This window comes from Poecile atricapillus, chromosome 2 (genome assembly GCF_030490865.1).
Source record: "Poecile atricapillus isolate bPoeAtr1 chromosome 2, bPoeAtr1.hap1, whole genome shotgun sequence".
NCBI lineage: Eukaryota > Metazoa > Chordata > Aves > Passeriformes > Paridae > Poecile > Poecile atricapillus.
The window spans coordinates 15515289-15586928 of NC_081250.1; the positions used below are offsets into that span (position 1 = coordinate 15515289).

At 42.5% G+C, this 71640-nt stretch overlaps 2 protein-coding genes across 2 annotated transcripts; one reads left to right on the plus strand and one right to left on the minus strand.

Annotated features, from left to right (window-relative positions):
• Positions 1 to 12205: 12205 nt before the first annotated feature.
• On the minus strand, positions 12206 to 25133 carry MTPAP (mitochondrial poly(A) polymerase). Its single transcript, XM_058831545.1, has 9 exons — positions 24964 to 25133; positions 23023 to 23195; positions 22198 to 22431; positions 21651 to 21875; positions 18530 to 18741; positions 16184 to 16410; positions 14958 to 15050; positions 14786 to 14859; positions 12206 to 13083 (listed from the first exon to the last, which is right to left on the minus strand). Exons 1-9 carry the CDS (start codon positions 25100 to 25102, stop codon positions 12745 to 12747), a joined length of 1716 nt encoding a protein of 571 aa, XP_058687528.1. The 5' UTR covers positions 25103 to 25133; the 3' UTR covers positions 12206 to 12744.
• Positions 25134 to 29142: 4009 nt separating this feature from the next.
• Positions 29143 to 49556, plus strand: MAP3K8 (mitogen-activated protein kinase kinase kinase 8). Its single transcript, XM_058833614.1, has 9 exons — positions 29143 to 29434; positions 32442 to 32568; positions 33442 to 33802; positions 36947 to 37111; positions 38565 to 38826; positions 41519 to 41625; positions 45626 to 45778; positions 46407 to 46653; positions 48150 to 49556. Exons 2-9 carry the CDS (start codon positions 32534 to 32536, stop codon positions 48281 to 48283), a joined length of 1464 nt encoding a protein of 487 aa, XP_058689597.1. The 5' UTR covers positions 29143 to 29434; positions 32442 to 32533; the 3' UTR covers positions 48284 to 49556.
• Positions 49557 to 71640: the final 22084 nt, after the last annotated feature.

The following is a 71640-nucleotide window of genomic DNA, read 5'->3' on the forward strand; positions in this document are numbered from 1 at the left end:
AACCTGTTTGGGAAAAGAGATTTCCTTGGAGAGAAGTGGAAAAATCAAAAAAATTTCAAATATCAAAAAGCGTCTCTCTGAAAAGTAAAGGGGGCTTCTCTTGTGAACTTTCCCATTAAAGAAGCAACCATTTCCCATGACAGAAAAAGTTTTCCTGTTTTGAGTTGGAGTGGGTGATAAGAAAGTTAACTCACTGGCACCTCTTTTGTAATCCAGGTGCTTGTAGCAAGCGGGTTCTCACCCAAAGTCCATCAGCAGTGCCTGCTCTCAGGCTTGCTGCAGTACAGAGCCAGTCATGTGCAGACAGCAGCCATCTGCCTGCCTTTGCTCTCTGGTTGTAAAATACAAGTGAAATTTCTTCAAGCTCTGTAAATGCCTTAAAAGGGAGAAAACAGAATTAACAGAGTTTTCATGCTGTCTGTGTAGAAAATGTCTTCTCTCTCCACAGTTATAACAAGAGAAAACATGCTGTGCATTGTATCTCTGACAGGATTGAGCAGCATACAAATACTCCCATGGACCTTGCAGATGAGATGGGCAAAGAAGGGAATTGGGCCCTTCCCGTGTTAACAGATTAACTTCCCTCAGCTGGAATTTCCATTTCCAGGAAGAAATAGAGCAGTTTGCCCAAGGTTTCAGAATTGGAGCAAAACCCAGGAGTGTCACAGCATTCAGGGTTTCCTCTCTCCATTTTTGGAAGGTTGAGGGTGATTTTCTCTGCCAACAGAAAGCGTAGCAGTCATCACTCCCATCCCTAGGGACTTCGGATGATCTGGGGAATGCATCTTCCCAGGGAATCCCTGAGGAGGGGCAGTGGGGGAGGATGCTGAGGTCTCTGCGAGACACACATGTACCCTAAAACTTCCCCGAACAGAGCTGCAGCTTGTTCAATCATCGAAACATAATTACTCCCAGCTCCAAAATCATGTTGGATGAGGACAGAGCTTTTCATGTTACCTCTTCTACAGCTGGAGAAGTGAAAGCTGCAAGGTCCGTGCTATTGCACAAGGACTCTCTCACACAGGGGGGTTTCCCAAGGACTGCATCTCCTGAGCCCAAGGCTGCGAGCAGCTCTCTGCGTCAGGGGAGGCTGTGTGGGCACAGGCACGGTACAGCCGTGCTGGGGGCGGTTGCCTTAGGAATAAAGCCCACGTCAGTCTTCTTCTGATTAAACATAAAGAGAACATGAGCTATTAGAAACTGGCCTGATATTTACCGCCGGCAGGCTGCAGGAGCTCAAAAAAGCAGAGGAAAACCAAGTTTGTAACTTCCTGTGTGCATGACGGAGACGGAGGAGCGGCGAACGTGGGCTGTGTCCGGGCCGCTTTTGCCCGGCAGTGCGGGCGCGTCTGCCCGCTCGGGTGGGCAGTGCGGGGACAATGCGGAGACAGTGCGGGACAGTGCGGGGACAGTGCGGGACAGTGCGGGACAGTGCGGGGACAGTGCGGGGACAGTGCGGGGACAGTGCGGGACAGTGCGGGGACAGTGCGGGGACAGTGCAGGGACAGCGGCAGTGCGGGGACAGTGCGGGACAGTGCGGGGACAGCGGCAGTGCGGGGACAGTGCGGGACAGTGCGGGACAGTGCGGGGACAGTGCAGGGACAGCGCACGGACAGCGGCAGTGCGGGACAGTGCGGAGACAGTGCGGGGACAGTGCGGGGATAGTGCGGGGACAGTGCGGGGACAGTGCGGGGACAGTGCGGGGACAGCGGCAGCGCAGCTCCCTCGGCGGCAGGCACGGCTGAAAGGGTGCCAAGCTCGGGTAAAAGGCGTGCGAAACTCAGCTAGAGCGCCGCGATCCTCAGCTGAAGGGGCGCGCCGCGCTGCTGCCTTGGAGCGGCTCGGGAAGTCGCTGGTGAAGCTGCAGCACAAGTTTCTCTGCAGAGGCGTGGGGAGAAGTCTCCAGCGTTTTCTTGTCTTAGCCTGTGCTGAGCCACCAGAGAACATAAGCAATTTTGCTGTTGATAGGTTTCACGTCGAGGATGAAGTGGCTCTCTGGTAGTGCTAGAATTTCATGGTGTTAGACTACAGCAGAATTTAATATTTTTGTTTTGTACTGATTATGGGAAAATTCCCCTACTCTACCTCCACTGATTAACTATGCAAAAAAAAAAAAAAATTATGTAGATGTGTATAAAATGCCTCAGAACTGTGAGAGAGGAACAAGAAAACTTTCATGAGCAACTGAGAAATCCAGCTTTGAACAATGTCGGGATTTTGAGCATCTTCTCAGCAGCACCTTTCCCGGCAAAGGAGAAAATCAAGAGGCACTCCATTTCTCTTAATTTTATAGGAAGCAGACCAAACCTTGCACTTCTTAAAAGTAGCTTTATTTAGATTAGTGCATTGTTAAATTATTACATTTATTAAATTATTACATATTAAATATTTTAATATTTTACATTAATATTAATGTTAAATTATTAGTGCATTATAAAATAAATGCATATAGAAATAGCCTAATACACCAGCAATTATTACACCGTCCAAATCTAAATACAATCTTTATGCCCGGCAGTCGAAGTGTGTGTGAGAAAGACTTAGCAAAGTTTGTTTTTTCATCCTATTATACTACTTCTTATTCTGGTTTTAGGACTATTTAAATGGAAAGATTAGTGTGTAGCACATGATTTATACTCCTTTTTTTTCTACTTACTTCAGCAACAAACAGTAATGGCAATGTTAAAGAAGGCTATAATAACTTATTTAATTAAAAATATCACCATTATTTAAACATTTGAAAAAGTCATCCTATGCTTTTAGCTCAGCAACAAGTGAGCTATTTGTTGGATCAGTTGGATCAAGTTTCCAGACAACTTCCCGTTCTTCCAGATATACACTGGCTCATTTACAGGAACAAAGACCAAACTGGAACAGACAACTGGCTCACCAGACCTACTGGCCATTCATCACAGCGTGATGCTTCAGCAGAGGACATGCTCCGTTTCCTCTTCCCAGCATAAACTAGTCTGTAATTGATTTTTTGAGTGAATTTTCAAAGTTGCTGAAAAGATTTGGGACTCAACACTGGAGCCCTTTGAAAACTCAAGTTCATTTACATACAGATGCTTCTCTGTATCAGAATGTGGTGCTCTGCTCTGTGTTGGCATGCATTTCACATAAGACTGCAGCAGCAGAAATCGAGATCCCTCCCATAATTATTCCTTGTGTTTTTCTTCATAATCAAAACAATCAAGATCCTCAGCTAGGGACTGCTGCGGAAAGATGTTAAGCTACAGATACTTCCACAAACACTGTCTAGGGCTTTAGCCCTCCTCAAAGAGAAATCTCACCTTTGGGCAGGTATGCAGAACTTCCCTGTTAGGTTGGTTTTGGGGTTGTTTTTTATTTTAAAATAAGCATCACCAGCAATAAAGAAATAGATTCAATTGAATTCTTTTGATGAGGCTGAAATAAAAATATCAGTTACCACCCACTTCCCTTCTGAACTGTGTTGTAAACTCAAATTGTTGCTCATATTGTTATTTCAAAGTTATTATCACCTGACTGGGTATCCTTCCCGTATGAGACAGATTTTCATAAGATAACCAACAGAACCCCAGAGAAAGTAATTCTTATAAATGCTTAGGACTGATAGAGGGAGGAGAACTGTTTCATAAAAGTCCACATTGTGCTAATAAACATGCCAAGACAAAGTATGATCACAGACAACATTATGTCCAGCCAACAGGATTTATTTCCTTCTTTCAGGAAGAAAAAAAAAAAGTTACATGGCTTGATCTCTGATCTTGGAACACTGCCTTCAACTCTTTCAAAAATCTATTCAACTCTCAAGACATGTGACAAAGAGAGAATTTTTTTCCTTGATTGTGTGTAGTGTGGAACCTAAAAAAAAATATCATTTTGGCTGTAATATTTGTCACAACACATATTTGAGCAATGCTGTAAGGCATTTCACATTTCTCCCACTGGTATGAAAAGAAGCTGACAATTAATTTAAAGGAGATGCACCATCCAAACATACCAAACAAAAGCAGTCCCAGAGCCTTCCTCTGGAGCACTCACATAGGGAAAGAGAGGGGAAAGAGAGAAAAAGCTTTGTTCTTCATCTTCAATAACCTGAAGAGTCTTCCTGGAAGGAACAGACATCACGGGAAAGCTGGTAGGCTCCCATAAAAAGACATGTCATTTTCAGGAATGATGTGCAATGGGCTGGGCAGCAAAATGTTTTAATGTGTTACAAAAAATTACATTCCCAAAGCCAGTTTTGACTGAACAAGCAAAACCCAAACTGACTGCTGAACAAGTTTCTGAAGCACAGACATTAAAAGGTACAAGGCTGCAAGGAAGGTTCTGAGCTAACCAAGTTACTTGTCAATTTCCTCTGATTTTTAAGTACATCATGTACATGTACAACAGCTACTGTGAGGAACTCATACTGGAACAGCAAGACTGAGTATTTCGAAGGGCCTTCTCCTTGGCACAGAGACAGACTTTAATTGCAGGTCTTGGGTAAAGAGTAAATGAGCTGTTTAATCTGAAAAATTAAACCTCATATATAGACAATGTCCAGCTCTGCCAGCTAGACAGCAAGTATTTGACAGCAAACTGTTCATAGCCTACTTCCATCATCAGAACAATTTAAGTTATATCAGAATAGGTTTTTTGCTGTCATGCTTCCCATTCCCAGACATCTTTGTAAAGTCTGCGAACAGAGATGCCAACATATCCCATTCTGACCTACATAGCAAACAATTGGACTTGTGTTCCTACTGTGTTATCACCAAAATGAATCATTGTCATGTCTCCTCAAAGGCCTGGCAAGATGGAGACTTTTCTGCTGGGAAGTGTCAGCTGAATCCTGCACCTACTGCTCTCATGACACCAACTGCATACTTTGTGTTTATCGCAGAAAAGAAAAGCATCCAGCAGAAAAAGGCTAAGCTTTGAATTTTACTCCTTGCCAGGAAAAACATGGGAACGAGTGAAGCACAGCTCTGAAAGCTCTAGCTTATTAAACTCTAAGGACAATGAAAACAACCAAAAAATTTGCATCAATCTTTTTTGAAAAACAGAATAAAGATGCTAGATAAAAATGTATACACACACACAAACCCATACATTGCACAAATCTGAGGAATAGAAATGGTCATGCTATAGCATCATTGTTCACTAGTTCTGCATCTGAGAAAAAATTTAGGGATATGTCCTGCTGTTACTTGACTCAGAAGGAAAAAAGTCCTGCTCGAACGGGGTATGAAGTTGGCAAACCATTCTTTGCATTCTCAGGCTTCAGAACTCCCTAGGTCACCTTGGCAATTAATGGTTGCTATTGACTTAGAAAGATTAACCCCAGGGGAAGTCATCCCTACCAGGAGTGAGCAGCTGGCAGTTGTTAATATTTATGGTATTCTGCTGCAATGGTGAGTAGGATCTGAAAAAGTGTAGGAGATTTGGACTAGGTGTCTTTGAATCAAGCCTGCATTAACCTATGTGATCTGAAGCTTCTCTCTTACCAGCATTTGGAGCATAAAATTCTATCACTTATGCCTAACTGCCACATACTTGTAACCCTATACATGTGGGATAAAATTAAAACAAGACAAACAGAAATGCCTGTATTCCCCCTTTATAATTTATAAGGATAAAAAGCAAGTTTTTTTGCCAGGGCAGGGTTCAGGAACTTTAGATCTAGCTAGAAAAAAATTCTTCTCTTCCCATTAAGAGATATCTCATAGAGTTTGTCAGACATCCAAAGAGTTATTTCTGCTCTCTTCATTAGAAACTGTGTTTTGTAAGTGACAGAGACATGCTCTTCACAGACCACCATTCACTTAAACAAATAATTAATCATAATGTGATTCTGGAAGGCAAGAAGCACTCCATCTCCAACCATGACTTGATAGCATTTGTTTTGACCTTTGTTTGGTTGGAAACTCTCCAAAGTTAAAAATGTTTGTTGGGTGAGTTGAAGCTGGCTGACAATGAGATTGACTTTTTCAGGGGTTTGTTTTCTTACTTCTTTGCTGAGCTCTGTAGACTGGGGCATTTAGGGACCAACCCTTCAAAACCATTGCTCTTTGAAATGCATCCTCATTTCAGTAATCTCTGCCTGCACCTGAGGAAGAAAAGCACCAGATATGTTATTCTTTATCTTATCAAAGACTTCAACAGCACAATGGAAGAGTAACTTACTGAACAAATACAGAGGACATGTTTTACTTTATTATTTATCTCATAGAAGAAATATAAAATTAATTGTTGTAACACAGTTCAGAGATTGAAAATACTGTCTACAATAAAAAGGAAGACTAAAATCGTAACAGCCTAAGTGGCAGAAAGTGTTAAAGTCTGTTGCTAACTGTAAGTATTTGCATTCTTAGGATAACTGAAAATTATAATATTCCAGATTCATAACCAGCTGCAATATTAACCCTCTTAAACATGGAGTTTAGAGCAGAACTGTAATCACTAAGGTCATTAATGTCTCAACAAAACAGATCATGGTCATTTCAAATGAGACCTTACTTTGCAAGCTCAGACATCAAGCAATTACAGCAAACACTCTTTTGACTGGTGTCCAAAGATAATTTTTAAAAGGAAGAAATATGAATCACCTAAAGATTCACAGTACAATTCTATACATTTTAATTTTGGTGTAAAAATATCTCTGAATCTTATTTCATAATGGAGTTGGCAATGCTTCTTTTATCTACTGCAATGGCTAAGTACTCATCCTCCTATATATTGGATACTGTAGTTTCCATTCAGTATGCTCTCTGAAATCCCATCCCTCTATAAAACTAGTGCACCACTGGACTACAGAAAATTAAGGCAGGAAAACTGATTTAAAAAGACAAGGCAGTGATACTTGATATTGCTGGATTGTGTTATCTCACCCTATGTAATTACTTTTGATAATTAATCTAAAAGTAAGTTCTACTTATTTCACTGCCTGAACTACAAAGCCTCTATGTATTTTCCCAGTTCTTTATCTCACCCTGAAAATCTCTAGAAATCATCCCTAGAGAAGGGCTTTAGAAAACCAAACTTCAGATAGAAATATTCAGAAAGAATGTAAGTACTACAGCTCTTTACTCCAGCAATTCAACTTCTAACACATTTACCTTTTCTCTGCAGGAAAGCAATGTCTTTCCAATGACCAACATGAGAAAAAGCAATACAGAATTACAGAAATCATTCCATCTCAAGGAGTCAGCAACACAAATGGAGGCAATGCTTTAGTGATTTCTGGGGATTTTACCTCCCCTGTTGGGCTGTGAGCATAATACCTACAAGACATATTCTGGGAGCTGTTCCATGCAAAATTCCTGTACAGGGCTGCACTGTTTACATTGACTACAAATCTGTATGCACAAGAAAGCTCAGCATGGGAACAAAAACCTATCTCTGGAGACCTTCTGGGAAACAAATTGACCATGGTTTTCCCTGTAACAAGGGAAAACAGAATGAATCCTGAAGGGTAGAGTGCCTCTCAAAAATTTGCAGGGAACTTCTTCTTTCTAATATAACAGACTGTGTTAAACAAGTCTCTTTACTGAGGAGACTGCCCAAAACTACACGTTCAATAAAGGTGAGAGCCATCAAGTTCAGCTTATTGATCCCTCTACGAGCCATGGGAAATGCAGTATGGAGATTCAGTTTACACAATAAATGAAGTAGTAAAAAAAAAATTACATTGCAATGTGAGAACCACCTTTGGAAAACTACCTGTTTCTTGAATACAGCTGTATTCACTATTGCTTCACAAAATACTAGGGGAAGTGAAATACTATTTTTTTACAGGTCAGATACAATGAAAATACAATGGCAAGGGTGAAAAGAAGCAGGGAGGTCCTGCAAGAGAAAACAAACCAATCCTCTGCTAAAGAAAGTATGAGAAACAGGTCTGCAAAAGCAGTGGATCAAGACTTTCAACTAAGAGGATTTATGGAGAAGGAGATTTTATCTCCAGGCACAGGTTAGCCTCAAATAAATCCTAACCCTTGTTTTAAACAAACTGACCCCAAGTTACCCATGATGTTTAGAAGAATTTAGTACTAGAAGAGAACCTTGGTGGTAATTTTGTGATAAGCAAAAGAAAGCATTTAGAACTTTCCAGTGAACAACATGACTTCACTTTGAAAAGCCTCCTACTTGTTGATTTATTGTATCTCCAAAGCAGCCCAGGCTGGACATATTAAACTTTCTTCAGCTGAACATGGCACGGACCTTTAACTAGTTTGTCTGCAAAATTATTTAAATAGAGGTTCTTTGTCTACCTTTTTCTTTTCCAAAGATACAAAATTTTGTTAAGCAAAAACACACCCTGTACCTCTGGAGAGCATAAAAAAACCAGAACTTGCAAATTTGTTTCTATGAGGGAAGTCTTGCTGTTCTAAGAACACAATTCCTCAATTACAGAGACCCAGCACAAGCATGGAGCACAGCAGGGTTGCTGCTGAGATCCTGACTGATCCAGACCTAGAAGTGACACAGCACCACAAATGTGTCAGATCCAAGTGGGACAAGCTCTGCTGGGCAGCAGCATCCTGTACCACACTACTGCACTTGTGGAAGGAACAGCAATTGTCCCAGGGACACAGCACTGTGCCCTAAGGTGATTCTGCACCTGCATCACTATCTCCGTATGGCACTGTATTTTCTGGGGCTTTTCTGCCAGTGCAATTCACCAGTCTGCTCCTCAAGGCCTCTTATTTTCCTGCAGAACCTTTTACAACTTAATTTTTAGTCAGGATTTGAGTGTCATGAGGACTTTGTAAGCTGGATATGCACAGTGGCCATATCAAAGCAATAAGCTAGAACAATGAAGAGGACAACCATAACCCCCAGTTATGCCGGGCAGCTTGTGGACATGGATTGAGAGAAAAGGACACAGTGTGACAGGAACAATAATAAGGGACTTCAAGAATAAAACCTTATGAACAGATACCCACCTAAAATGTACAGATACAAATGTGGGGCAGCCTGGGAAACAAGCAGGAGGAGCTAGAGCTCTTTGTGCTGTTATTACAACACTGTGGGAATAATAGCTATGGTAGGAGGGCTTGCATGTGATGCGAGCATTGTGATGGATGGATATGAGTTCCTCTGGAAATACAGAGAAAGAAGGGAAGACTTGGGGCTTTTTGTATGAAGGAGCAGCTTGTACACTTGTTGTAGACAGCATTTTGATTGAGAGCATGTTTCAGGATCAGAAAAAAAGCCACTAAGAGTGACAATGATGGGGCAGCACATTTCAGCCTAGCCCACCATGGTGATGGGGACAGTCAAGCACTAGAACAGGCTGCGCAGTCTCCAAATCTCCTTGGAGATTTTCAAGACCTGACTAGATAAAATGTCCTGGTCTAATCTCACAGCTGGTACCACTTAAGAAGGCAACTGGACTAGGTTCAGAGTTCTCTCCCAACCTGAAATATGCTGTGATTACAAGTCTCAAGAACAGAAACCAAGACAGGATTGCTACTTCTGTAGCAAGAAGTCTGTTTTGTGACTCTGTCTTCACAAGCATGGCACTATGATGCTCACCCAGGAGTCAACTGTAGGCCAAGGCTGCAGATTCCCAGGAAGTTATAGAGGAATGAGGAACAGTGGCAGTTGCAGCAGAACCTATTCCTGCAAGACTTGTGAGCATCAAACATCTAGGGAAATAAAAATAAAAATAAAAATCCCTGGCAACAAATATTAACTTTGAAGTTAATATCTCAAAGCATATTTTCTCAGGACAAGGAACTTCCAAATGTTTCAGTGTCCCTAACGATTTAAGAGCTGGGAAATATGAGACTTGCACTAAAAAGTATTTCCAGCAAGGGAAAGGGGAAGAGGGGAAAAACTGTGTTTAACTCACCAGCGTTCCTTATCTGACCTCCCAAACAACTCCACCATACAATACAGCAGATCGTGACCAGGTTTGAGAAGTAACTGAAAGTTACTGCCTTGTTTTTGCAGAGACATTGTTTACATGTTTCTGGAGCATATGAATGAGCTCTCAAATCTAGATCATAATCACAGTCCTTTCTTGACATACATCCAGCTCTTGTTTTCAGTGACAGAACCATATTGATGGTTTCTAAATATTTTCAATGTAAGACTGCTACCCTCAGGAAATTATAATCATATCATCTCTTGATTTCATAAATACATCCCCTTAAGTCTTGGTTCTCTTCCCACAGGTGGCTTCAGTTTCATTCAGTTCTTCCCCAGACATAACTCATACTTTAGGGAAGCTCATGGTCGGTCCTCCACCTCCTCCAGCTACAGCCTCTTTTAGGGAAGCTGCCTGCTGAGTTTATTTACATCACCAATGAGAGCGGATCCTTGCAGCCTGTAGGCTTCAGCGCCTGGTCACCAGCTCCCTTGACTTGTAGATAGCTGAAAAAATAACCTGTGCATTCCACTGCTACAACACTGCTTTTGGCTTCTTTCTGCTCTTTTCAGAAACTGGCCTGCAGTCATGACAACAGTTCAGAACTATTCCCAAAAGGGACAGGCAGTCTAAACAGAAAAGTGATGTTGAAAGGCGCTGCATGTACAGTAACCATGTTCTGCCCTGTTTTAAGGGATATTAAACAGCTTGAACATCTATAACCATTTATAAATGAAGCTTGGGCTTCAGCATGGCTCAACCATATAACCAAAATACAAAATCCATTGTTATTTGTCTACAACTGTCCTGTATGTATGTGTCAAAATTCATATAAAATCTTTCCTACCTATGTCAGTGGATCACTGTGAATATAATGCAATTAAGTACACACTGCCACAGTTCTGCTGCATGCTTCTGTCCCTGGTAACCCATATTCTTATTACTACACTATTACACATTTGGTTAATCTAAAAGAAAGAAAATTCAAAAGAGTACTGCCCTAATCTTCAAAATGCTATAGTATATTCCTGTTTAATCTGTAGACAATGTACCTCTAGGTTCTGTAAAGATCAAGGTAGCAGCAGGCTCCTTACAGAATCTGTGTCAAGTTTGCTATCAAAGGCCTTGTGCTTGGACCAATAGCAAGTTGCAGCAGACTTCATACCATCCTCCAAAAAGAATTTATAATACCAGGATTTAAGTAGAAAATTAAGTTTCAAATTCAAGGCTCAGTCTTGAAGAAGTTAATATGAGAATTAATTTCAGCAACCAAGATAATGACTATGTGAGTCATTATTTAAGAAAACATTTATGAATCAGAAAAGATTATTATTTTAAACTCCAAATAAACTGTTATGGAATTGACCTGAAGGTCTAACCCTTTAGTTTGCCAACTGCTAGAAGATTTTAGTTTGCCAACTGCTTTTCCTTGCCCAGTTTTCACAAGTGCATACAAGGAAGTATGCATTATTGCCCCCAGTATTTCCAATAAATAATAAATACATCAGAGAAAAGAGAAAACACACTTATAAATTGTTCAGATCAAACCATTAGAAAAATGTCTCCACAAGGTCGTATACCAGTGCAACATTAAATAATGTGAAAATACTGAAAATGAAAGCTATCATAAAATTGATGTTTCATCTATATTATTATCTCTGAATACAGTAATTTCCTTTACAGAATTTCTGTTAAGAATGAAGAAAACATTCTGTGGAATTGCTAACAGTGCTACCATTTAGTCTAATGCATGAGTGGCTCTCAAACTGGACAGGTGAAATACTCCCAAATGTACTTTTAAAGTTTGATCTTTGCCTGCTCTCCATTACCCATTTTCTTCCTTCTCCCCCAGCCCTTCCTCTGAAAAGACTTCTTTTTGTGGTAGATGCAAAGAGCACTCCATGTTTTAAGTCAACAAAAAGCACTGACTCAGCTAATCCAACTGATCTGGAAATGGCAACAGTCACTGTTCTACTGAGTATCTGAAAACCAAGGCAAGGTTTTGGAACCTGGGAACAGGACTCCAGCATAATACATGATTCTCTGGATCTCTCCACAGGAATGCTTTGATGTCACCTAGTAGGGAGCAACTTTGGGGAGAGTGATGAAGCAAGAAGAGCATTCGAGAACCCCTGCCTGAACCTGAAATACAGGTTTAAAGTGAAGCTGAAGGCAAAATAAGAAACAAGTGTGGGTGGAGACCAGTCCTGGGTAGAGAAAACAAAGGAGAGTTAACTAAAGACACCTGAAATCAGGTGGTAAACACAAGAACAAACCCACTTTTCCAACACAAAACAGTGGCACTATCCTTGGAGAGCTGTGGTGGTGCAATGCTTTACGAAACTGCAAACCCAACTATCTAATTCCATCCTCTTTATTTTGTCTTGGCACTATCTACATGAATGGAAAACAATTGCAAAAATAGATACACACACTTCAGTTTTACTGGCTTCCAAAACACGACTGGATTGAAAACAATGGATCCAACACATTTATCTTCTTCCAGACTGTGGTTTCATGGAAAGATGGTTGTTTCTTGAGCTTTTAATTAGCATATCATTTGTATGCTAGCCAAGAGAATTCCCAAAGGCTTTTTCACATACTGCTCCCATCAGCCTTTTTTACAGTAGAGTGCCCAACTGAAGGCTACTTCCAAAATGCATCTGTAAAACTTATATTTGAATATTTTTCATTCATAAAACCGATGGAAACTGAGGAGTAAGGAGAAGAAAAAGGTACAGAAAGCAGACCTGTACAAGAATTACCACGATGAAAACCAGAGATTGCTTGATTCTCCATTCCCCATAATAGAAATATTAAAAGTAATGTTCTTTGGACTGTGTGTCACATTCAATTCCTTAAACAGAATATTAGCTACTGTGTTTCTATGCTTAAAGTCATTTTCCCACTGCTTTTTGTTGACTGTTTGCATTATTTAACTTTAAAGAGTCCAAGAGGCTTCTGATTGTTTCACTTCCTATTCCTTTCATCCTATTCCTCATCTTGTTGGAATTATTTTTTCCAAATGGTATCAGTAGAGCTGCCAGTCCCCAAGGTTCTTTATTGATCATTTGCTGAGCTTTATCTTCCTTCTGTAAAATCCAGGCACTTTCTCTGGCCATAGCTACAAATTTCTCCAGCTGTGGCTGATTAACATTCTTGCTGATATTAAGGTCTTGTTCAAAGGGATTCCAGATATAAAGAGGAGACGACTCAGGCTTATTTACTTCCTTTCCCTGCAGACAGCATAAAGAAAAAGCCAAAGTTGCATATGTACATTATAGGCTGAGCAAATAACAAATCACTTGAGTTATTACATTAGAATGAAGTGTTTTGACCTATTAGAGAACATTTTACAGAACACCCAGTCATCATTAATCAAGTTAATTTTCCTGTCAACCTGACTGTATGATTCCTGCTCTCTGAATCCTCAGTGGCGGTTTTCTTTGCAGCATTCAACTTAGAATTCCTTTAAGGTAAAGAACATACAACTACAGCTTAACCTTTTTGGCCAATCTCCCATTTGCTGTCCACCAAACCTCAGAACTCACCTACTGCATCCTCCTACTCCTCATCTTCACTTGCCTATGGGCAGCATTAGTGTGTCACATTAACCTGCATAGCACAGTTGGATAAAATATTGCATGCACTTAAACTGTTCAAACCATTCCTCCCACACTGTTCAGAGAGCTCACAGTGCTGGTGTAAGTGAATAAGATTGCTTCCTTGGCTGAAATTCCTCCCAGTTTGGTCTGTCTCTTAAGCACAGAGCTATGCAGGTCATGGTCCACTGTTAGGCACCTGGCATAGTACAACACAAATAGCTGACAGCTATGTAATTTGTTATTGAAATGCACTTCCATCTCAATGCTTATCAGTGTTTCTTAGCTGACTGGCTCTGTATAGCAGAACACCTCTTCAAGCCTTTCCGCTGCAAGCTCTAGCAGGAATCCACCAGCTCCTGATGGTCCAGGAACTGTCTATATACACCTTACATACTCTTGCCCCAGGGCCAAGAGCACTGTCAGAAAAACACCAGCAGCACAGATCCCTCCCCTGACTATCTCAGGCTCCAAATGTGTTTTTGTTTGCCTTATTCAGGTTTAACAGCAAACAGAAGTTCTCCACCTAAATAAATCAGTTTCTAGGATCAATCTGAAAGAGAGCTCTTTAGCCAGTGATGCACAATGCCCAAAAAGGAAACAAAACAAACGATTGGCCACACAGTAATGTGGCACTGAAACCCCATTCTGGAAGCAGCCCAGCAGAAACAGGTGTGAGTTATGGAGGTTACATTTTCATATATTTCTATTACACCTGCATGCACACACAGATCGATAGGATGCCTTAAGCATACAAAGCAAACCGAAGTGCTAGCACAGAATTACTGTGCCATGGCATTGCTTACTGAGCTGCAGTACAGTTACTGTAGGCTGATACGAACTCCAGTAGAAAACTGCAGTGCCAAAAGCACACCCAGAACTCAGCTGTAAGCTTTAATGTAGGCTCTGCTTGAGTCTGGACTCACAACTTTAAATGCAAATCCTGTCAGCTCGTAGGGTTTGTCACAGACTTTTGCTATGCCAGACATCATGACATTTTATAAGTTTTCCTCCCACAGAAGCAAAATAGCTTCAACTTTTTAAAACTGCAACTTTTATTACAGGTCTTTTCAGTAAAATTACACTAGCTTTGCATCAGTTTCTGCTTTCCAGCATATCCAAGTAATGACACTGTAAATGTTCTCAATGGTACTGTAAGTTACTGGGCTCCAAGAGGAAAACACTCCTCCTTCACAGAAAGGACTGTTTCCTTCCCTATAAATATATTTTTTATATATAATTAAAATGACAGAAATTGCTGTTTAGCATATGTGGTTTGTCAAATGGCAGACAGAGAGATTTGATTGATAATGATGAGCAACTAAAATCCATTTACCTTTCGAAGATTTAAGGAGTTCTTTCTGAAATCAAAGTTTCCAAAATATTCAAAAAACTCGCCCAACAATACATCTAAGGGAAAGAAGAACAAAAGCCATCAGTAACATTAAGGAAAGGTTTGTTTTCAATAAGCTTATTAAAAAAAAAAAAAAATATAAGGATCTACCTACCGAGTGTTTCTGTATTTTTTGTAGGTTTAATCTTCCTTAAATCGCTAACAAATGAGCAATCATATCTTCCAATTATATGCTTGTCTTTTTCATCTGAAAGAAGAATTGTGGGCATATTTTGAAGTAATAAACATTAAAATGCCATTGTATTTAATAAAATTCAGATAAAAACCTGAAATCTATGCTACCATATTACACAAATCAAATTAGGAATTCACAAGTAAACTTTCAGGTTAAGATTCAACTTAAGGGGTAAAAGATTTGGCAGGATAAAGTCTATAGATGGGCAAAGGAAAAGCATCATGAGCAAATGGCTCATTTTTAAAATCCTAAAGGACTAAGATAAATGATATCTTCATATCTCTGAAGATAGATTTCTAATAAGTATCAAACAGGTTATCTCTGCACAGAGGGCTGTATTACACACTTAACAGCACAACTCACTGAGGTTACTGACTACATGAGGGTTTAAAAATAGTCAGACCCAGAGTGTTCACTGTCTTTTCCTGAAAAATTTCAGAGAATTAAGAACACTTGTAACTATCAGAACATGTTTTATGTATAAACATTTCTACACAGTTCTGATGGAAATGTTTAAAATTATTTTAAAGCAACTGAACACAGACTTTTTGTCTCCAGTACCAAGCACTCAAGGTGTGATTCTCTATGCTTTCATCCAATTCACTGGAGATAACACACCCTGAATGCCGTGTAAGAAACCATCAGAACAGTTTGTTTGTGCAGATTTGCACAAACAAGAACAATTTGCAAAGGGCCTGAACGGTATCAAGGATATTACAAATTGGGAGAAGAAAACACAGTCTTTCTTTTAAGAATTTGGTAGCTATAAAACAATACACATCATATCAGTCTGCACAAAATCCTTAATTCCAGAAATGTTCAAGATCCTAGAAGTCTTCTAAAAAACAAAATTTTAAAAAATTCAACATAGGAGCACTGAACAACTAAATTACATTTAATTATCTAAAGGACAGAACAAGTCTAACCCCTCTAAATAGAATTAGTATTGTACTGAAAAGGGATTTATTTTGCCTTTAAAGATGCATTATTTTCACTAAAACATACATGTAAAACTTGTGTATTCCCTCAAACTTAAAATACGCATAATATTCATTAGTACTTTAGAGCATAAAGAAATTACTTGGATTTATTTATCACTTTAGATAAAACATATGCGCAATAAACACAGAAACTGCTGTGCTTACCTGCAAGTGCTTTAAGTTGGTCTAGTGTTGGAATGATAGGTGGCGACCTCCTCTGCAGAAAAAACATGACCATCATGGTCAGAGAGAAGTTTGTGATCCAGGTACCAGGAGCACTATTTGTAAGTCCATGGACACGAGCCCAGCATCGTATAGTGAACACTAATGCTCGTACACGGGAATCCAGAGAGCCATAGATATACAAGAGTTCTGAACTTCTTATTGCAATGCTGAAGAAGAAACGGGAAGACACGTAAATGATGACAGAATTATGAAGTATCAGATGCAGTGTTCTTTGTTCATTATAAGAGAATGGGGCCTCAATAAAAAAAACCCAAAACTTTTACACATTTTGAAAAATAGAAGAGAATCATAGAATAGTAGAATGGTTTGGGTTGGAATGCCTGGAATTGTCCAAGATTAAATATCTGGTAGTTTTCCATAGCAAGAATGATACATCACGGTTCTGGGTAAATAATGAGCATTTGCACTGTTTCCTGTTTCTTCGTTCCACATCACAGTGGGAGGAAAAAAAACCCCAAATAAAAAATACACCATCAAGTACTGTGGAGTCAAACTATGCAGAACTGAGATGAAAAAACATAATTTAGCCACAATTGCCTTTGAGGTACATTAGATAATATCTCTATCCTAACATATAATAAAATACAACTAGAACTTCTTTTACTGCTTTTATTTAAGAAGTAATAAAACACTGCACTGAAAAAAAATCTAAGTGCAGACACACAATGAAATCCACAAAACAAGTCAGTTTGGTAATTTTTGAATGATCACTGCTTAGTTGAGCTGAGAAAAACAACTAATTTGGAAGGATAAAGGTTTTCAGATGGATCAGTTCTTGATCTCCTTCATCACGCTGTTATACAACCATTCATGTATTGTACAAGTGTGAGGGCAAGAAAACGTTGAAAAAAATTGAAGTACAGTATGACAGCAAAACTTGCTTTGTATCAGTTTTAGCCTAAAGTGTTCTAAAAATTCAGCATAGCCTTTTGTGGGCACTAGGTCAAGATTTTTTAACACCTGGGCTCCTGAAATTTCAGCTGTGAGGTGCTTAATGTGTCCAGAGAGATTTGTTTCTAGTAAAAATAATAACAAGACCAGACATGCAGTCCCAACCAGCCAAACTATTAGCAGTGAGTTACAAGGAAGCTTGTACAGAACTACATGCTGAATTTCACTCTGGCTGCATATAGCAAAGTAAATTAATTGTAAGAAACTTTTTCAATATTGCCTTAACTCCTGCATATTCTGAAACAGATCTTTGGGTGACTCAGAAAACTGAGTGTATCTGATCTGATTGTATCTGATGCAGACATATCACAAAACTGCACTAAAATTCATATCACAGAATCACAAAATTGTTGGAAGGGACTCATAAGGATCATCAAAATCCAACTCCTGGCCCTGTACAGGACAGTCCCAAGAGTCACACCTTGTGTGAGAGCATCGTCAAAAAGCTTCTTGAACTCTGTCAGGTTTGGTGCTGTGACCACTTCCCTGGAGAGCCTGTTACAGGGCTCAGCCACCCTCTGAAAAACCTTTTCCTGATATCCAACCTAGGTCTCCCCAGACACAACTTCAGGCTATTCCCTTGGCTCCTGTCACTGGTATCCTGAAGAATTATCACTAATCTTTTTATATGAGTTTAAAATAGCGCTGTTGACTGGAGAGAGGGGGTTATTTCTGGTTAAAACACGGACGGCACAAGCACGAAGGGGACAGCGCTGCCATGTCTGTGCTGGGCGGTCCCCGCGGGCCCTGAGGGGCGCTCCTGGGCAGCCGGCGCCCCCTAGCGGGCAGTGCTGCGAGCGGCCGCACGCTCCCCTAGGGTCCGGAATTCACCGGGCGTCCAAGGGAAATTCCCAGCAAACAGGGGTATGTATGCAGGCCCTTAACAAGAAGGAAAGGACACCAAGATAGCTAGAAGCCTAATGCCTAAAAATCAACATCCTGGAGCTGCTTAATCTGAAAAGCAATCAAGAAAGGCTGTATATACGGCAAAGAAAAGTAATAACTTTTAGTTATTACTAAAAAGTAATGACTAATAAACACTGACTGCCTTCTTTCCAGTTTTATAAGACAACCTTATTCCATAGACTGGTTTTTCAGTCTTCAGCTTCAGCTAGCAAGTGTTTCCTGTGCTGGAGAAAGATAACTTAAGGATATCAAACTCTAACCTCTAGAAGTCAAAAAATGTCTTTTTACTTTCAGAGCCAATATTCACATTTGTTAAGTACACAGTAAAGAGAAGACTAAACAGTTGATATTACAGGTTTTCAGCACATTTTAAGAATTCTCTGCAAACTTTTTAAAACCAGGTCTCACCTGTTGCTCACTGACAGATCACACTGGAATCCTGTCGGCTGATGGGAAAATTTCACTAGAGGGCAGCGGGCATTGAGGATCTTCTGTACATTCACACACCCAGGACCAAAATTATCAAGGCAGTCTCCAATCACAGAAAGAATCCTCTGAGTTGCTAATCTTTCCGATGGTAATCTTTTCATCTGATACTCCATTTCAAAGGGACCTTTTTTCTAACACAGAATTTTAAAAGCAAGCTGTTAGCTCTCAAACAAAAAAGACATTTAAAAATACTTCTGAAAGACCACCACAATTTGCAAAGGAGTTTGTACTAGAATTGAAAGACAAGAATTATTCAAAGCAGTCCATTGAATTTAAAATAGGTAAAAACATATTGCTCTCTCTTTTACATTCTTATCTGGTGATTCAATTTTTCTAGGCTAATAGTGATGAACTTATTATCAAGCTAAATGTTCTAACGGAAGTATTAGTACTACATCCCATTACTGGCTAAAAAATGTAATTCTGGAATTACCAATAGAGCATAAATGCTCTGACTGCAAAGAGGACAATACAATTACAGAGGGGCAACACAACCAAACCACCAAGAACTTCAAACTGTTGGTAATTCCATGTCAAATCATCCCAGAACAATGCATTATTAGTAAATCAAGCAGCAGCATAAGGAAAAAGTATTTTTCATTTAAAAAAGTAAAAGAAATTAGTATGCAAATTACTTAATCCTGCAAAATTAAGATATCATTCTGTAAAACTTAAAATAATCACTTCAGGTCATATGTACTTTCCCTGGAAGACAAAAATATTGTGAAGATATATTCTAATATCAGAAATTAACTTCTCTGTAGGTCTTCATATTTTGTTTTGCTATATTAGTAGTTTTCACCTCAATAAAATACTTACAAAATCTCTGTTTTCTTTATAGTCTTGTGTTTTTAAGACATCAGCTAATTTTGATTGCTAATCCAATACTTGACACTGATTTATCCTCCCCCTTGGAACATGTCATGGGTGAATGCATACTATACAAATAAAATCCCAGTCATCCAACAGTAACTGAGATACACAGCACGTCATTTTTTTGTCCACAAATGAGTAAGCTCACAGACAGGTGAAACAATTCAGAAGTTATGGAGCTTGCAACCTTTCCCATAAGGTTACTTCAGGGGCTGAATTTCTGAGTCTCTCTGGCAATCACCGAGCTGACTGACCCCACTGCCCTCCAGTCAGCACCACGGTGTGGTGGAACATGCCGGGACAGCAGTCCCTGATCCCATCTGGCTGTGCAGCTGCATGCTGCTCTAAGTGAAAGGAGCCTGTAACTATGAACATCAAGGCAGTTAACAGGAAAGATAAAGATGGGGACTCAGCTGACCTGTAGGTGGGCTGGTGTTGATATTCATATTTGTAACAAAAACCACAATGGGCCTTTCCAGACAGCACCTCCCTACCTCTCAAAAACTGAATGAAGACTGTTTTATAATGATAAAGTAGATAGTCTTAGCAATTAAAATAATATTTTAATTGCTTTGATACTGGCTAGGGGGTATGAAGTACTGATGCACTTGTGCCAACCCAGTGGTTCTTTCCATACCTTGTCATACTAAACACTAAACTATTACTATTATTAAAAGTAAACTATTACCTTTGGGTAAACTGATACAGTAACCTAAGCAAGGACCACAACCCTTTTAACTAAAACTGCTACTCTAAAATATCACAGAGCCCCGTTTTAAGTAATTCACTGATCTCCCAACTGTCCCAGGGTTAAAAATGCCCTATCTTTGGTCTTGGTAAAGAATGTTCCCTCTTTGGCCCCTTTTCTTAAACTGCAATTAGTAATCAGTTTGTCATAAGGCTCAAAAACAGGTATTTCATGTAAATAGTGCTGAAATGCCTGATCCTTCTCATTGCTGGCACCTGCTGGAAGGCTACAGAAATGAAGAAATCAGAATATACCATTTCCACTGCTGCTAAATCACCTTATAACTAAAGCTACCTCTCCTTTGTCTCCCCTGAGTAATAAGTCTCTCAGCCATTCACAGGTAATCACGGCTGCTAGTAAACTCACTCATCAAATACTCTACATTTCACAACAGAACTGCTATCTTCACAAAGTATACATATTAAAGAAAACAGCTAGTTACCAAACACACTTTGAAAATAAACATTTAATTTTGAAAGTTATTCCTTCAAAATTTAAGAGGCAACTTCACTGTTTAAATATAAAGATTTTAAGACTTCACACACACGATGATCCTTCTCTTCAGCAGACACATTTGCTTTTGTTGTGATTTATCACTGCAGTAATACTAAAAGCTATATACATTTAAGGGATTATTTCTTTGAAAGCTACTTACACAGCAATATACAAATTGTACAGAAAAGCTGAGAGAATTTTCAATCTTCAAAAGCTTACGCCCACTGTCTTTTAAGGAAAACAGAGCTAGTTTTTCCCAAACTGTCACCACACAAATGAAGTTTTCACAACATGAAAATCACTTACTTGATAATTCATTCATAATCTGTGACCTGTAAGCATTCACCATGACTAACCCACATCCTGAGCTTTTACACCTCTACACACTAAATACGTGCCTGTAAATACATATATATATACCCCAGTACCTAATCCACTACCTTTCCTGGACCATGAAGTCATCTCTTAAGGTAAGGAAAATAACCTGACAGTCCTGCCAAAACACAAATGTGCACACATGCACAAACTTACTTTGCTTTACAACATGGAAGACTCTAAAACTCACAGCCAAGCTTTAACAGAGCATGGCTGAAGCACAGAAGCTACAGAGAAGAAAACACAACAGTAGAATGGGAAGGTCTGCTGAAACAATTTTGGAGTGCTCTCCATAGTGAAATTCACCCTAATAGTACAAAATTCATGTAAACACCAAATCATTTTCTTCCTATTGCAAAGAAGATCTCGTCCATGTCACATTCAGTTTTTGAAAGTCTTCAGATCCAAACATTCAAATAAACTTATTCACACTCTATAATATGAACCCATTTAAAACCTAAATAAAAATAAACTGATTCCAGTGTGTGAAACATCAAATGAGCTGCTCTGTTGATGAAATCCAGCAAACTGAAGATGCACAAATCTTACCATTTTTGTAGCATGCTTTCCTGTATCACCAAAGTCCAAAAACATGTCCACATCAGATCCCAATTTGCCAAATGTGTTGACTGAAGAGCCAAACGGCTTTACCGTGCTGTCTGGGAAATATGCACGTGCAAAATCCCGAACCAAAGAACAGGCCAGAAATCGCAGCTTGATGTTTTCTTCTGTAAGCTGATACTCATTCAGTAGAATGCACATCTGACCGCTTACCTAGTTCAGAAAATAAACACTGTAAAAATACAATGATCATCTTTTATCAACATATATTTTCATCTATTTAATATCAATGCAATTAGAAGATTATTTTTCAGAATTTCAAAAAGGTTTCTTTCACACAAATTATTTTCATAATTAAAATTAATCATTTTATTTATTTATTTTAATGTAGGACAACCATTCACATAAAATGCTAATATGTTACCTTTTTTTAATAAAAATAAATACCTTTACAAGGTTCACATGACCACTTGCAAATCTGAAATGAACATGTCTCATTTTTAATTAAGAAAGAGATCTACAAATCTCTACTTACGCTGTCTGCAAGACAAAGCTTTTCAATAAGGTCTTTCACTGGAATGTGACACTGAGGAGAGAGGTGAAGTGGTGTCTCTTCAACGTGTTGACTCACTGGGTTTTTCAGGGTGAAAGTAAAAAGTCTTGATTTAAATGGGACAACATGATGCTCTGAAGCACTTGGGATCCCAACAGCATCCTGCAATGAGGCTATACTGCTCTTTTCTGAAAACTCTATTAAAGCACTGATGCCCTAAAACATTAAGAATGGAAATACAGGGTGAGATAAATGCATACCATGCTTGAACTCATTGTACTGATATTACTCAGATGTTCCTGGGGCTTCTGAGACAGATTAATATGATAGCCCTGAAGCCAAATGCTAGGTTCCATACCTCAAAACATTTCAGATGCTTTTCAATAAGAGGTTAAAAGTATTTAAGACATGCTATTCTTGGCAGCAAGGACTAAACATAAAAGTTCTGAACTACATTCAACTTCACAACTGAAATACTCAAGAAACACATAAAAAAAGAGATATCTCTGTTGTTAGAACAATGAATGGTGCTATGTGAAAGTTTCAAAGATTTAGTGCAAAGCAGGTTGCTGTCTATTTCTTAGAGGTGTTGCTTAGCTGACTTGCAAATAAAAATCAACTGCTCAGCAACTTGCAAACATTAGCACAGATAAAAACTGATTTCATGCAGTAAGTGTATATAATTTGCTTAACTTAAGTATGCAGCTTTAGCCAAATTTTCTTCCTGGCATTTATTTTCATCTAAGTCTAGATTTTAGTTTACATTGTTTTGTTTCTCCTAAACCAGGACAAATAGTTACTACTTACACGATTTTCAAAAAAGAAATGACTCTTAACATTCCCATGACTGGATAAGTACTGCAATAATGTTTTTTCATTAAGTTTTGATGGGCACTTAATTAAAACAGTCCGTTCGGCTTGATCCAATCGTTCTGTTTGGACTTCAGCAAATGTCTTCTTTCTGGTACTGACTTCAGCATCTGTGAGAAGAAACAAGCAAGCGTCAAGGCTTTTCTACATGAACAGAAAGATGTATGGCTGGTTTTAGTTCACTTAATCTCTTCCTCTGGACTGTACCACTGAACAAAGGTTTGTCCTGACTCTCCAAGATCATGACAGCAAAAATTGAAAGAATGAAGAACGAATGAAGGACAATTAAGAATGAATGAAAGCAAGAAATACAAGTGTATTTCTCTCACAAATGCATACATTTGTAATAACAAGGAGTAAGAAAATAAGAAGAAAACAATACTGACTTCCCTCAGTGCACAGAAAGCTTCATAATACAAGGAATGTTTGTTCTTTAATTTGCTGTTCACCATCAAAAAAGCACACAAATAAGAGTCTGGAAATGCCAGCTAGGATGTGAGGCAGGCCTAGACCTCTGGCAAGCTTCACTGAAATGATAATCTCTCTTCACTACCACAAAACCAGTACTTTGGAACAATTCAACACTTGCTGTTTTTACAACTCAGCACCTTTCTTTACAGTAAACTCCTACTCAAAACTTTCACTTAATAATATACTTTCATCTACTCCAGTACAATAAACCCACAGTCCAGTCATATCTCATCACACTACTGGCAGTCTGTACTGCTGCTCACAGCTTCCAGAATTCACATGGAATTGAGATGCGCCGAACATCCAGAAACATGGAACTTTTTTCCTTTTTGCATACAGGCAAAGAGGCCATCTCCCAAATCTGAAATCATGAGCATTTCCCTGCATAGCTTTCAAACTAATCCACTGACCACATCACATCAGCAGAGCCTGTGAAGCTCTTGCCTCTTAATACTTCCCTTTTGTCATTCGGGTTTGGAAGCTGGGGAGCATTTCCCAGCAGCTACCATCTGCCACAGGAATATTTAGTATAGAGCTCTTTACTTTATGGTTTTGGTTTTAAAGAACCCACGGGATATTGCGGCCTCCAGAAAACTTTTAAGAGTCATTACATGGCAGTTGTTAGCATTACTTGGTAGTATTTCTTTTATAAAAGTCTTTCATTTTATAAGTTTACTGAGCTCTCACAGAGGCTTGTAAATAATAACCACAGGAGCTCTTTCAACAGCCTAGTTTTATACAGCATTTTTCATTAGGAAACTAAGGAAGCACTTCATGAAGATGGCAAGTATCAGTTTCCACAGAAACAGAGAAGGATGAAGTGACCAAGATGCAGAAAAGACAAGTCCTATGGATGGACGACAAGAGCAGGAGGTCTCTGCACTAGGCCAGAATGGCTGTGATTTTTGTCTAATTTACTATCTGTACATGCTTAGCCACTACAGAGATTATGTGATCTCATAACTCCTGGCTCTGCTGTCCTTGGCAGAGTCTGAGCATGGCATTGATGCACAGCAGCATCGCTAGTTCTCGGTTTGTACTAAAGACACGGCGTCAGTCACATGTTTCCTATGCCTTTCTGAGGAGGTTTCTCTGGATAAACCCCGTCACTAGATTCACCTCTAGCCGGTGTCTACGTTTAACAAAGCGAGTCCCGGGCACTGACAGCGGACTCTAGCCTCCTGGGCTGCAGCCCGAGAGGACACAGGCCGAGCCCACCGCGCGGCCGGGCTGCCCGGGCCCTGCGGGGCTCCTCACTCACGCCCAGGACACGGGCACTGCCCCGGCGCCTCCGGTGGGGCCGAGCGGGACAGGCGCCCGCTCCCCTTCCCACGCCCTCCGGCAGAGCCGGCTGTGCGGCACCGAGGCCCGCGGCGAATGCAGCACGGCCCGGCGACCCGTCCCTACCTTCCCCCGGCTCCTCGGCAGCCGGCTGCGCGGCGGCGCCGGAGCGGCCGAGCCGGGCGTGCCCGCGGGCGCCGGGGCCGGGGAGGCGCAGGCGGCCCCGCAGCAGCTCCAGCGCCGGCCCTCCCGCGCGGAGCGCCATGGCCGCCAGGGCCGCGCCGTCTCTGCGCAGGCGCCGCGTTCCACGGTGGCCGGCGGGGCTCAGCCGGCTCCGTGCGCTCGGAGCGGCCCCGGGCGCCGGGAAGGGCTGGCTGGTGCCCGGGGCGTTTACGAGCTCTGGTGGGAGGGAGCAAACCTAACCGGGCAGCCCTGGGTGCGGGCAGCTGCCTGCTCCGGGCACACTGAACAAACAGCTGTCAGCAGGGTGCCCTGGCAGCCAGGAGAGCCGGCCGTGTCCTGGGGTGCATCAGGCACAGCATCGCCTGCCGGGCAAGGAAGGGGATTGTCCCGCTCTGCTCTGCACCGGCGCGGCCTCACCTTGAGGCCTGTGTGCAGTTCTGGGCACCACAGTGTAAGGAGGATATAAAGCTTTTAGTGAGCATCCAAAGGAGGGTAACGAAGATAATGACGTGACTTCAGGGGACTTAAAAGGAGCAGTTGAGGTCACTTGGACTATTCAACCTGGAGATGGAAGGAAGACCTCATGGAAGTCAACAGCTTCCTCTTGAGGAGAGGCAGGCACTGAGCTTTTCTCTGTGGTGACCGGTGACAGAACCCGAGGGAATGGCCTGAAGTTGTGTCAGGGGAGGTTTAGGTTGAATATTAGGAAAAAATTCTTCACCCAGAGGGTGGCTGGGCACAGGAACAGACCCCCCCCCCCCCCCCCCCCAGGGAAGTGGTCATAGCAGGAAGCCTGAGAGTTCAAAAAACTTTTCGACAGTGTTCTAGGGTTCATGGTATGATTCTTGGCATTGTCCTGTGCAGAGGGCCAAGAGTTAGACTTCAGTGATCTTTGTGGGACCCTTTCAACTCAGCATATTCAGTAATTCTGTGAGCTTCCAGGTCAGGCCTGAGGCGTGGGTGTGAGCAGCTGGCTGCCCTGTGCGAGGATGCACCCGCAGGGCAGGGCTGGCCGCCAGCCCCTGTGCCAGCCCTGCCAGCCGAGGGCAGGAGGGTGCGGGTGGGCATGGGGTGAACATAAAGGGTCAGATGCCCCAAATGTCTTGGTTTGAAAGACAGGTGTCTGCTAAGGAGGGCAGGAGCCCCCCTCCCTCTGAATTACTGTAATTTTGAAATCAAGGGACTCTCGGGCAGAGATCTGGGGATAGCAATAACAGTTCTTTACTAGTATGTATAACGAGGCACACAAACAGCAACAACTACAGCATTAACAGCAAAACAGAACCAGGGACCCCGTGACAGCCTTCTCGGCCAAGACGGGAAGGGATGGAGGAGAGGCTTTGCTTCACAAACCCCCTCGGGCGGGCAGTCCCGGTGCTCCTGCAGGGCTCTGAGGAACACTCAGCTGGAACAGCAGGGATGAGCTGAGATCCTGGGCTGGTGGATGAGGTGGATCAGCAGGGATGAGCTGAGATCCTGGGCTGGTGGATGAGGTGGATCAGCAGCTCCACGGCGATGCCTGGCACTGCCACACGTCCCGGCAGGACAGGGGGTGCGAGGCCACCAACGAAGAAGGAAGAAGCAGCAGCAGCAGCTCCGTGTGGGTGGTGTCGAATTCCCTTCTCCAAGCCGCAACAGCTCCGAGCGAGCATGTCCCGCTCTCCAGCCCAAGAAACCAGCCAGTCCCCAGCTGCTCCCGCCCTCCGCTGCCCCCCTTCCCCCCTGGGCCCAGCCAAAAGCTTTGTGTTTCTCAAGCGCCCAACAAGTACCAGCCATCAGGTTTCCCCCGCAACTAATGGGCAAGAAATTCCAGAGTTGAGAAGGAACAAAAATAAGGACACCCAACCCTCAATACCAAGGTGATGGGGTCTAATGTATGTTTTGGCAGACCGACCACTTAAAAAAGGGAGGTGAAATCTTTGGCCTGTATTGGCGATGTTGTTCAGTGGGACTAGAGAAGTGTATCTGGCACTGGTGAGACCACATCTTGAGTGCGGTGTCCAGTTCTGGGCCCCTCAATTCAGGTAGGTGTTGGAGTGAGTCCAGAGAAGGGCAACAAAGCTGAGAAAGGGTCTGGAGAATGAGCCATATGAGAAATGGGTGAGGGAGCTGGGGTTGTTTAGCTTGAAGAAAAGGAGGTTGTAGCCAGGTGGGGGTCAGCCTCTTTTCTCAGGCTACCAGTAATGGGACAAGAGGACATAATCTTAAGATGGGCCAGGGTAGTTTTAGATTGGACATTAGGAAGAATTTCTTCACAGAAGGGGTGATTAGACATTGTAATGGGCTGCCCAGGGAGATGGTTGAGTCACTGTCTCTGGAGGTACTTGATGAAACACTGGACATGACACTCAGTGCTATGGTCTTGTCAACATGGTAGTGTTTTGTTATAGGTTGGACTTGAGGATCTCAAAGGTCTTTTCCAACCTAACTGATTTTTTTGTGATTCTGTTTGTCTGATCCTGGGCCAGTGCTGTGAAGGCAAAGTTACTGCAGTGAAGGTAGCATGTGGGATCAGAAATAAGATGGTTGGGGCAGAGAGCTGCAGGGCACCCAGCAAGCAGTTATTGGTCTGCAGCATGGTTCCCTAGACATGTACTGAAGAAAATGTAATTTTCTTTGGTTTTGAAAAACAGTCATTTATGTAAAACTTGTGGGCACATCTGTCGTGTGTGTTAGGGCACTTTGTGTGTTAGTAGGTCTTCAGTGCAGTGCTGTATGTACTTTTGTCAGCCTGTCAGTAAGTCAGGGTCTGTTAGTAATTGCTATGACCTAATTATTTTGGTTTTGTATTCTAGGATGATCATTAAGACAGAGAATTAGATTGCTTTTAAAATAGAGCATTTCAATTTATATCCTACTTATACATGCCACGGAGTACAAACTTGTGTTTCCTTCAGCTCTTCATGGTGAGTTTCCTCTGGAATCCTAAGACTTATCCTGCCTAAATTCATTGATGTGGAGAGAGGAACTCCTCCTCTTTCCCTCTTTGAAGCTGGTCTAAAAATAGAAAAGGGTTTCATTAAAATTAATTGTGGGTTTGGAAAAACTAATAGCACAAGCAAGTTCCTGAAAGAGGATACCCAAAGTATCCTAGCGTGAGAGCTGCTGCACGTTAAGGATGTGTTACTCAGCCTCCTTAACCTCCCACTTTTAAGGTGCTGCCAATTCCGCCCTCTCCTTGGTCTGGGCTCTCCTATAACCTAATTTATTCTTCACTCCTTCCTCTCTTTTTTTCTTTCTATAATCATCTTCAGCTTTCTTGCCTTTTTTTTTTTTTTTTTTTTTTTTTTTTAGCAAATGCACTGGGTGGTGCAATTGAACAAGGTCAAACTCAACAAAAAAGACACCTATATCCTGATAGAAGTTTGCCAATGTGTTTAGCATCTGTATAGTTTGGAAAAGAAACTGTGTATAAAGGTTAACCCTGCTAGCAGAGTTCCATATACATAGTTACAATCCTAAGGAAATGAGATCCTATAGTGAATCTAAACCCTTGCACTTTTCAGAATGTCATTTGTGACATACTTTGGCTAATTTTGAATGCCCCAGGAGAGGCAGCAAACATAAAGCTTTTAAACAAGGGAGTCAGGATATCTTGATAATATAAACAGAAAAGGAGTTGTATGAACTACTAATAAACAGTGAAGCCTAAGGTGAATGTTTGTCTTGAAACTTTATAATGATGCTTTTGCTATTGACTTCAGTAAGCAAATAGTCATTACACTGCAGATAATGAGCCAAAAAATCCATCTTGTGTTTCTTGACACCTTGAAAGAGATAAAAGTTTTCAGCTCCTAGTGCTCCGGCAGCTGATTTTCTTAAAGGTACTACTTGCCTCCTTACAAACTAACTGACTGAAGAGGAGCTATTGGGCAGTTTTGCAAGAATTACTTCCTTATGGAAAAAAACCAAAAGGTAGTCGTGCCCAAATTTAGCAATAACCCAACTCACACTACTGTGTCCCGGAGTATTTTAATTCTACTGCCGCCAACAAATTCTTCACATCGTTGTCCTAAATTCCACCCGCGTGTCAGCTGAACTTTGATTCAGATAATGTTTAAAGTCGGACGCTGGTGGACGCCCTCTAGGTGTGCACGGAAACGTGAGGTGGTAGGAAAAGGGCTTAGCGGTGCCACAGCCGGGACAAGCCATTGACGCCGGGCGATGCCACCGCTGATGCAGGAGGCGATCGCTGGCGGGGCTTGAGGCCGGGTTAGGGCAGCGCGGCGCTTGCTGCTGCCGGGAAACCGAAATAGAAACCGGCGCCGGGGCCGCCCCGGTCCCCCGCCCTCGGCCAGGGGCGGGCGGTGCTACCTGCGCCCTTCCCCGCCCCCGGGAGTTCGGGAGTTCCCCGCGGGACCCGGCGGAGCGGCGCGGGCTGCGGGCGGACGGGCGGCGCGGGCTCTCCCGGAGGGTGAGCGGGGCCGGGGCCGGCAGGGCAGGGGGAGCGCCGGCAGAGCCCCGGCGGGATGGAGCGCGGCGGGACGGGGCTGTGCTGCCGGCCGGAGGCGGCCCTGGTGCCTGGCTGGGGCCGCAGCGCTGGCGCGGGCAGGTCCCCGGCTGCCCTCGGCCTCCCGAGCTGCTTCGTGTGCCGGGAGAGCCGCCGGGGCTGCGGCACCTGCGCTGTCCCCGGGGGCTGCAGGGCAGGAAGGGGCTGGGGCTGGGGCTGGGCTCACGGCTTTCTTATTCCAAGTGAATATGTGAAATGTTGCCGAAATTGAAATTGTTGATACTTCTTCCTTAACAGTAGAGTTTTTTATCAGAGGGATTGTGTTTTCTCAAGGCCTGTCGATAAGTTTTCTTAAAAGTAAATAAGGACTTTTTAAAATTTGTAGTGTGAAGTCATTTGTCACCTAGACCAGAAAATTATTCTATAAAAGCAGCACAAAAGATCTTTATTATGGGCCTATGATTGTATTGAGCCAATCTATGCAGTTTGTGGCTAGCTTTCTTTTGGGAAGGAGTGTTGAGGGTTTTTGTTAGTGTGGTTTTGGTTTTAAAATTTTATTTTTATTGTAGTTTTTGTTCAATTTTTTTCCATCGTTGATTCTTGACGCACAAAAAATCCCACAGGGGCTCAGAAGTCTGTTATCCAGTTACTCTTACTTAATATGATGGATATAAGGTTGGTCTCTGGCAGCACACTTCTTAGGCAAAAGGGGTTGAAAAGCTATGCAGAGAATAGAGAAATAAACCTTTGGCTTACAAATTACTCATGTGATGATGTTGAAATATTGGCAAAACTGGAGAAAGAGTCTTGTGCTTTAGCAACTGACTTAAGTGCTTACATGGAGTTTTATTTTTCCACTGCAGGTAAACCAGTTTTTCAGCTGAGAATCTAGTTAAAGCATAATTAGTAATGTCTTTTCTTCATGCACCTAGATTATATAGGATTATTTAGAATACTACATGACTGCCCACCACTGATACTAGTACAGAATTTCAGGGATAAATACATTTACATTTCCTGTAGGGGAAAGATAATACTAAATTGCTGATAATTTTTAAAATCAGCTTTTATAGTCTAGGCACTGCTTTTATTGTGTAAATATTTGGTGCTTAGACTTTGCTAGATGTAGGGAAAAAGAAAATCATTTAGGTTGTAAAAGACCTGTAAAATTATAAAGTCCAACCCAGCACTATCAAACCCACCACTAAACAGTGTGACATCTACATGTATTTAAATCCCAGCTGGGATGGTGATTCCACCACTTCCCTGGGCAGCCTGTATTTGACAACTCTTTCAGAGAAGAAATTTTTCCCTTGTAACCAACCTCTCCTGGCACAACTTGAGGCCATTTCCCTTTGTCCCATCACTTATTATTTGAGATGAGAGCCCAGCTCCCACCTCACTACCTCTTCCTTTCAGGTAGTTGTAAAGGTGAAGGATTTGCAGCTTTTCTCAGGCACTAAAAGCACAGAACTGAAAATATGCAGGTTATAGTCACTTCTTCATGTTATTCAGAGCTTTTTGGATAGTAGTGAAACTGCCAAGAGTATTTTAAGTATTGTGTTCTAGTCTGGGACCATTTTGAGGAACAGAGCAGAGTTGGCACTTCCAGAAAGCTACATTTGGTCTAATCTGTACAGATGCTTTGTGTGTGAAAATGCTGTCAGAGAATAAATTAGTTTAAGTGTGGTACGTATTTGTCTTTATCCACAAAAGACAAGAGCATCTAGAGTCTCATGTTTTTCTTCAGAAAGTCCCTCAGGACTAGTTTGTAACTGTACCTGATTTTACACATGAGGTCTCTTGGTTCCTTTTATGACAGCACCGTTTCTTTTCTTTTGAACCTGACTAATTCAGCACCAAAAAAAACCCCAAAAACAAACAAAAAAACCCCAAAAAACACAACCCCCCCAAAAAAACACCAAACAATGAATAGAAGTCCTGCTCTGGGGAAGGATAGAAATCTCATTTCTGTTAAAAAGTAACCACGTTCAGGCTTTGTTAACAGCCTATAGCTTGGTCATGGAGCAAGCTGAGGTGATAGGGGCTAGAAAACACCCACAGCATCTTTCCCCAATCAAGTAGTGCTATTGACCACAAAGTTTCCAACCTGGCTGTCCTAATGCTGGGGGTGTGGGTTGATTAGGGCTGGATGAACTGGTGTAGAGTGCTGGTGAAAGTTGCTGTGCCTGTCTTTGGGGAACAGGGGGGCACAGTACTACTCTGCCATCATCACTCACGGGGTTTGGGTCTGAATTTGAAAAGGAACAGGCACTCTGCGTTTTTTGGTGCTGCATCTGCTGTCCTGTCCTGCCTTTTGAATTTTCAGCATGTGGTCTGACCTCTTTGCCAGCTGAGACACGTCATTTTACTTGGTTTTCTTCACATTAGAACTGACGTAAATACTCTAACCCATGAGAAATATGTGCCACAAAGCTTCTACGTCCTTGTGGTGAGGGTAAGAAAGATAGTGATCATAACCAGAAACTGTACCTGCTCCATGGCCTCTGGGGACCGAGTCTGCTGCTTGTCCTTGAGATAAGGTTTTGTTTGCTGCTTTTTTTTTTAAAGTGTCTTTTTGCCTAGTTGTTATCTTTTGCCCAAAATAGATGGTGCAGTGGGTTACAAAAATGGGAAATGAGAGCTCTCTAAAGAGGGCATGCAGTAGTCAGTTCTGCTAAAGGAAATGGAGGTCCTATTCTTTGCTTAAGCGAGCATGAGATAGAGAGAATAAAACTCGGGACCTAGCCATGGAAAAACTATTTTTCACTACTACTTGGAAATCTGGATGATACAGTGGTTTGATTCTTTCTTGAGTTGTCATCTCTTTCTGCAGAAAAATCCCCTGTTATCTCAGCCTTATGATTACTAGCTCTTCTTTCCATGAAGCAAATGATATATATGAGTACAAACCTGTCCTTCTGCTTGAGCTGGTATGCAATGGCTTTATTTGTTTTGCTTTTTTTAATAGACTGCCACAGAACACTGTGAAATTATCATCAGTGGTAAATACGGGTTCAGAAAAACATGATGACTTCAGGGATTCTATTGAGACGTTTTTAAATGGTCTTGAGTGATGTAATCAGGTTAAATACAAGGTAAGTGCTCTAGACGTTTATGTATTGGAAGTTATTTGTGTCAGTATTTTAATGACTGACCATGCATGTGTTTTTAACTTGAATATGTAACTCTCTGGAATAGAAAGGGACTTTTTAGGAAGGTGAACCCAGCTTGGTGTAAATCCATTCCAGCAAAATAGTTGCAATAGTAACCTTAAAAGTTACTGGTAGGATTAGTGGGAACAGAACAAACTGCTGGAAAACACTTCAAAAGCTCATTGCTTTTATGATAGCTCAGTTTCTAACTTTCTTCTGAAAGTCAGGGTGAAAATTTCAGTTCAAGTCTAGTTCTGACCAGTTATTTGCAAAAAATATGGCTTTTGTATCTCAGGTGGCAACAATTGTGCTGTGTACAATGATACTAACAGATGCCTATTACTCATGGAATGACCTTGCTTGGGACCTTTCCTTCTTTCTGAATACATCACAGAAATTGTCAATACAAACTTAGACATAAACTGAGAATGTTCATATCTCTCTTTGTCGTTCTTTCCAAACAATGAATTCCTTTGTATTGAGGGTGCTCCTTCATTTTTGCATATCTATCACAGTGGTGTATTTTTACTGTACCTGTTCCTCATAGGAAAAGCTTTATCATAGTAAATTCCAAGAGTGAATGACAGGAGAGGTTAACTAGTAACTTCTAAATAAATTTCACTAGCAAATATTTATCCATTTTGTCTTCGCCCAGGATCCTAATTTAGATTTTATTCATAATACAAGTCATTAATTTTAAATCTTAACTGTATAATGGTGAGCTGCTGATGACTCTGATAACTCCTTTTCATTCTTACTTTGCTAAAACAAATTTCAGTGAAAAGTGTTTTCAAGTTTGTTTCTTTTTTTTTCCAGAAGTGATTTTGCAAAGTGGACAGTAATGGAGTATATGAGCACAGGTAGTGATAGCAAAGAGGAGATTGACTTATTGCTAGCTGATCTAAATATGTCTGAGGTGATAGCCATCATGGAAAACCATTATCCAGGTGAAGACATTGCAGTCTATGAAGACAACTTAATTACAATGTGTGAAGAGGCAAATCAAAACGATGAACGTGCAGAATCATTACTGTTTTGTGAAAGGGAGGTCTCTTTGATGTCCTCCGTCAAATACGGGACTGTGGAAGACCTGCTTGCTTTTGCAAATCAGGTTTCTAACACTGCAAAACAATTTAAAGGATGCAGACAACAGGAATCTGGAATCCTCTTGAATATGGTATGTCTGTTTTACTTTTAATTACTTTGTCGTTTCATACTGAATGTCATTTCATAGACCTTAGGAATTAGAAGTTTTTAATGATTCTAAATAAAGATTGGTTCCAGGAGTAACAGGCTGTGGTTTCCTGTGCAACCCTGGGGCTGGAAGGGGTCTCTAAACCTATCAAGTCTAACCCCTGCAGTCTCAGGCAGCTATGGAGAAAAGTTTGTTTTTCAGCAGAATCCACTCTGTTATCTCCTAGTATCCCTGGAGGTTAGAAAACATTTCCCAGTATTGAATACAAACTTGAGACAAGCAGTCAAAAAGTAAAATCTACAACTCGTTTTGTCCTTTCAGTACTTAAAAGGGGCTTATAAAATCGACAACTTGTATAAAAAAGAGCGGGAATGACTTTTTATAAGGTCATGTAGTGATAGGAAGGAGGAATGATTTTAAACTGAAAGTGCAGAGATTTATTTACTCTGAGGGTGGTAAGGCTCTGAAACAGACTGTATAGAGGAACTGTGGGTGCCCCATCCCTAGAAGTGTTCACGGCCAGGTTGGATGGGGCCCTGAGCAACCTGACCTAGGGGGTGACATCCCTTCCCACAGTAGGGGAATTGCAACTAGCTGATCTTTTAAGGTCCCTTCCAACCAAAGCCTATCTATGATTCTATGAATTATGATGATTTACAGGTCTGGGAAACAGTAAGAGTATTCTAGTACCTTGTGTTCATACATTCATTATGAACATTCATTATGCAAACTTCCAAAAATAAATATCTAGGATCTAATGATATAGTTCCTAAATTTGCTCTATCTGCACAAAATGTCAACAGTAGTAATGTAAGGAGAAAAAACACATACTATCAAGTGTGATTTTAAGAGTTAAAATATTATGTAATATCTCACACTGCTGAATTCAAGTATATACATGTGTTGTTTTGAGATGTTAATTTTTTCCTTAAAATTGTTAGTTTTCTACAAGCATCTCTAGATATTAGTGTCATTAAACTTTTGTTTAAGATCAGTTGCTGTGGGAACAATGAATGTTGCAACGGAATTCTGTTTATGTATGTTGGTATTGCTGCAGTATTTTTAAGATGTTCAATATCCATAATCTTAAATATCTTGCATATGAAATATATTTTAGATATATTACTATATATATTATATATACTACATATTTAAATGTCTTGCATATGATATATATTTCATATGAAGTCTATTTTATATGTGAACACTGAGTGCTTGAGGCTTGCTTGTTACTCAGGGTGTTGCTTTATTCTGATTTGGAGGGAGCATTGCAGTATCGCAAAACAATCACTTTCCAAATCTGTAACATTGAAATGACACTTAGTGATATTAAATATTTCTATACTTAGGGTCAACACTGTTCTACATGCTCATGGTTGTTTTGCTTGCATATTGGTTCTACAGATACATACAATTGGTATGAACTATTAGGTGCACGTGATCCTGTTATGCAACTGAGGGTTGGAGGCAGGGCATTCCCTTTGGATGCATTTCAGTAGGTATTACAGATATTTCTCTGTAAATATCTACAGCATTTTGGTTAGGGTCAGGAGTGTTTCTGATTGCCTGGTGACCCCCCCTGACTGCACTGTGGCTTGCATCACAAAGGGTCTTGAAGTGCACAAGCTGGATTTCTTTCAGTTAAAACTGAATTGAAAGATGCATGGCATCCACAGAAATATGTTCACAGGGTCAAGCTAGGAGCTAGTCCTAAAATTCTCCTGAAAACATGGCGTGGTGGTTGTCGCTATCTTGCTCTGCAAATCAGCTCTGCTCGGCATCTCTTCCTTTCCAGGATAAAGTGTAACCCATATGGATTAGTCTCAACACTTTGAAATGCAGAAGTAGGCAAGCAAGATGTCCAGATTGCTTTACTCTGGCTCCAATAAATAGAAGGAAGACTTGTTCTCTCTATCTTAAGCAGAATACTTTTTATTAAAGGACAGCCCCCCATATCCCCTTGGCCAAAGGTTAAGAACTTATATGCCTCAGATTTAGGAACTTAGAAGAATTAATTTATTTCATGTAGGTACAAATCACAAATGACAGTTTTAGCAGTCAAGAAGATACTTTCCTAATTGAAAAGCATAAAGGTAGATTAAGAATAAAAGATTATAGTTCTGTCTTAAATAGAAATGTAAGCCAAATAACCTTCCTGGTCCGCTGCTATCTTAGAAAGGGTATCTGAAGAGCTGAGTATTTGAGGCCCTGTGACAGGTATGAAATGATAAATATCCTTGATGTGATTTACATATCTTCAGGAATCTTGAAAAAGTAGCAGTAAGGAGATTAATGATATTCCAGATACTGGCTGAAATAATTAGAAGCATATTAATAGGAAATATTATTAATTTTGTAGCTGAGAGACTGAAGAAGCAACATCAGAGATCGAGCAGTACTCACATGACTGTAGTTAGGTGTTTGGTTTCTCTCTGTCACGTGCAGAGGGAGGGAGCTGTTTGGGAGAAAGATTTAGAGCAAGATACTGACTTAGGTGCCTGGAATCCCCTCCTTGCCTAGCTGGTCATAGAGAAGAACCAAAGCTCCCAACATTACCCACCTAGAGAGGCAATGTTACTCCCACTCTTCTTTTTAAACTGTGGTATAAAACTAGAGGAAAGTAGCTGGTAAAATCACGGCAGGCTTCTTTGACCTTCTACTGAGCAGCAGAAACTCCAATACACAATGGAAAATTAAACTCCTAGCAGTACATGTGATATTAGGAAATGCTGAAACTCTTGCTCACATTGTATAAGATAACCTGTGAGTAACAGGTATGTGGCATAACAAGATTACAGGAAGGACAAACATGTGCAGGTAAATCTAATAACGAGAGGTAGGTAATTTCATTAACCCAGCTGCTGTTGTTGTTGTTTCAAAACAATTAATTGCAACTTACACTTCATAAGTTAGTCACTGAAGAGAATCGTGGATGCCTGAGCTGTGAATGAATGCCACACCTCACATGCTGTTCTCATTTGGCATTACTAAATAAAGACTGCTAAGCAGATCGTGTGCATCATACACATAAGTGATATTTTTTTTTCCAGTATATGCATAAAATTAATTAGATTTGAAGTACTTTTAACTTCACTGTGTTTTTTTATTATTCATTTAACTCTACAGATCACACCCAAGAACGGGCGCTATCAAATTGACTCAGATGTTCTCCTGTTTCCATGGAAGTTGACTTACAGGAATATTGGTTCTGATTTTATTCCTCGGGGAGCTTTTGGGAAAGTGTACTTAGCCCAAGACAGAGAAACCAAGAAACGAATGGCATGCAAACTGGTATGTTAGTTCAGTAGTTTTATCTCTGAGCAAATATTGTATAACATACTACTTACAGTATATTTTCAAATATGTCTGCATCAAATTCCACTGTTGGCTGATGATCATCTTGGTTTTGCTGGCCTAAACAAGGTGGGGAAAATGCACACCACTGTTAGCTTGTTTTAATTTTTTGGCTCTAAAGCTGCAAATGTCTCATCATTTTGAAAGTACCTAGAAGTGTGTGTAACTGGCATGTGGGGTGTGGTGCAGAGTAGATTTTCTACTTGTCCTGCTGTGGTAAAATATTGGTGTGAGATCCTGTCCCTGCTGAATGTGGAGCAAAACCCTGCTGCTGCAGAAGTTTTAGGCTCTTGTCCTTTAACTGAGGTGCTTAGACTTCAGTTTTCTTTACTCCAGTGATATTAAGAACTGAGAATTCAGTATGTGCAACTCTGTGTTTTATGCACTGATGGAGTTAAGGTTGTGAGATGCCTCAAAAGAACTGCTGAGCACTGCCCTACTTTTATGCAAGCCAACATTTTCTTCCAGCTATTCCATTTAACATACTATTTTGAATTGAGCAGTAAATATTCGGTGCCAGTAAAAGCTCAGTTGGGATGACAACAGTTGCTCTATATCCCCCAGCTCATGAATAAGTACCTGTATTAATTCTGTGTGTGAAAGAGTTGGGCAGGCAGCTGTATGTCCTTCCCTTGCAGCCAGGGTGTCCACAAGGGGACAGATTGTTAGCTGCTCCTGCATAACCCACTGCAGAATTAAGTATACTAATGTTTCTGAAAATGCAAACAGTATTTTTCACTGAAATCAATGAGCCTCTTCTCTAGTTCACAGACATGGGTCCAAGGGAAGAAAACTAAACAGAGCAGTAGTAGCTTTTCGGTGTGTAAGCAAACTGCTTTTATTGTCTCAGCAATCTGCCATCAGTACTTTTTAAAGAAATACCGTGCTGCTGGTGCTCCTTTCAAAGCAGGTTTCATTTCTTGTAAGCCATAAACCAGTGCTGATAAGGACTGAATTGAGGTCATTAATGGGCCTGAGCACTGCAAGCACCGATCCACCTGTCAGGTGGGTGTGTAGTTCTGGTAGTGCAGATGAGTGCACAAAGCTAATGGAAAAAGCAGTGGGAATTTTATCTCCTTCACCAGGAAGTTTGCATAAAGCTTTTGCGTAATCACTGGATTTTGACGGGAATAACTCTTGCTACATTGCTTTTTCTGGAAGATCGCACTTTTTATTTGGGCACAATTCCAAAATATCTCTCAACTTTTAACAGGATGTCTCTCAGCTGCAAAGGAAGACAAGTCACAGGAGCAAAGTAAAGCTCATTATTTTAAGAAGTGGATACAAGTGCTATACTTCCTTATTTTCTGTTAATGTATAGGATAATTAGTGTCCACATGGATAACTTGTTTTTATTATGGATAACTGTGGTTTTGTTTCAATGTCCTAGGTCCCAGTGGAACAGTTCAAACCATCGGATGTTGAAATACAGGCATGTTTCCGTCATGAAAACATTGCTGAATTATACGGCGCTATTTTGTGGGATGAGACGATCCATCTCTTCATGGAAGCTGGAGAGGGAGGATCTGTCATGGAAAAGCTGGAGAGCTGCGGTCCTATGAGAGAGTTTGAAATCATTTGGGTGACAAAGCATATTCTGAAAGGACTTGACTTTCTCCACTCGAAGAGGATTATCCACCATGATATCAAACGTACGTCTGTGTGATTCCTTGGGGTGCTTTCTGGTCCTGGCTGGGCTGGGGCCCTGGTGGAGTCCCTGGGACTGAGCTGGGGCACGTAGCCTTACATTTCTGAGTGGGAGGGATGGATAATGCCTAACAAATGGCAAGGACAGGTTCTGGAGATAACAGTTATTTACACTATTTATTAATTCACTCCAGCAGAGAGGGTAATTAGAAAGTCGTAGATCCTATGCCATTCATGAGCAACTCAATTTAAATAAAAAGCTAAAGATTGAACTTATCAGTCTGTGTTCAGCCAAAGTTTCCTGCTTTCAAAATAAATTCATCCTGAATGTTTCCATGCTCACCTTCAACTCACACCTTCTTTTAGATTCTACATTTTTACATATCATTTACATTTTTACATATTCTTTGAGACACTTTGGAAGTAAATACATAATTTGTGCTGCTTTTTTCTTTCAACAAGTACAGCAAATTTATATATATATAAAGTATTTTATACATATTATATATATTTAATATCTAAAATATATTTGATATATTTAATATATTTTAATATTTATAAAATATAAATATACTTTAATAAAAATTTGCTTTTAAAAAAATGGATATTTACATGTATAAATAATAAAACATTGATGTTAAGTCTAAATTAAATATACTAATATTAAATTGCTTTAAAATTTAATTTTCATGTGTTGCATTTAAATTAGTATTAAATGTTGTTCCTCCCAGTACCACCTCAGCCCACAGATAATCTCTGTGAGTTTATTTAGCTAAACTTGAGGGCTGAACGTAGAAATATTCAGACTGAAGCATTACAATAGTTCACAGAAGATGATTGTTAGAAACTGCTAAATTTTTATTTCAGTCTTGCATTTTCAGTTTTTGGTTTTTTTTTAATTTGGTATGGGTCAGTAGTTTAGATGTAAGCCTTTGAGATTCTGACAGCTACAAAACTGCTTATTTTTTCCCTTAATTTTTCTTTCTTATTTGTAGTAGGAGTCTTTCCAATGGGTTTATTTTAAATGGCACTAACAAAAACATTATTTAAACAATCTAAAAGCCAAACCAGCCCAAAGCCTACTACATCCAGGTAGTAAATAGTAGAACCAGCCCATTGTGAATGTGGTGGATATGAGTGTGTTCCGCTTTTCCCAGCCTTTTCCTGTGTTGGTGCAGGGCAGATGATGAGGCAGAGGTTGCCTGGGGCAGACGTGGTTGTCCAGAGGTGCAGGGGGTGAGCCCTGACCATGCTCCTGCCTGTTGGGTACCAGGGGTGAGCTGAGTACTCCAGGACCGAGGGGGACCCATGCCCACTGCCTGGCAAGGCAACCTCCACGCAGGGAGCAGTGTGTGTTTTCCCTCCCCAGGTAGAATCAATAGAAAAGAATGTTTCCCAAAACCTCTGATTATTTCTTCACTCTATCTGCTGCTTTTGAGCTGCAATTAAGTCTGTTCTGCTGATACAGAAGATGAAGATTTTATTGAGAGGGAAAAAATGTACTGAGCAAATAGGAGGAGGACATTCTGGTTCTTGGGAGGTGTTCAGTGTTACCACTCATTTTAACCCTTGGTTGGAGAGCAGTTAAATCATCAGGCTGTTTGGTGGGGGGAGCTTCAGTCCAAAATCAGCTGCAGCTGGGACTGGTATGATCCCAGGCAGGCAGCAGATCCTGCTGCACTGTGGCAGTGTGGTCCTTTGCAGCATCTGTTATGGGGTGTTTAAAATCCATATCTTCAAAGTTATCCCTAAAATTAGAGATTTATGTAGTCTTTAGTGTTGGTAAGGAGGCAGCTGTGTGAAGCATTGCTGCAGGAATCAGAACTGCTGAAATCAAGTCAGTCCTCTCACTGGGTGGTCATGGTAGGCACTGTCAAGGTGGAAAATGGCCCACAGTTTCCTGTAAGAGAAATGTGTTTCTGTTGTGTAACTTGGAGACTTCATTTTACTACATCTTCTGAAACAGCAAACAATTTCTCAAGGCTCACACTGAGCACTACATTCTTAAATGTTTGATCAGAAATACAGCTGCAAACAAAGCCTCTGAGTACAAAGTTGTGCCTTAGGCAGAGTTCTATGAAGGAAAGTAAATTAAGCTCCTAGATGCTACTGCAGTTAAGAGGGAGTTTGAAATGCTCATTCTTCTATTACTTTTACGGCTATTGTCTGTCCTGTATTGTCCTGCTGAGCTGCCCTCATTGACCGGTGCAGGTGACTGGTGTGGCTGCTGTGGAGGCACCCTCGTTACCCTTTGTTTCTGTCTTCACTTAAAAGAAAAACTTACTGGTGTTATAAACAATTGTGCTGTTTATAGCCAGAGCTGCACAGCACAATCTCCACCTTGGAGACCATTAAACATCTTCAGTGCCCTGTGCTGTGGTGCCTACCAATCTTCTACCTACCTCCTTTTCCCTCAGCCTTTTCCTCTCTCTCATATTTTCTTTTAATTTTGAGCTAAAAAAATGACCAAACATTGATTCTTTTACGTAAACCAGTCCAGTTTGATTTTTAATATATTGTTTAAAATGAACCAAATCATTACCAGACCTATTTTGTCTAGAAGGTTATTTGCTGTAGAGAGTGGCTGTGCTAATCCCTCTCCCTTTGCAGGCTAGCATCTGAATGAAACAGGAGTATTGTAAATAAATACCAAACGTGCCAGACACTTAAATTATGTAATTTTTGTTTTTCTTTTAGCAAGCAACATTGTCTTTATGTCAACTAAGGCTGTTTTGGTCGATTTTGGCCTAAGTGTTCAAATGACTGAAGACATTTACTATCCCAAAGACCTTAGAGGAACAGAGGTAAGAAGCTGAAAGGGCAAAAGGCTTTATATTGCGTTAGTCCTATGGCTGTGGTGTTTAGGCTCAAATTTGAAGCTGAGGGTTTAGAAGCATGGGTAAAATAGTTGCTATAAAACCTATAAAAAAGTTGCAAACATTAATGGAGTCTCAATTATATTTTTATTTTCAACTTGCTGAACTTTGAAAGCTGTGTCACTTTCTCTGCAGTCCCATTTGTTAGCAATTATGAAGTCAAACAGTACTCCGAGGAGGGTTGTTCGCAGTGTTTCAGCTGCTGGTCAGAGACACTTCAAACAGGAATTTGTTCTTTGCTGTAGCAAAGATTTCTTCTGAGATACTCACTATAGACTGTATATATATTTATCTGTATGTATATAGTGTGCTCAACACCGTACTTTGATTCCTCCTTCAAAACCACAGAAATTACGGATGTCTGGGTTTCATCCCTTAGCCCTTCTAAGCTCCGTTCCCCATCTACATGTCACCCTTTGGTTCTTCACAGGTTGTGCATGGCACGGTTCACAGTTATCTGGTAAAATTGCTCAGACATTACAGTGATAGAGGTGGGGTCATTTTAAATGTTCTCAGTAACTTTGAGATTCTGCACACCACTAGGGCTGCATTCCTGCTGAGGGGTTTCCAGGGCTGGAGTTTTAGCAAACAACCAAGCAGCAACAATGAGCTTGGATAGCTGCTGCAGATGTGGCATTTGTGTTTCCTGTGTCTGGAGGAGATTGTTTACAGGAAATACTTTAGCTGAAATGTTGGCACTTATCCTTTTAATAGTCTTCCACGTGTATAAAGAGGAGATCTTTGTGTAACTGACAAAAAACATTTCACTTTTAGAAGAGTAGGATAAACCAAGATTCCACAGAAGGTCAGGTTCATTTGTTTATTTTTTCAAGATAATTGAGAAAACACTTGAATATTTGTTTTCAACGTCTTTCTAGTCAGGGGAATTAAAAGCTTAAAATTCTTGCTGAACTGGAAGCAGCATGCTTTCTGCCATGCTTCATGTGTGAGCTTTGTGGGGTTTTTACTTTGGTTTGGGGTTTTTTGTTTGTTCAAGGGGGTTTTGCATGCTGTTAATGCGAATAAGAACAATGGTAGGTATGAGTTGGTAGGGTATTTCCCAGTGATGGAGATGTGTATAAACAGGAAATTTCCATAATTGTGGAGCAGACTGGTGAGGATGCACTTCTGGGTCTTGGAGGACAGGCCAAGGTTGTGTTAGTAAGAACAAGTGAAAAGTGAAAACACTTCAGTGTTTTCACTTTGCTGAGCGAAAAACACTTAGTTCTTCATTTAATAGGAGGAAAATGTTTCCACACACTTTAACACCTGCAGTCCTGTCCTCAGGAAGCTGATAGTTCCCCCAACCCTGAAATATGGACATGTTTGGTGTTTGCTGTCTCAGGGAAGCAGCAATCCTGCCGCAGCATCACAGCCAGAAGTGAGGTTGGAGAGACAGCACTGGGAAGAGAGATTTTCAGATACCAGTGAAAGACTTGCAGGCTAATGTTCCTGATGCTTCCTATAGGTTTTTCAGCTCAGTCTTCATTCTAGGCCTCTTCCTCTCCACAGTGCCTAATGTTCACCCACAAATACCCTTTATAGTCTGGCTTTCTTGATTTTCTTTTTTTTTTTTTTTTCAAAGTAAGATCTTAACTCTCCAAAGTCCCTTTGAGTTTTGCACCCTGAATTATGGAGCCTTAAGAAGTGGTGCAGTTGTCGTGCTGTTCCTGCATGTAATTGTGCAACCCCTGTTTGGGGCTCTGTCACTGCCAGGCAGCACTGTGCCTGTGAACTGCCTGGTTTTTCTTACATCTGGTGTTGGCAGGGACTTGTGTCCTTGAGGGAAGTAGCAGGTGGAGTAACCTTTGTCCTGTGTATGTTTTCTGGGAGTTAGGATTTTTATTCACTTCTCTAGCACAGAAAGTCTGAATGTAGTGAATCTTCTTTGTGTTTATAAAAATGAGTAGTTATGATTCTGGGTGACAGGATTGAAAGATAAATTTTGTTTAGATGGTGTAGTGTGAAAAAAACTGGTGCTGCTTCTTTTGTGTACAAGTCATGCAGAACATTAAACTGTGGTTATGAAACTGCTCTGCAGGAAATACTTTTTCTAGGCAGTTGCTACTCTTTCTGTTATGCTTCTGCCACTTTGTTAAAATATGTAAGCTTCAGTTACAACCATTTGAGGGTAAAAAGTTGTCTGCAAAAGTTTATTGAGTGTGGAAGGTATGATTCATTTTCAGGAATGCTAAACTAAAACTAGTGCAGCATGAAGAGGGGACTGGTTCTTAGCTGGGCTGTGACACTGGTCTGACTGGCAGGCAAGTGCCAGCCCACGAGTCAGAAGGAATAAGAATGGGAAGTTATGCATAGCTTGAGCTGCCTGCTTTGGTGACAGCAGTCTGAAATCAGAGCTTCAGAGCCCATTTTTGATTTTTGTCCCTGTGCAGTCAAGGTGCATCTTGACCATTTTCTCACCTTAACTGGAGACAGGAGCTTGTGCCAACATTCTTTCTTGAAGCAGCTGCTTTTTGCTTATGTAGGTTTCACTCAAGTTGCACTTTATTTGCCAAACACTTCTTTTTACCAAATTAGAACTTTTCTCCTTATGAGACTTAAAGGTGGAGGGTGCAGATGCACTGATTCTCTCTTAGCCCTGAGGAAAGCAATGGATAAGTCAGTAACAGCTGCAGACACCTGCTGAGGCTTTGCACACACTTTCAATTACAAGTTCTATTTGCAGATATGGAATGTAATTTACTAGGAACTATTCCTTGGAATTTGCGTGAGCCCTACAGCCGTTCTCAATCTGTGGCAATAAGCAATCAAACCATGTGGTGATGACTTAACTTCCTGCCCTTGTGTCAGTTAATGGCTTTTAATGTGATTCTTTGTGTCAGGATAACTTGAACTAATTAAAGTTTGTTTGAATTCTTTAGAGGGAAATTGGGTGAGGGAAAAGTAGAAACCAGAAGCAAATATGGTAGCTTGCTAGCCTGCTGTGCTGTGGGCTGTGCCCATGTGATGTTGAAACCCACTCCCCGGGCCAGTGGTGATGGCAGAGCTGTGCAGGGTGTGCCTCCTGCATCCTGCCTGGCTGCCTCTCCTCTGGCTGCACTCCGAGCTGCCTGTTGCTGGCAGGAGCTTCCAAGATCCTTCTTCAGACTCTTGGCAAATTCAAATGTTTCTTGGCAAATGAAATGTTTGGAAGGAAACTATTTTGGTTTCCATCAGGAAAGATCAGAATTTTTGGTTTGGAAAAAGGTTAGAAGAGGGCTTCTTGTCTTCATAGCTGCTTTGAGGATAATCTGATGGAAAGGGCACCTAATTTTTAATTTATGCATTGCCTAGACCTGGCCTATTCCTCATCATCACATTTTTCAGGATAATGCTCCAACATGGAGCTTACTGAATAAGAAGGAGGAGGCAAGAAGAGTAAAGAAGACAGGAAGGAATATATCTGCTGTTTCTGCTCAGAAGGGTTGTGTAGTATTCTGTGTAACAGGGGTCTGAGGAGTGGGCTGCTACCCCCATCAGGGTGGCTGTCAGTACAGTTCATCCTCTCTAGCTCATGCCCAGCCATTGTTCAAGCAGAATGGAGTAGTCCCAGCAGTGCCCCACTAAACAAACTGGCAATTCAGGCACCTGCTTTTGCTGTGAAAGGGATGGGGCTTCTGCTACTGTGAACAAGGCAGAGCCATGGCTTGAACCTCAGCCTCTCACAGCTCAGCTAAGGCCCACAGCCACTGAGCTGAGGCCTGTCTGAGGAGGGCAAGCCTGGAATATGAGTTTGTCCAGGTACTGTCTCTTTGGCTGTACTCATGCAGAACAGAACAATCTTATTTCCCAAATGGTGCTTGCAGGTACTAGTGGGATGCATCCCTTCTGATGGGTTGTTTTCAGGATCACAAAATGGTAATTAAGTTTCTTTGGTTTGTTTTCCCCCGTTGAGTAATCTTTTTCTTTTTTTAACTATTTTTCACAGATTTACATGAGCCCTGAAGTTATCCTTTGCAGAGGCCACACAACAAAAGCAGACATCTACAGCATGGGAGCTACTATAATTCATATGCAAACAGGCATCCCACCCTGGGTGAACAGATACCCTCGTTCTGCATATCCATCCTACCTCTATATTGTAAGTGTCCTTAGCAGAGCCAGTTCACTATCAGTTGAAGGGTTTCCTGTGCTCTTGTTGGGAAAGCTCCAGTCATACAAAAACTATCAAAATATTTGTCGGAGAGATGATATCATCCTTTTTGCTTCAGGGGAGGGAGGGAGGGAAGAAGTGGGTTTTGATCATTTAGGGGAAGACAGAGACTGAGCTGGAGTTGTCTCTGTGATTTGTGTTTCAATTTACAGGCCTTGGGTTTACTAGAAGGACAGGGTTAGATCAGTGTGAGACTTGATTGAAACAATCTGTCTTCTACTTGTCTGTTTTGCTTAGAAGTTGCAGATAAAAACCGGAGCCTTGGCAGATATGATTCTCTGATTCATCCAGTGTGGTACAGAAATCTGGTGAATTTGCATTGCACTGGATTTTAGGCTTACTCAAAGTTTCTTTGAGTTTTTAAGCTTATTATAAAATCTGAATTTTAAAAAGTGGATTTTGTGTAGTTGCATGTTCTGTTCTAGTTGATCCACCCTACTTAGGGAGGTGATGAGTCCTGATTGGGGAATTCCTAGACAATTCATGTGATTATCCGTGACTTCCTCTTCCACTGTTCTTGGAATAACGGTTTCCATGGTCTTTTTCATTCCAACAGATACACAAGCAAGCTCCCCCCTTAGAGGATATTGCTGAGGACTGCAGCACTTCCATGAGAGAATTGCTAGAAGCAGCTCTGGACAGGAATCCTAATCACAGGCTGTCTGCAGCAGACTTACTGAAACACGAAGCCTTACACCCACCCCCAGAAGAGCAGCCGCGGTGCCAGAGTCTGGACTCGGCGTTGTTTGAAAGGAAAAGACTGCTCGCGAGGAAGGATCTGCAGCTGCCAGAAAATATTACAGGTAATGGGATCAGGCTCACTTGCCTTGTGCTTTGTAGGCTTTACTTTGTGTCAAATCTTGATTTGAATGAGTGGTAAGGAGCCAACGAAACTCAAAACACATCTGAGAAGTGACCGATGAAAATCCCAATCAGATGAGATCACACCCCGAGGTCATTAAGTGATCTGTTAAACGCCCATTGACTTCAATGGACAGGAATTTAGCCTGAATTCTACGGGGCTCTGGAAGGTCTGGCTCTTGGAAAAGCCGTGGCAATCATTGCGGGCACTTCATGAAGTATAGATTGTTCTCCCAAATGGACTCAATTTGCCACTGTACTGGAGATGTTTTATAGACACTCTTGATTTGTAAACAATGACAAAGTCCAACAGACACCAACAAATCAAACACTCTTTGCCTTTTTAAGGAAAACACACACACAAAACTATAACTAATGTTGCTGAGTGTCAGCAGTACAAACCCCTTGTTTCAAAACCAAGAATGACTGTGGGACAGAATGCTGTTTTCCTTGTGCATTAGTAAGTGCTTAATGAAGGATAATACACCAGCTAGGTAGGAAACAGCCCTTTCAAGCCTAAGCGAGATTTAGTGCCAGCAACCTGCCAACAGGCTTCAAAATGCTTTTCTTTTACTTACCAAATACATTTGGAGAGTTCTGACAAAAGACATTGAAAGACTCTTCCCAGACAAGTGGTTTATTTAATTGGGATAAGTATTTCGAAATATATTTGTGCAAAGTTTTGGGTGCTGTAATGCATAACTGTTGCAACAAATTCACTGATAATATCAGTCACAGTTTTTAAATTTAGAATGGCCTTGTACCTTCTGGATTTTGCCTTGGGGGTGCATAATCCTTTGACCAGCTCAGACCATCTGAATCAGTTCTTTTGAAAATGAAAAGAATATTTGACCATTAAACTTGGACTTTATTATAGGTGCTTGAGATTCCAAGGCACTCATTATACAAGTATTCAGGGGAATTCTGCCACTGCAAACCCAATCTATCTTTTCAGACCTTGATTTAAAAGGAATGAAAAATCTGAAACTGATGGTCCTGTATTTGTTCTCTATTGTCACACCCAGACAAAGATGATGTCATGTGTTTAGATGAAAATTTCCCTATGAGGAAGCAGAATTCTCAGATGGCAGAAAGTTAGCAGATTTTTTTCTTGCACCAAATTCTCCTCCAGCACTTTAGCTCAGAGGATGAGAAAGCTCTGCCTAGCTATCCCTGCTGATGAAGACTTTTTTAAAGTAGTTGACTACACTTGCTGTTTTCAGTCGCAAAGTATTTTGCTTTCTTTGTCCTAGAGTTGTGGGTTTGTTTGTTAGATTTTATTTGAGGTTTGATTTATGTTGTATTTTAAAATTTTCTAAGCCACAGATTAGTAAGATTAAAAAATAGGCCAAATATTCCAGTAATACCTACAAACATGAAAATGAACTGAAATAGCTATTTGTGCAGAAATGACATGGTTTCTCTGTTTTCTTTTTAGATTCCTCATTGTGTAATGGGAGCATGGAGGAGTCGGATCTGCTAAAGAGACAAAGATCACTCTACATAGACCTTGGAGCTCTAGCTGGTTACTTCAATATTGTTAGGGGACCACCAGCCTTAGAATATGACTGACTCAGTAACATTTTGTGTTGATGGGTCAGAAATGGACCTCTACCTCTTAAAACTTGATTTTAAGACTTGATTTTCCAATTTGTACATAAAATTATTGCCATTATAGGCTGTCAAATGTGAATAGTGTTTAATTGCACAGATGATTAAGCTAAACCCTCAGGGGCTCTGATAAGCTGATCCCAAGCAGTGATGTTTGTGTGTCTGCTGGTTGACCAACAAGAAGATGGCAAAAGGAGCACTGCTGGGAATGTCTTAATCCAGGATATCTTCCTGTGCTGGGCCTTGCACTTTTGTAAAACTTGTAATATATGCTTGCACATAATGTCAGGAAAAAATATAACTGAGCATGTGGGCTGTAAGATTCAGTCTCTCTGAGCTGTCCTTAGAGAAAACCTTCCTGCTACCCCTCTCAAAAAAAAAAAAAAAAAAAAGAAACCCTTTATTTAAACAGTCAAAGGCTGGTTCAGTCTTGTTCTTTCTTTAAGACTTGGTCAGTCTCTAGTCATTCTTAATGAAAATCAGGGCCCCCATTAGCTGAGCTAATTTCTATCAGCTGTCCGTGGAGTTAGGTTATCACTTGTTTACAGATGTGTTTTCACTTTGCATCTTCCCTGGGCAGTGGGAGCTAAGCAGGAAGCTGTCCCCTTCTCTGTGGGTTGAGGGACTCTTCTTCTGGCAGTATCAGTTAGCTTTGGGATTTGCACAGCAAGTTGGCCCTGACAAAGTATGACAGTGACTCCAACTCTTTCCTATGTTACAACTACTGCAAGGGTATCTATGATCATTTTCAAGTGTAGATCAAATGTTATTCCCTATTGGTAATAGTGGGCAGGCTCCAAACTCTTGCTTTTTTATACTTAAAAATTGTACACATGTATAATTGCTGTGAGTGCTGCGGTTTGGAAAGCGTGTCATTAGTGACAAGCAGTGTTTATGTTCCTATGGAAATGGAATTATATTGTTCTTGCTGTGCCTCATACATTTGAAACATGATGTTTTGGATGATAGTAAAACTATGTAAACTGCATAGTTCTGTACATCCCATGGGATGAGAACGTAAACTTTTATAAAACTCTTTCTGATGCTTAGGATGACTCTTTATAAGCATTTGTGTTAAATGGCATACTGTGTATGTTGTACACTGAATCTTTTCTAAAGCACAGTCTCTTTTTCATGTCTGTTATTTAATGCTGCTCCTTTCTAACACATGATCTTAAACAGATGATTTCTAGTTTGATACTGATATGGTCAAATGAATAAATCCAGCTCAGTGCCTTGAGATATGGTTGTTCTTCCTTCATCTTCAAAAACAGCGTGGGGCTGCAGCTGCATTTGGGCCAACACCCCCTACCATGGTCCAGGTACCCTACAGGCATCATTCCACTTATTGGGAAGTAGGATGAAGGTGATTGTTGATTGGACTCTGGTAATAGATGCTAAGTATTTCTGGAAAAATCTCCTTCTCATACCCCAACATTCCTTTTGGACTGCCTGGATGTTGCACAGCAGTTGTGTACAACACAGAACACTTCAGTCCTGATGTTAATTGCTGCAAAAAATGCTGTTGGGAATAACCCACTTGCTCTAGTGCTTTGTGCAAAATCTCTAGGTAACTAGTTGCTTAGAGGAGAGCTGTGTGGGACCCCTCTTAGTATTTATATTGACTTTAGTGATCAGGATATTCAGGGATCAAACTTTCAGAGTGGCTGACTTAAAGAAAACATGACCTAATGGTCTGGATGGTCACCTTTGGTTTCAGAGACCTGTGTCCAATTTTATGATCTTTTGCTGACAGCTTTTGATCTTTAAGGAGATTCATAGAATTAGTAGGAGGCAACTTTTCAGGTAACTGGAGGTGGGTTTATAATCTCTCACCTGGTTTCCCTTCTATAAAATCAAGGTGTTTATTCTCACCAGACAATGGCTAGAGGTTAAGTGAATGCTTATCGAGTGCCTGTATACTTCAACAATGAGATCCATGTCAAACTTGCAGACTGCTAGGGGTCTTTTATCTTTGCTTTAAAAATGTTACACTGACTTTCCTTCTATTTTTTTCTGTAATGCTATTCTCCTTTCCCCCAGCCAATTAAATGTTTTAGCATGGAAATCTGCATATGGAGACACTATTCAATATAGGTTCACTATTTCATATTTGGGTTTAGTTATGACTTTTGTATATCTTCTTACTAGGAAAGTAGTAAGTGACCAGGTTATCCAAAATAATTACAGTGTATGTATTGCCTATGTATAGGTAAAAAGGTTTGGCTGAGTGAACCAATAGCTCTTCATAGACGGATCCACATGTCTAAACAGTATGAGTGCTTCAGGATAAATATCACTTCAGAGGATTGGTACACAATCAACAAGCAGCTGTTCAGGTGTGCTGAACACCAAGCATTGCTTCTAGCTCTGTCAGCTTTCTAATAGCTGAGAACTCAAATGAGCCTAAGGCTGCAGCATAGCAGGAATTTCTCTCTGGAACAACACATCACATCCCAAACATCCCACATCCCTCAAGCATATCCCACAGTAGTGATCCCTGTATGGTGTAGGTTCACTTGTTTATACCAGCACCTGTGGAATGAGGTCAGGGAAATGATCTGGGTTAGAAATATCCTGGGAGGGGGAAGATTACTCTAATCTGGTTGCCTGAGCAGCTGTGTACTCAGAGCAACTGAGGCTGGAGGTGAGGGGGAGGGAATGAAAATGGATGGTGGGAAAGCCCTGTGCTAGTAGCACAAGCCCCAGGGTTTGGCTGGTCAGTACTGAGCCATGGGATGTTGCAAATGGTTTGCCTCTGTGCTGATTTCTGGTGTGTAGTTTCATTTTCTCTTGAGGGAACACTGAGACTCGTGCTGAACTGCAAAGGAAAACACAAGTGCACAAGGAAACCCACTGCTCAGAATAACTGATTTGGCTGGTTTTGGGGTAGAGATAATTTCCTCACAGTAACCAGTCCAGGGCTGTGTTTCAGCTTTGTGCTGAGAACAGTGTTGATAACAAGGGATGTTTCTGTTATTGCTGAGTGGGGCTTGCAGTGTCAAGGCCTTTTCTGCTTCTCACAGCCTCTCGCTGGGGAGAAGGCTGGGGGTGCCCCAGGAGCTGGGACAGCTGACCCCTCCTGGCCCAAGGGATATTCCAGGCCATACAATGTCAAGCTCAATGTATAAAGCTGGGGGAAGAAGGGGAAACATTCTGAGTGATGGTGTTTGTCTTCCCAAGTCACTGTTGCATACATAATGGAGCTCTGCTGTCCTGGAGATAGCTGAACACCTTTGGAAAGTGATAAATGAATTCCTTGTTTTGCTTTGCTTGTGTGCACAGCATTTGTTTTTCTCTTAGACTGTGTTTATCTCAATCCATGAGTTTTCTCACTTGTACCATTCCAGTCCTCTCCCTCATCCCACCAGAAGGGAGTAAGCGAGTGTCTGTGCAGGGTTTGGTTACCTGCTGAGGGTAAATCACAACACTGATGAAATTAGGGAGCCAAATGTTCCTTGAATTCTCCTGGGCTTAGCAGGTTTCTTATCTCAGCCTGTGACCCTGGGACTGAGATCACCATGACGCTCCTCAGCAAGGCCTCCTGATCTTTGGAAGTCTGAGAGAAGCTGCAGTAGAAGTACAGAGCAGTCTGCCAGTTCTCCCTATGTGCAGAGCTGATGGGAATGGGGAAGGAGGCCCCTGGCCAAGCATTAGTCCCTTTGTGGAGACCTTGGGGAAAACATTGGCTAATTGGCAGAAACGAAGAAGCAGCTGGGGAAGAGTCACTGGAGGTGTGACCCTGCCACAGCTGGGAAGGCCAGGTTGGTTGTCTGGGAAGGACTGGGACGTAGGGAGATGCCTCGTGCTGTGTATGGCCATATCTGGGAACATTTGCATGGCTGGGAACAGCTTCCCTCGGGGCTGTACTAGCTGCTTCCAAGGCTCAGACACCATGAAGGCTTTCTTTGCTTCCTATGCTTTGCTTTGCATCCCATGCCAAGGACTTCACAAATTCCCAACACAAAAGCACCAAATCACTGTTTGGAGCCCAAGCAGCCTTTTCCTTTCTTACAGGAAAGGGCCAGAAAGATCCATTTCTAAAACTGTTACCATCCAAAGCTAACAATTTGGGCAAGTCTTTATAAATTGTGTGCCGACCAAACTCAGCAACACCCAAAAAAAAAAATCCAGCCAGATTTTGGGAGTGGCTCGTTACAGTCCCATGGATGCACAGGCGCTGCTTCAGGCTGGTCACAGACACAGCCGTACTGGCAGATACTGGGGCGTGGTGACTCACCAGGAAGGAGGTGAGCTGCTGTGACAGCTTTGCTCACCTGCACCCACACCTCCTGGCAAGGCAGCAGCACGTGGCACCTGAGCAGGGAGCTAGCATGGCCACAGGAGCAGCCTGAGCATGTGCAGGGGCAGGTGGGCTGGTCCAGAGAGAGGCTGTCAGAGGGAGGATGCTCCCAGAGTGAGGTGTGCAAGAGAAAATGATACAGATCTGATCCTTATCAAAGCTACATGCAATGGCAGCCTCACACTCACCCACAAATCTGGTCTGGAGTGTGAACCCTGTTCCTGCAGGAACCATTGTCAGAGGAGGGATGCTACCATGCTGTCCATGCAGAGACCATGCCCCACTTGCAGGCTGTGTCATTAAGCATAGCTTTGTCAATATGAAAACGTCAATAATTAGTGATGTTTGGAAAGTTTAAATCCTTCCTGGTGCTCATAGCAAGTCACGTGCTAATGTGGCATGCAGCCAAAGAAGAGTGGGAGATGGAAACGAGAGAAGGCAGGGAGGGACTCCACGAGGTGTATGTGCAGCCCAGGAGGACAGGGCGGCAGGAAGGTGTCCACCAAACCTCCAGGGATGAAGTGCCACAGAGTCAGTGCTCAGCCCGGGGGATTATCAAGGCTGCTGGCAGTGCAAAGGGTTGCCTTCTCTCTCACAGTAAGCCAAGGTCAACTTTTCTCCCCCTTGCCTAAGTGTTTAACCATAGCTGGCACCCAAGTATTGTGCAGCTGCTTGCTCAACCCCTCCCCATTCCTGGAGGGAAAGAAAGAACACAAGGGACTCAGGAAAAAAAAAAGGAAAAGTAAGTAAAACTTGTGGGTTGAGACAAGAACAGATTAATAATTGAAACAAAGTAAAGTGTGGTAATAATAACAATTGTAATTTTTAAAAAAAGAAATTATAAAATGAAGAAAAATGAATGATGCACAATTCAATTGCTCACTACACGCTGACCAATGCCCAGCCCATCCCTGAGCAGCAATTAATGCCTTCTGACCACCTCGGCCCTGTTTATATACTAAGCATGATTTTCTGTGGTGTGGAACATCCTATTTGGATGGGGTTTGGGTCAGCTCTCCTGGCTGTGCTCCCTCACAGCTTTTTGTGCTCCTGCTCACTGGCAGAGCACGAGACACTGGAAAGTCCTTGACTTTGTGTAAGCACTACTTAGCAACAACCAAAACATCAGTGTGTTATCAACGCAAGTTTCATTTTAAATCAAAAACACGGCACTAAGAAGAACTCAGTAGTACCAGCTATTAAGAAGAAAAATAATTTTATTCTAGCTGAAACAAGAATACCAAACCTCTTCAAAAAAAAAAAAAAAAAAAAAAAAAAAAAGAAAGAAAAAAAAAAGGAGAAAAACAAACACAGTTTGTCCAAAGAGGAAGTCTACAAAACCCGTTTGAGTTTTCCATAGGTCTTTTTCCTTTGTCAACTCCTCTCTTGTCTGTTCAAATTGCAAGTGAACAGGAGCTGCTGCATGTGGGTCTGGTGCAGGTAAGCTCATGGCAGTGCTGACCCTGAGCTGAGCCTCTGTCTGTATCCCACCATCACTGCAGATGATCCTTCAGGAGCCTTTATTCACCAGTGGGACTAAGATCCCCTCCAACAAATTAACAGTTTCTCCTTAGTTTTGTGCATAATGATAGTTTCCAGGCCTGGCCTGGTGTTCCCACCCCCCATGCAGCTTCCCTCCCATCTCACAGTGCCTGCTGTCCCTCTGCAGCTCTGTCTGGTCCCCACAAGTCGCTGTCTGCTCTGCACATCCTGCAGTGCCAGCCAGCCTGGCACAGATGCAGAGGGACATGTGGGAGGATGGCACATGGATCTGCCTCTGCACTGGGCCACCAACCCCTGGGATGGCATCTGCCAGAAGTGGCATGGGTGGAGGTGTTTAGGGACCCCTGGCTCCTTCTCCCAGTGAGCTCCTGCCGCAGTGCCTGGAGGTTCCAGCTGCTGTCCTGAGCAGAGCCAGAAGCAGGGCCATGCCCCAAGGATGATAGGGCCCCAGTGACACCGTGCTGCCATCCCCTAGGTGCTGGTGGCCCAAGGACAATCTGGACCCCTGGGAGCACTGGGACACTGGAGCTGGGTACTGTGAGGACCATGGCTGTAATTGCTGGCATACAGAGATGGCAGGAAGCCAGCAAAGGCTTGCACCAGGGGATGTGCTTGAAAAGTAGTCTAAAGACCCCATGGGATGACTGGTCTAACTGGCTCCCTGCCCACCCTGCAGACCCTCTGAGGAGAGACAGGTATGCTGCATCCTTGTGGGTTTGAGTGTAGGTGGTTTTGAAAGAACGGAAGACCAGATATCACTATCTCAGGCAGAGCTGGCCAAACACCATGGCATTTCCAAGCGTGCACTGGGTTGTCTTCAGGGAAAATCAGACCAAATTCTGCATGAGAACAGATATTTTAAAGCAAGCGATAAGTATCCTTTGAGGTTAAGTTGGTTCTTCCTTGGAAATATAAAAACATCTTTGGCTACAACATATCAGCAACTCATTTGGCCAAAAGAGCAATATTTCCAGGAAGGGAAATAAGCCAAATAACGTCAAAAATATTCGGGAAGATCTGTCTGCACTGTTTTATGCAAGCAGTACTCCAGTTAGGTTGTACTTTCCAGCCTTGCAGCAAGACTTTAATATTAGCTGTGGCATCTTCTCTTGGCCTTGTCGGTATTATGTGTGGGTAAGTGCAGATTTGATAAAAAGTCAGAAATTACCTGGAAGGAGGAGGCCTAAAGGTGTGTCTCTGAGCACACATCTCCCAAAGAGAGGTGTGGCATTTCTTTCTGCACCCAAGAAACTTGTAAATGGGGCTAAAAGCATTCCCCCTTCCATGATGAAGGTGGAATGATTTCCAAAGCTGATTTGTCAGGTGGTTGCTGGGGCAGTGTTGCACATTCAGACCCCTGAAGTCAGAACTAGTACATGTGCCTGTGCCTGCACACCCCTGGTTCTGGCATACCAGAGGACAGGAGGGACCACCCAGCAAACCCATCCATAGGGAGGGGTGGCAAGAGCCACTTTTATGTTTTTTCCTCCAGACCTCTTGTTAGGACACAAGGGGAACCACACTATCATGTTAGGAATGCTGCTGGGCATAGGCAGCAATAGAGGCCTTTCATCATTTAGCTGCCTGGGGAAAGGAGGAAAAGTCTCTATTTATGTAAGGAAATACAATGTTCCTTCCAAACTTTAGCTCCTTGCAAACTTCAGCTAACTCCAGCTGTTGTTTGCTGGAATTTTGCCTTCCCTTAGACTCTAATGTTTTGCATGCCCAGCCTTTGCAGGTCAGTAGATACTATTTTAGCTTTTGCAGTAGTACTGGTTACAGGACTTCATTGTGCCTTTTTGGTCAGAAAGGCTCTTATTCACATTCAGGAAGTTTTTACTGAACTGGATAGGGCTGCTATAAGAAAAGTCATCAGGTCAGAGACAAGCTTCTCATAGGAGTAATTAGTACCAGAAGCCATGAAGACAGATCATCTTTTCTAAAATGATACTCATGTAAATGTCCCAGCATGAACACCTCTGCCCCTGAAAGATTGAGAAATGAGGCAGAGGTTAGACACCAGGGAAACATGTCAAGTTGTTGAATACGGGCCTGCTGAGCATGACTCATCTCTTGCACATTCCCTGGCGGGTTGCTCCTCTCCCAAGTCCCTTGAGGGATTATTCAGCTGAAGTCATTCACTGACAGTGACATAACAGTTTCAGACCAGAGTTTTGAAAATACAAACAAACAACCTGGTGCATAAGATTGCAGACACAAATTCAAGCCTAATTTATAAGGTCACTTCAAGTTTGGAAATCTTTATTTTTACAGGCATGGGGATATATTTTTGAAGCTTGAATGGAATAGCCCAAATAATTGAGTGAGACCTATCAGCGATTGAGAGATGGGGACATCTGAGTTGAGACCAGAAGCCAATTTTATTGAGTATACAAGGTGTTTATTTAGGATTTTACTTATTTGGCACTTACATAGGGTTCTATTTTTGGTAACAATTTCCATTGGTTACACATCCTTCATGACATCACTTCACCTGGTAGTGAGCATTATCTTATCACAAAGTTTCACAACATGTTTCCTGAACACTTATTGCACAGGGAGCAGTTATCTGTGTCTGTCTCTCCCACGGTTTCTGCTCCATCAGGCCCAAGATATCAGGCTCCTTGATCATCAGTTCCATTGTACTCTCCGTTTGATTCCCCATGGTGACCTTGCAGTCTTCCCCATGTGGAGCAGAGATGGACTGGAGATACTTCCTGATCCACGTGGACCTGAACCCTGAAGGGAAGCAGAAAAAGGTGGGAGACTCCACACCCTGTTACCCACTGACCCATGTTTGGAGACAAGGGTAGAGGCTGACACAAAAAAAGCAGGCACAAAAAGGCAAACCTTGTCTCCCTTCAGTATTTGCCTGCAACCTTGCCCCTGTCTGATGTCCAGAGCATTGGCATCCGTCCTCTTCCATGCTTGATTTCCTCAGCTTCCTATCCGATCTTGCAATATCTCAGGAATGGATTTTATAAATTTCACCTTCTCTAGTTTTTTATTCTCTGTCCCTGCAATTCTCCCAGGTTTTTCCTTGTGCCTGGATGGAGCTACAGAAGGAGACTTGTTTCCTCCTTTCAGGAAACTTTTGACATGCTGTGGGGCATTGTCCCCCCATGCTTTTCTCTGTTTGACTGTCACCTTCTGTCCCCTCTCCCCTAAAGTCACTGGGAGAGGGACAGCCAGGACCTTAGTGCTTTTCTGAGTATCTGAGTAGTAAAGCCCACATCATAGCTCTGTGGTATGAAGGCCAGTCCCCTCTCTCCTGCCAGCCCCTGCAGCGTTTCCGGGGAGAGGAGGCAGGCAGAAAGCCTGGAAGGATACACACCTTTGGTGGAGGCACAATACTTGGCATAGATGCACTGTGTATCAAAATGTGCTGAAGAGCAGAAGTGGCCTGTGCCCTAAGACAGCTGCCCTGACAGCGCTGGGCTGGCTTGGATGTCAGATGCTTTGGGAAGCCAATGGTTTAGGATCAGGTCCTGTGCTACCCACCAGCTGGTGCTGAGTGTGGCTCCCAGCATGTCTCCTGGAGAGGCACCAGCACATGGCTGTAATGCAGAGTCAAATGACTAAAGATTATTTCCACTTTCCAAGCAATGTCAGTGTCTCCACCTCATTTCCTCTCAGGACACGAGACAGTACATCCAAAGCTGCTCCAGTGCCAACATGTGAGTCAAAGCCATCGGGTGATGCATGCACCAAGAGGAAATGGGGGTGAAGAAGCTGACCAGAGAAACAGGATGTAGTCTGTCTATTTGCCTGGTACATTTATTCATAATATCCATATAAGTTTCTTTTTATTTGAAGTAAGACCTTTCCAGGCCTTTAATTAGCACTTTCCACTTTTCAGGACACTAGCTAGCAGGTGTCTCTCTGTGCCATGCTGAGCAGGCTGGTGTTTCCCACTTTAAATTCCTCATCTTCTCTAGGAAGAGGAACACTGCAGTTTGTGCTACCCTGCCCTCCATACCCTAACACACATACCTTTGCTAGGGTGACTCTTCCATGTTCTTGCCTTGCACCTGCCCACATCCCACCAGTCTGTATGGAACTATCTAGGTGGCAAAACAGGCAAGTTGCCTGCTTTCAGTGAGCCTGCTCCTGCCCCAGCCCAGCCATGGCAGCTGAGCTGTGTCCTGTCACCCCTTTGTGGCAGTATCCCTACAGTTACCATCTCCCCAGGGGCCAGCAGCACAGTGCTGGGCATGCGCTCAGAAACCCCAACACAGCCCACCTGTTTGATGTCTGTTGGGTCAACAGGCAGCCACATGCACTGAAGGAGGTATGCTGCTGCTACTGGTGAGCTTCACACAGCTTTCCATCCCCAGCTGCTGCCTGCAGGATTATTCACAAGCTCCACAGCTCCCAGGAGTTCACTCCTTGTGCATCGCTGACTCCCTGTGTCACACCACTGACTGCACAGGCCTGCTGCCAGGAGCAGGTGATCTTTCTGCATTTGTCCTGCTTGGGAAAAGGTATCCCTCACTGAGAGGAAAGTTCTGGCCCTCAAGGCTCCAGTTTGGGCTGGGTATTTCAGCAATTCCCTGTCTTGTGCCTCTCCCCAGTATGGTTCTCTAGCCTCTGAGGTGCTTTTCACAGCAAAGTTTGGGGGAGTCCCTGAGGGTTGGTGGAGATGTCTTGGGGGTCTTGGGGATCAGGCCTTGCTGCAGCTTGGACAAAGAGAAAGGTCTAATGTGGGGCAAAATGAACAGAGTACACGTGTGAGATAGAGACAAGAAATAGTTCAGAACCCTAAAAGATGAAAGAAATAATTATAATTTTGTCTATTCTAATTCTGTTGCATAAGACAAGCTAAAGGACTCCTCTCAGAAACTCCTTCAGCTCATCTACCCTGCCCTGCCCACAGAGCAGGAGGGATGGAGAGCAGTGGATGAAGTACTTCAGAAATACAAGAAGACCCAAATGCCATGGCTGAGGGACTCCAGCTGTAAAAGATGTCCTCATGGACATGAGTTATGTGGATTTCTGCTGAGACACAGGAATGCAGGAGGACCTGCACTGAGCAGGGCTGGGCACTGTGGGCACTGTGAGCACCCCTGGGCTGGGGCAGGAGCAGCACAGTGTCCTCTCCTGCCTCTGCTGATGGGCAGTGGGAAGTGTTATGCTGAAAGGATTCAGGAGTTGCCTGTCCCAGGTCCACTCCATGCTCCCAGCATGGTGCTGGCCACTCTAGGAGCCATATCCCTGTTTATGGCTTCATCTGTCTCATGTATCCAGGTTTTTGGAGTCACAGATCCCATCTGCTCTCATCCTTCTCCTGTAAGGAGCAATGAGACCCAGGCTTTGCCTTCTCTCCCAGGCTTGATGTCCCAGTGGTTTTGGTGAACTTGCAGCAGCTAGAGTGAGCACTCATGGTCTCCAAAATGTTAGTGCTCCCTGCCCACCTTCCTTGTGACTTGCCCACCCTGACCACCAATGTCTCTTGGACAATGTGAGCCAACATGAAGGAAGAAAGGAGGTGACTCCTCAGCAAGGGGCTGCTTACATTTTGCACCTTCTTGACAATTTTCTTGGAAAACTCTCTTTCAGATTGCTTTCTTACACATGAAATGAATGCAGAAATGAGGTGGTAGCGAGGAAAGTTTGCTTCAAAAAAAAACTTTCAGACTTAGCTGAATGCAGAGAAAAAGGTTTTTTTTTCCTGTTATATTTTCAAGTGCCTTTCTGTACTCTGGAAAATCTAGGCTAGTTTTATTTTCAACCCTTATGGCCTGGGGATTTCCTGAGAGCTCAAAGGAGGAAGGCAGCCAGATCCTAAAAAGGACAAAGGAACTGATGTCCAGCACCTGACCAGCTGATGCCAGCCCTTGATCATGTCTAAAGGCTGTCTATTTTTTCTTTATGCCCAGACTTCCCTAGAAACTGGAGGAAATCTAGAACTACAGAGAAACTAAGAGGATGTAGTAAAAATACTGTGAGGGAAAATGTCTCTGCAGTAGTGCTGGTTTTGTGCAACACCCCCAGCACTGCTGCATCACACAGCAGCCTTTGCACAAAAGAGGAAGAGTTCCCACCCGGGGGTTCTTTCTTCACTTCATTTAACCCATACTTTGCTGTTTGTTTTAATATCCTTTGATCTTACATGCCTCATGACCACTCTCACTTTCCTTTTGCTCTTTGAGGTGCCCAAGGCATGAACTCATCTGCTCAGAGCCTTTTCCTTGCCCCTGTATGTTCCCCCTTACACCTGAAACTCTCACTCAGCTACCAACTCATCCCATTAGGGTTGGAATCTTTCCACACCTTCTTATTTCTCTCAAGAGGTGCTTCTCTGAATAGTGTCTGCACGTTCTGCTTGCTGGAGGTTGGACAGTATATATATATATTACATATAGCCTGTAAGCTTGTCATCACTTACACTTGGAAAGGGAATTGCCCTGACAGCCCACAGCTGGTTTTCTGCTGCTCTGGCTACCCAGGGCTCTGTGGTTTTTCTCTCCATGATCTGTGAGCATCTGTCATGAAACCAAACAGACACCTCTTGGGCATACAACAGCTTCCCCCTAGAAGAAGGGGTGAAATGTGTGGGACATGTCTGCTTCTACAGCAGGGATGGATATCACACACTGGCCCTGCACCTTGGCACATCCAGTACACAAGGGGAAAAAAAAAACCTGCTGGTCTCCAAAATTGTCATTGTTTCCCCTTCTTGGGAGAGTACCATCACAAAGCAAATTTTAACCTTAAGAAATTTATAACAGATTCCTAACACTGCCCTGCTAGAACTTTTTTATGACCAGTGCAACAAATTGATTTTTATACCCATCAAAATAACTTGCTTTCCAATTCCCAAAGTGAGGAAATCTTTCCGTCCCTTCCCCTGTACTATTCTTTTCCTTGCTCAATATTGACCTTACAACTTCAAAGTCAGACTTCTTCTGCTGTTATCTCTGTATGAGCTGATTTCATGCCTTTCACTGGAAGATTGATATACTCCTCTGTTTTATTACCTGACTGCATTTATGTTGACTGCATTTATGCAATTATGATTTTTCTCCTTTCCTTTCCTTGCATTTCCTTGCCTTTCCTTGCCTTGCCTTTTCATCTTTCTTTTCTCTCTTTCTCTCTCTTTCTTCCTTTCCTTCTTTCTTTCATCACCATATTTCTTAATGGAAGCAGGCACAATTCTCTCATTTACTGTAACATTTCCCTAATAGCTGTCCTTATCAGCATGACTACTTCCTTTTTCCTTCATCCACATTCTCTTGCTCTCTAGACTTGTATATCCTATTCCTCTATCTTACTATTTTCTTCCTGTCTAATAAGAGTAGGCACAGCAAATTAAGTTTGTCAGCAATTGAAACTTGGAGCTGAATGGAAAGTTCCTCTGATGCATCAGAGGCTGCAAGAGTAATTCCTAGCCCAGATCTAAGTTTCAAAGTGGGTTATTTTTTTTTTAAACTTGAGGTATCAACTAGGATCATCTAGGACAGATTCAGCCCCTAAAGCTTAGTCTTTCAGCTACACAGATTTCATGTTGTGAATGTTTTTTAAGTTCTCACATTGCCAAAATGTCATTACAGCATGAAGTATTGAAATAGCTCTTTGTTTTCACTTTGCAGTCAGGCATCACTCTCCTTTCTGTGGCCAGAAAACTCCACTGGACATCACCTAAACTTCTTTGCTGTGAGTCTGCAGTAGTTGTGCTGACCTACTCCAGTAGGAAGAGTCATTTGTTTTAACCAAGAAAATCTGCAGGCTTTCACTGCTCCCAGATGATCTTTGCACTTTCAAATCTTCTCTTGGTGTCATTCCTCTTGCCAAATGTGTTTGCACAGAAACTTGTCATCCTCCCTCACAAGAAGTGTACAGACAGATAAATGGGTCTGAGTATCATGCCTCCATCCTGACCAGTTGTTATTTTAGGATTTCTTTTCCCTGAAACCTCTTTTTCATCTTTGCTTTTTGGGCCTAGGCAATCTTCACTACATGGCAGCATTGTACACAGGGCTGATTGAGAGCAAGAGCAAAAATCAGACCCTTTCTGTTGGATTTATTCTGACATTTCTTAGAATATTTGAATGACTGGAGTTACCAGAGGCTGTCTCAGGACTTGGTCCCCCCATATATCTTTGGTCCGTAGCAGGAGGACAGCTGGGAGAACAGCTGTGAGAACAGCTGGGTGAACTGCTGAAGCACAGCTGTACCTCTAGATAAGGCACTTCAGCACTGTTTTCATCTCTGCCACCCGTATCTCTGGGTGGCTATCACAAATCTGTACAAAAGAGTGACTCGTTACTCAGCTCTTACTTTGGCAAAATTTAAATTTTACAGTTCTTTTGAGACCTTCGGGGAGAAATTCTGACTGAAGAGCAGAATATTATTATTCATAAACACCTTCTGCTAGGCGAAACTGGGACTGAGCTGTGGATGCTGATACAGAGCAGGTATTTGAGAGGGAGGAGAATTAGTGTCTAGTTCACAGGATAGGCAAAGCTTGATTTGCCTTCAGCTAAGCACAAACCAAATTATCTCATGGTGCCCCTATTTTGTTTCTAAAACCTCCTGACTTTGCTTGAACTTAAAATACCCTGAGAAAAGCTTTTCTTTCTGTTTTTCACTTCTGCTTTCAGTGGCAACTGGAAACCAGAAGCTTCAGCACACACGAAAATGGTAGTGACGGAAGAAAGATTTACGTTCACTCCCTTGAACTACCAATGGAAAAAAACCAAAAAACTTAAAACTTCCCGGATTGGCCTGAGCTTTTGGTGGGGCCTGAAGGGAGGAGGTTGGTGTCACTGCAGTTATTTCTGCCAGTGTATGGGGTGAGAGACAGGTTATTTGCCTCTAGTCTGGCTGGGGAGTGCCCACCTAGATGCAGAGGTTAGCTGAGTGACTGACATTGACTGTGAATGGCAAAAACACAGCTTTGGAGCTTGAGGGAGTTTCCTTTTCCCTTTTTCCCAAGTACACATGTCATTCAGGGAGGAATTCTCAGGATCTTGCCTTGGCACCAGGCAGGGGGCATTTGAGCCCAAGCCCCTGGTTTTGGCAGAACACGGTTTGCTAGGTCAGCCTGAGTCCTGGGGTTTGTGAGCAGTTTCCACTGGTACAAAAAGCAGGTGATGCAATTCCAACCTTCCCTCAGACAACACTCCAGAACCATAGGAAGCATCTAGCAGCATCCTTGGTCCTGGCAGGAGCCCATCCCAGACAGTGGATGAGTTTTTGGTGCACCAGACTCCGCCTTTTGAGGTAACACTGTTCCCTTGCACCCACACCAGATGTGCCCTGAAGGTTTTGCCCTCTGTCTCCTCAGTGCTCCCCACCAAGGCCCCTCTGCTGTACCCAGCCCTCTCACCACTGGGTTGTGCCTCTTCTCACTCCCCTCTCAGCTGTGTTCCAGCTCCCATTACCAGTTTGAGGAGCAGGTCAGGAAGGACACAACCCTGTTGCATTCTCTTTTCATAAACCACCCCAGAAACACAGAAATGTGCTTTTAATGGCTTCTCTGATGTTACAGGATTTCCAGGATGTCCCAGTTTGATGCTTGGTGGGAGTACTAACACACCTGGACTATCACAAGAGGTGAGAAACAGTACCAGAAAACCCCATACATTTCTCTAAAACAGTCCAACAACATGTTTTCTAAAAAACCTACCTGGCTTATGAACAGTGACTAAGGGTGGGGAAGTATGTGGTTTGGGTTTCCACTTCTGGGGAAAAACAGAGCAACTATTTGGGCTGTCACCTGTGAGCACCATCCTGATGAAATAAAACCATGCTGATACCAGCCTGCAAATAGGGGCACATGCCAGGCTGTCTGCCCCAGCACAGCAGCTGCTCCCTGATGCGTTCCCCAGGGCCCTGCAGGGCAGTGCCCTGCCTACAGGGCCTTGCAGTGGTTGAGCCACTTTTGCAGAGGCAATTACCTTCTTTGTTCTCAGTGCCACCAAAAGACTCTTTCTGCTGAAAATGACCCAGCCATGGCTGAAAGGGTGGCTCAGCAGCTGGTGCTACTCCCTCCCCTGCAGCAGACTCTCAGGATGCTGTGAGTCACTTCTGCTCCCAATACTTTGGTATCCATCTGCACTGTCATGCTCATAAAGCCATTGAGAAGATGAAAACTTGGGAAGTCTATGCAGATACACTCTCTGGCTGAGACTTGGCATTTAGAAACCAAAAGACTGTCATCTAGACCATGGTCTCTTCTTTCTATCTAGCTCACTGACTCAGTCTAGAACCCTAATTTCATCCAGATCCTCCTGTGTGATGTGGGGATTCAGGGTATATAAAACAGGCAGGGCACTTAAAAGGTAGCACAGGAACATGAAGCCCCTGGGAAATTGCTTTTGTCCTTGGTTTCACCCTGGCACTGAAAGGACTCATTTCCACTCTGCAGAGGCCACCAGACCCTGCCTGTCCCTACATTCCACCTTGACTCCCAGGAAGACACAATCTGCTCTTAAGGGGGTCAGTTGTTTCCTGAGTTTCCTAGGGAAATCTGGAGCAAGGGAAAATATAAAGGCTGTCAGTATTTGTCCCTGCAGGTTTGTGAATATCATGTTGACGATGGGCTATGGAGACTGGAGGAGCAGGGCTCAAGTTCCAGTGCCCCAACAAGTCCTGCTGTCCCTGCTGTAGGGCACTAACCTGTCCTCTCTTACAGATGCCACTTCTGCTCCTGTAGCAGAGCACAGCAAACAGCAGTAATGTAACAACTTCAGTAGTATTCCAAAGCTGTTTCAAAAATTAACCTTTTTGTGACTTTACAGTTTTGCTTCATGGGCCAGAAAACACCAACAATTTGCTCCAACCATTTTTTTTTAAATTCAGTTGTAATCGAAACTCTCTGCAGGTAGTGTGACAGCAATGAATCACAGGGTTCATTTATACAGAAAAGCAAATTAATCATGTTTACTGCATATAATAAGAAGATATGCTTCCCCACAGCTTCCTCAGAGAGTAGTTTAACACCCAGAATTGCAAGAAACATCCCTGAACATGGCTTTTATTTTATACAAAGTTGAATTGATTTTTTCTTGTCTTCTCCACTTTTGACCTATTTTTTCTTTTTATTTTCTTTTCCTTTTTTCTCTTTTTTTTTTTTTTTTTCTCCTCACCCTTTTTGCAGGGAGTTAAATTAAGCCTAAGCCTGACTGCAGAGTGTTGGTGCCCCAGGCCAGAGCTGCAGGACAGCTGCCTGGAGAGAAGGCAGGGTGCTGCAGTTTAGGAGTGAGCCCCACGAGTGATATTCCCCAGGGATGTGGCAAACGCCACTCTGGGCACCTCAGCATTGTCATCCTGTCCCGCTGATACGGGCGGGAAGGGAAGGGAAGGGAAGGGAAGGGAAGGGAAGGGAAGGGAAGGGAAGGGAAGGGAAGGGAAGGGAAGGGAAGGGAAGGGAAGGGAAGGGAAGGGAAGGGAAGGGAAGGGAAGGGAAGGGAAGGGAAGGGAAGGGAAGGGCTGATTGATGGCCAGAGACCCCTCGGCAGCCTAGGCTGCAGGTCCTGCCCCTTTAGGTTCGCCTAAAGCCTGAACCTCAGCCTTGGACAAGCCCTCAGGAGACTCCGGCTCGGTTTTAAACCTTCTCTCGCCATCTAGCGATGTCCTTGCGAGAGCCACACGTCCGGGAGCGGCTCGGCCGGCAGCAGCGAGCTCCCCGCTTTCCCCTGGGAATGCTGCGGCTCCAAACTCTGTCTGAGCCCGCACAGGTGAAAGGGACGACGCGGGGGTAAGTGCTGGCCCTGGGCAGCTGTGGTGACACTTTGTGACGCTCTGCTCCGCCCGCAGCCATCGGCTGAGATGTAGCTGTGGCAGCCCCGGGACCCGAATCAGAGCTCCCCTGCTCGGTTTAAACCCCAAGCGCAGCATGGTCTCCTTTGTGTTTCATGGATTAAACTAGGAATATAAATATCCTGGCAATTTTATCTGAATTACTGCCACAAAATATAGAACAAACTTCAGATGCAAGAATTAATGTGACTGAAAGGGGAAAAATGAACCACAAAGCACATAAATATCTTCTATGCAAAAATAAATTCTTTAAGCTGTTAATTAGAAAGTGGCAAACACTTCTCAACTCACCAGTGATGTAAATTTAATCCACTACAATTGAACTTTATTTAGCAGAAAACTCTTAAGACATGACCCAAGATGCTTGTGCAGTAGGAGCAGGAGGATCTAGTTTCACAAAATGAAAAAAAAATAAAACCACAAAAACTTCAAGAAAAGCATCATTGTTATGTCCTTCCATGCTACCTCACCTGGTGCAGTTCACACAGGTGGAGTCGTGTGAGCTCACGCCTGCTACGAAGCTTGAAGGAGGAGCTTTTGGCTCTGCTCCCGGCACCTGTCCCCACCCCCATGCAGAGTGTGCCTCGCTCCTGCCTGGGACCAGATTGATTTTAAAATGCCATCACAATAAAACCGAATGAATATAAAAGTGAACAGGCAAGGATAAGGAACTGGAGAGCTTTCTGCTGCACTGCTGCTGAGCTTCCAATCCCAGCCCTGCAGGCTCAGCGTGCTGTGGATGGACACCCTGAAAACCGTGGCTTGCTTTCCATCCTATTTTAGAACCCAATTCCATTTTCTTTTGAGTCCTCTCTTCTTCCATTCCAGTCTCTTTATTCATCTACTTCCCCATGGGGTACTCAAGTGCATCTCTGAGCTCTCACTGGTGCTGGTGGCTGGTTGGCACTGAGAGGTTTCCAGCACAGCCCCGATGCTGATTCACCACACTGCTGTGCAAATCCGGCACTTTCTACTCTCTGCACCTCTGTTGATACGCAGCATTTCTACTTCTCCCTTCAGCTCTTGGTCTCACTTTCCTCCAAATGACTTTTTCCCTATAATAGCACCACCCAGAGTTCCACCAGGCGTGACTCAGCTCCAGTTGGTTCTCTCTGTACAGCACAGGAGGAAGCAGATATTTGCTCCTGTAGGCTGAGATCACACTGGCCACAGCACATTTCTGGTGCCTGGGGTCAACACTGGAAAGAACAATGACAGAACCACAATTTATAACCAAATGGAAAGTAGCTGGGGAAGTAGGGCAGGGAGAAGGTTTCTTGGAGACTTGGGAAAATTCTCAAATTTTATGTTGAGACATACCTGGAATTTCTAGTGAGATCATTCAGGGTGGAGTGGATCACTCAGGGACAAAGCCACAAAAGCTGGCATAAAAATAAATAAACTGCAGGAAGTGGTTTTTGAAAATAAGGAGATCTACACAGAGACATGGAATTGTGAAAAATTTCATTTTCTGCTCCCAGTGACACGTTTAAGTAATTTATGCTTTCATCTTAGTCAAAACTATGAAACGAGGTCTTAGAGACTATTCTCAGCTTGTGTCATCACTTAGAAGTAGTATTTAGGAAATGTGGTCATGGCCAAAAAATGCCCAATAGGTGCAGAGGCTTTCCAGTGCATTCTAAGCCAGCAGTGCAGAAAGAATGTAAAAAGGTAGCTTCAACCCCCAAACCTCAACCCATTTATCACTGAAATCTCTCAAAACACAAATGTTTATTATTGCTGTTTTGCCCAAAGAGGTCAAAAGCTTGAATGTGGTGTGTTCATTCTGAAAGACAAAGGAGAAAACCTACAGACTGAATATTATATAGGATTCCACCTTCAACGTTTGGCAAATAACCTGAAGATATGAGAAAATATCTTTCCCTTGCCAATTCCAGTTATTTCTGAAGACACTGTGATCAGGAAAAAAATTATTCCAGTCCTTCTTGATTACTGATCAAATTATTGTTGGTAGGACCACTGGGCTGTCCCTGGATCTTCCTCGTGTGGCAATGAAAAATAATCTAATTATTCCTTCTGCCTGCAGAAGGCCTGAGCTGTGCTGGCATCTCACAGGCTGGCAGTACTTTCTTGCGCTGTGATATAATGTGTTTTTAGAGCATATGCCCTAGGAGAGGACTGAAAGGACAAAAAACAGCACAGGAAGCTATTCTGACCTCTCTACTAGTGGCCCACACTGTGTCAGACGTGCACCTGCCCTGTAGCAGGTCCTTGACATTCACTGTGGGCCACCCATTCCATGTGTGGGCGGTGGGAAGGAGGGCAGTGCCCAGGGACACTTCCTGGAGGCCCACCTCAAAACCCTGCTGCAGACAAGTGGCCATTCCCAGACAGAGAACAGGAGAAAAAATGTTGTGTCATTTTGGATTTCCGAGTTTTCAAAGACTTCTCCGGTATTTGTTGCGGACAGGCTTTAAAGATGAGCACTTGTTCTCAAGCTCAAAATATGTTCTGAAGGAGAAGTACTGTACAGTGGGGTTTGAGCGAAGATGAAGACATTCCACATTTACAGGTTGAATTTGCTGAACAGTGTCCTGTAACAAAAGCATGCCAGTAAGGATAAATTAAGTCAACACATGTGCTTGCACTCATATTGAAGGATGGTATTTCCAGAAGGAATCAGAACTTATCCAGGTGTTTTTATCACTACCCAACCACATAAACATCACCTTGCTTGCACAGCCAGATACAGCCTGCACAACGCTGTTAACCTGTTGACATATTAAAGAGGAACTGTGGATTTCCCACAAGTTCATATCACTTCCTTGACAACAATGCAAGGACTTAAACACATGTGCAACATATCCTGCTGCCTCCCTCCTTCCTCTGCAGACAGGATCAGGAAGGCTGAGCAGAGCTGTTTTCTGCAAACAACTTTGCTTTGTTGTTGGCAAAAGATTCCTGTCCCAGGTGAAGTCTTACGGCAAGAAGAAGATCAGCTATCTTCTCTCAAAATTTTAATTAGTTTATAAAAAGCTGGCCAGTAAGTTCCTCCCTGTCTGACCATGATACAGCTTCCTTCAGCCTGCAAATTTAAAATTGCCTTTTTAGCTACTCTGCTCTCTATATGCTACAGTCCTTTTTAAATAACATTTGACTGTAAAAGGATCTGGAAAATCAAACAGGGTTTACATCTAGTTGATACAGATTGAGGAAACTACATAAAGATAAGTACTTTCACGTTTCAATAGCAACAACAAGACATATAAAAACAATCATCAGTGTACAACGTCACTTCCTTGAGGTACCAACCATTGGTCCTGTCTTCTACAAGTCTGGAACATGTATCTTGATAAAACTTGTACACAAACCACTTATCACTGGCACCATAGCAAAGCTTTAGCTTGCAGTGGTTTCCACTGAAAAGAGTCTTCAGTCACTTGCAGATTTCTGATTTTTTCTTCACTATTAATATTTTTGTAACTACGTTGGTTTAGGGGCCTCCAAGTCTGTCATTAGCAGCTGATTTTAGAAGCAGGTCTTAAATCCACCAAAGTTTTCAGAAACTTCACCGTGATGAATCTTTTATACTGTCATTTCCTGTGATCTGGGGAAACTGGTCAGGTTTTTTCATTGTTTGAGCACAAATTGTTATTTCTATTGAAGGCTAAGTGAAAATAATACATTTACCATTAAGATTTTTTTGGGGATTGAACTGGGGAAGAGCTGGCATTGGGAGTCTGGGAGGTGGTTTTCATGCTTGTGGTAATAGATATTGACATTTTCTGCACAGGTGAGCTCACCAGCCAGGGAATTTGGGTTTGGGAACTGGTTTTGCAAGGATGCTTGTGTGTCTCTTCTATATGCAAGCATTTACAAGACTAAACACTGATAATGCTTTAATTAAAAAATTAAAATCTTAGAAAGCTTACAAATCTCTGACATGAATTAATTTATCTGGGCCCTAAAATAAACCTTAGTGTCTGACAATCTAATACATACCTGCAAAAAAACTTCTTGTCTGGTGTGACTCTAAAGTGAAAATTCTCAGATGGGGAAATTAGTTGTTATATTTAAATACATTTAAACTGTGCTCTAACTTTATACAACTTTCCTTCCTCCTTAAATAACAACACTTCTCTATTTATGTTCTTGCAACACTAAAGCTTGCAAATTACCCCAAATTCTGCAATAGCTTGGGTTTTTTACACTCCCTAACTGTTGGAGTCAGCAAATATTTATGAAAATTTTGCTTTTATTTAAAAATAGCCTAGTCTGGATGGCTGTGAGATGAGCCCACCTCTGTGAAGTTTGTGTGCCTTAAGCTTTCAAAGGCTGGAAAACCACCCCATTATCCCCTGCCTGCATTAGGAAATTTGCTGTTCTCTAAACTGGTGTGGGCACAGGAGGGAGGCAGGCCTGGCTCCTGGTTTGGCAGCACCTCAGCCCTCGCCAGGCCAATTTCTCCATGCCCAGCCCTGTGCTTGCTCTGCATTTTGTGAGTGTCACCACACTGTCCCCACATCCATCAGAGATCATCCTCCCCTTTGCATTCTGCTTGGGGACTTCTGAGCATCACTCCGACACCAGATGGAAGGGTTTGTAATATACTGCCTGAAGCAGGCTGAGAGGGATAAAAGGCATATCTGATTGCATGTGTGGAAGAAAAGCCCCACAGGGATTTTTAGCTGTGTTTCCATGTCAGGAGAGGCAGCACTGGCAAAAAGACACACCTGGGGCCCAGGGGGTTCTCCTCGATTTGATATGTGACCTTGGAGGAGATATTTAAACTTTTTATGTTGGGTCCTTTGTGCACATGAGAATTTCCTGTGGTATCCTCCCATCCACGAAAGACTGCAGACAATGGGATCAGACAATCCTGGAATCATGTTGGAAAAGGCCTGCAATATCCTTGGGTCCAGCCTTTGGTTCACCACCACCTTGTCAAATAGACCATGGCACTGAGTGTCACATCCACTCATTTTTTGAGCACCTCCAGGGACGGTGACTGTACTGCCTCTATGCTTAACTGCACCAACGCTTAACAACCCTTTCAGTGAAAAACTTTCTCCTAATGCCCAATTTAAACCTACCCTGACCCATCTTAAGGCTATGTCCTCTTATCCTGCCGCTGGTTGCCTTGGAGAAGAGGCTGATCCCAGCTGGGTACACCCTCCTTTCAGGCAGTTGTAGAGATAAAAAGGTAGAGGTAAAAATCACCTCTGGGCCTCCTTTTCTCCAGGCTGAACATCCCCAGCTCCCTCAGCCACTCGTCATATGTCTCTAGTCATGTGTCTCTAGACTTTTCTTAGCTTCATTGCCCTTCTCTGGACACACTCCAGCGCCTCAATGTCCTGCCTGAATTGAGAAGCCCAAGATGGACACAGCACTTGGGCATCTCACCAGTGCCAAGCACAGAGGGACAATCACTTCCCTAGTCCTGCTGGCCATGCTGTATTTCTAACAAAAACCAGGATGCCATTTGGCCACCTGGACACACACTGGCAGCTCAAGTCCAGCCATCAGCACCCCCAGGTCTTTTTCCACTGGGCCACTTTTCAGCCACAGCCTGTATCATGCAGGGGTTGTGGCCCAAGTGTAGGGTCTGGCACTTAGCCTTGTTGAACCTTGTACCACTGGCCTCACCCCATGGATCCAGCCTGCCCAGATCCCTCTGCAGGGCCTTCCTGCCCTCCAGCAGATCAGCACTCCCGCCCAACTAAATACTGTTCACAAACTGACTGAGGGTGCCCTCGATCTCTTTGTCCAGATCACTGATTAAACA

Excerpts from the sequence above, each read along its gene's own strand:
- MTPAP (XM_058831545.1), bottom strand. The coding sequence starts at position 25,102 with ATGGCGCTCCGCGCGGGAGGGCCGGCGCTGGAGCTGCTGCGGGGCCGC. Across the intron at positions 22,432-23,022 it reads ATTTCTTTTTTGAAAATCGT|GGCATCAGTGCTTTAATAGA; the intron begins GTAAGTAGTAAC and ends TTAATGTTTTAG. Across the intron at positions 14,860-14,957 it reads AAAAAATACAGAAACACTCG|ATGTATTGTTGGGCGAGTTT; the intron begins GTAGGTAGATCC and ends TCTTTCCCTTAG.
- MAP3K8 (XM_058833614.1), top strand. The coding sequence starts at position 32,534 with ATGGTCTTGAGTGATGTAATCAGGTTAAATACAAG. Across the intron at positions 37,112-38,564 it reads AACGAATGGCATGCAAACTG|GTCCCAGTGGAACAGTTCAA; the intron begins GTATGTTAGTTC and ends TCAATGTCCTAG. Across the intron at positions 45,779-46,406 it reads ATCCATCCTACCTCTATATT|ATACACAAGCAAGCTCCCCC; the intron begins GTAAGTGTCCTT and ends TCATTCCAACAG.